We start from the raw sequence: 72,089 nt of genomic DNA, 5'->3' as shown, positions 1-72,089 counted from the left end.
GCGGGACGTTGTGGAGAAGGACTTTAAAGCCCCGTTTTCTTACTGGGAGATGAGAAAGAAGTACATACACACATTCAATTACTACCTACATATCCCAAACATTTTAGTCAGTACTAATATATATTTCCACCATAGTGTGACTTACCTGCTACCATTTACGTTTGTTTCCTAGATCGTGCACTGGGATACCAACTCATTATCATGTGTATTTCCATGCTTAGTTTCACTCGAAATGCTTGGCAACGTTACAAAGGATTACTTCTATAGCTAGAAACAAACCTAATCCAATGGCGCGCGCATCCTCCAAACATATAGACGATCTAGCCCATCACATATGACACCACATACGCAGATGCATACCCCCCCCCCTCCCAAACCGTCCCCACAAAAGATGTCTAGATCCGGACTTACCTCGGTTAGAAGTTCGTCGTAGTTAATCTTTCCTTTTTCCCTAGGTTATGTTATTTGTTGGTAATAGGCCAAATTAAACGATTATCGTCGGCTGTTTTAGTTTTTATTTTTCATTTGACTTGATTTCAGTAGTGAGCTGTCGGTGATTATCGACATATGTCGCCCGTTGATGATTTTCCGTTAATGATACTTATTAATGTAGTAGTGTATGACGAATAATCGTTAGCCAAGTTTGTAGGTCGTTAGACGGTGACCGTATCTTCAAATGTAAGAGGGGCCAACTTGGACTTTAAACATTTTAACATTTATGGGACAAAGACACGATATTGTCCTTCCATTGTCCTTCCATTGAAAAGGATTATGCTCAATTAATTTTTATTTTTTTTTTGTTTTATACAAATGATGATTGAAAATTAACTCACAAATGTTTCTTTGTGATCCATAAATTATGTATGTACGTAGCTACGTTTATAAACTTGGTATATATTACATAAAAAAGGATAGGAAACATGCATATTAACACACATAAATAAAGTTGTACTATGCATGTTTAGTTATAACTAGATGGGTTATTGAAAGTATTTGGCTTCTAATGGATTTTATGGCTACAACCCATGTTTCTAGGCCATATTCGGCTTTAGTTCCCACCACCGACTCCTGCACCGGAACCATATCCGCCACCGCCGCCTCCTCCAAAGCCTCCACCACCTCCGGAACCGCCACCCTTTCCAATGCCACCACCAAATCCGCCTCCTGTTCCTCCACCAAAACCACCACCTGCTCCCCCGCCAAAACCACCTCCACCTCCGGAACCACCACCTATTCCACCACCGCCTCCTGCTCCACCGCCACCACCCTTACCAATGCCACCACCTTCTCCACCTCCTATTCCAACACCACCACCTTTTCCTACTCCACCACCATAACCACCTCCCAATCCTACTCCGCCTCCTATACCCCCACCATGCCCAATAAATGTCTTCTTTTCCTCATCCGAAATCTTTCTACCACCAACTATGCTAGTGGTGCAAATCATAAAGCCAACGAATGCAAAGAGTAAAACCTTAAAACTCATACTGTTGATCATCAAATTACAAGTTGCAAGGAAATGCATGAAGAAGCATAACAAGATTACTCCTATATATATAAGGATTCAAATGGACACCATTTCAACGAGACAGTTGAGATACAATTAAGTTAACCAAAGAAATTATATATCGACATGTAATTAATGTTTAATGCTCTCCAACCTGTATGCTTTGACAAACCATCCAACTAACGTTTCTCTTTTTTCTTTCGCCACAAAATCTAATTATTAATGTACATCATAGCATTTTGTTTTCATAAATAGCAAACATATCGAATTATTACTTAAAATGATGTTGTACGTAATATACACTCACACGGCCACACATTTATATGTACCAAGTGAAGGATTTCAGATTTAGTCGGAGTGCATGTTCAAGCATTTATATGACGGCACATGGCTTTAAGCTTAAAAAACGATAGTTGATAGCGAGATAAATATGAATTCATGAAAACAGAAAATGTTCACTTTTAAACGCGTGTAATTAAAGTTGAAAGTTATTAGATAACTGCATCCAGAAATTTTATTAAAAAGTAATGTTTAAATTACTTTTTTTCTTTCTGAAACGGTCATTTGAATCACAGACGGGTATATGACCTACCTGATTATCTCCATTTCATTCCGAGGAGGACTCCCACTACATGTAGAGAACCCCCTGACTCAACCGGACTGAAGCTCCCTATTTTTTTTTCGTAAAAGGTGGGCCTGTGGGGGATATATTGAAACAACCCCCCCCCCCCCCACACCACCACCACCACACACTCTTTTAAACGTAGTTGGATGCAACACCTTAACCACTATTCGCGTTTAAATTACTAAATTACAAGAAACATAGGTGAAACATAAAAATATAATATTATTCATTTTATTTTATTTTATTTTTAAAAGAGTAAATTACTTTTTGGCCCTCTATGACTCTATGGTTTATTTTCCCTTAGCCACTAAAGGTCAGCAGGTAAGTTTTGGACAAATAAACCCTTTACATGTAACTTCGTTTACGGTTTTGATCCCTTAGCAAGATACCAAAAACAAATTCTTATATTGCACTAAATTTGCTGTGATTAGGACCTAAATACCCTTTGCAATATGTTGCTTTTGTTGGAGTATTTTTGCTCATGAGAAAACCCAACAAATATTATTCTACATGTGTTCTTTTATTAATATTATTATTATAAAGAAAAAGAAAAAAAAAAGAATACTATATGTATTCTTGGTTCGTTCGAAAGTGCTGTGCACATGAATCAAAATTTGGTGATTTGTTTTTTGGGCCTACATGCTTTGGTGGGCTTCTGCTCGTGAGAAACAAGAAAAGTAAACAAACATACATATAAATGTTTTTTGTTTGTGCACATGTTACATATATCCAGCCGATACACACATACGAACATATATTAAAAACCTATTTGGAGTGTTCCTTTTCTGTCTCTGCCGTATCAAGATTTTACGAAGAGAAGTTTTTTGTGCTCCAAGATTTTGGTGTTTCGTGAAGATAAGAGACGTGCCAGAGATCGATTCATTCTCTCGTTGGTGATACCTCTTACTCGTTTAATCTTTTGTATTTGGTTCCATATACTTGATGTTAGTTTGTACCAAGTATATGATGATTTGTGTATGCCTCTAGTTTTACCTAGAGAAGAACTTTTGTATTGCTCATTATTGGTGATAGTGGATTTGAAGCGGCTCTAGTAGTCCCGTGGTTTTTTACTCTAGCCTTGAGAGGTTTTCCACGCTAAAATTATTGTGTCACTTTTACTTTTATTTACCCTATTTGCTTGCATCCTCATTGGTTCATCGGTTCGGGAAAAAGTTTAGCCAAACGAAGATTAATTCCGCACTTTTAGTTTACCGTTCGTGGCTAGGTGGTCGTTTTTCCCAACAGAGTGGTATCAGAGCTTCGGCTCTTGTTCTTGGGTTAAGACTTGTTTGAACGATGGAAGCTAATACGGGTAGGATGGTGAGTTTGAATGGTTCTAATTATCATGTTTGGAAAGGCAAGATGGAAGACATTCTTTATGTGAAGGATTATTATTTGCCTGTTTTTAGTATCGATAAACCTGAAAATAAAACTGATGAAGAATGGAATATTTTGCATCGTAAGGTTTGCGGGTATATTCGGCAATGGGTTGATGATAATGTTTTGAACCATATTAGCGGGGAGAGTCATGCTCGTACTCTATGGACCAAGCTTGAAGAGTTGTATGCTCGGAAGATCGGGAACAATAAGTTGTTCTTGATTAAACAGTTGATTAACTTGAAATACCGTGATGGAACTCCTGTTACTGATCATTTAAATGTTTTTCAGGGTGTTATTAATCAGCTTGCAGGTATGGGTATTAAGTTTGAAGATGAGATACAAGGTTTATGGCTTCTTGGTACGTTACCGGATTCTTGGGAGACTTTTAGGACATCGTTATCCAACTCCGCAGCTAACGGTATTATTAATATGGAATTGGCTAAAGGTAATATTATAAATGAAGAGATGAGAAGAAAGTCACAAGGTTCCTCTTCGCATTCAGATGCCTTGGTTACCGAAAGTAGGGGGAGAAACCATAGTAGAGGTCCGAGTAATAGAGCAAAGCACCGCAGTAAGTCCATAGGGAAGTTTGAAGAATATGAGTGTCGTCATTGTGGTAGAAACACACAATAAAGTATTGCAGGCAACTGAAAAAGGAGAACAAGAAGGCTAATTACAACAATAAAAAGAACAACTACAAGAAATATGACGGTGATGAAGGTACTTCTGAAACTAACACTGCCACCGAAGAGTTTTATATTTGTTGTGATTATGATAGGGTGAACATTGCACGTGATGATTCGAGTTGGGTTGTTGACAGTGGTGCTACTTGTCATGTGACATCACAAAGGGATTTTTATTCGTCTTATACTCCTGGTGATTTTGGGAATGTCAAGATGGGTAATAATGGGCTATCAAAGATCGTTGGTGTTGGGGATGTTTGTTTGAAGTTTGATACTGGGATGGATTTGGTTTTACACAATGTGAAACATGTTCCGGATATTAGACTTAATTTGATCTCCGCAGACACATTAGATGATGATGGTTTCCACAGTACCTTTGGTGGTGGAATTTAGAAACTCACTCGTGGTTCGTTGATCGTGGCAAGAGGTGAAAGAACTTCAAAGTTGTACATGGCACATCCAAAGATTTCCAGAGACTCGGTTAATTCATTGACGAATTCTGATGCGACTGATGTGTGGCATAAGAGACTTGCTCACATTAGTGAAAAGGGGATGTCTATTTTATTGAAGAAAGATGCCTTGTCCGGTGTGAAAGATGTTCATTTGAAGAAGTGTTCTCATTGTATGAATGGTAAGAAAAAGGGAGTTTCTTTTCATAGTCATCCGCCTCATAGAAAAGAAAGTATACTTGACTTGGTGCATTCAGACGTATGTGGTCCTATGAAGACTAGAACACTCGGGGGCTGCTTATATTTTGTCACATTTATAGACGATCATTCGAGGAAGGTATGGGTTTATACTTTAAAGTCTAAAGATCAAGTATTTGATGTGTTTAAGCAGTTTCATGCCCTAGTTGAGAGACAGACTGGGAAGAAGCTCAAGTGTGTTCGTACAGATAATGGAGGTGAATACATTGGTCCTTTTAATGCTTATTGTAGAGAGAATGGTATTCGACACCAAAGGCTACCTCCTAAGACACCACAGTTGAATGGTTTAGCAGAACGGATGAACCGAACCTTGGTTGAAAGGTTTAAGTGTTTGCTCTCACCTGCAGGGTTGCCTAATTCCTTTTGGGGAGAAGCTTTACATACAGCGGTACATGTTATTAATCTTACTCCTTGTATTCTTTTGCATAATGATGTTCCAGACAGGGTTTGGAGTGGCAAAGATGTTTCGTATAGTCATTTGCGGGTCTTTGGATGCAAAGCATTTGTGCATATTCCCAAAGATGAAAGATCAAAGCTTGATGTGAAGTCTAGACAGTGTATATTCCTTGGTTATGGGCAAGATGAGTTTGGATACAGGCTATATGATCCGGTTTCAAAGAAGCTTGTTAGAAGTCTTGATGTTGTGTTTGTGGAAGACGAGAGTTTGAAAGATATTGAGAAGACACAGGTAGTTCCTCAGTATATTGATGATCTCTTTGATTTGGATCCTATTCATACTCAGCAATCTGAGCCACATCACGAAGATGGTATTCAAAATGACGAACAACATGGTACCGATAATGTTGATAATCAAGAGCAGGTGGATTTGGATGAGGATATTCATCCCGAGTTACCAGTAGATATGCCTGCATTTGTCCCACTCAGGCGGTCTACGAGAGATCGTCAACCTTTTACTCGTTATTCTGTTGGTGAGTATGTCTTACTCACTGATGGGGGAGAGCCCGAGTATTATAAAGAGGCCATGGAGCATAAGCATAAAAGAGAGTGGTTTTAAGCCATGCAAGATGAGATGAATTCCTTGTATAAAAACAATACCTTTGAGTTGGTGAAGTTGCCTAAGGGCAAAAGAGCTTTGAAGAACAAGTGGGTCTACAAATTGAAGACTGAAGAACATACCTCAAGGCCTAGGTACAAGGCAAGATTGGTGGTCAAAGGGTTCAGTCAAAGAGAGGGTATTGATTTTGATGAGATTTTTTCTCCAGTTGTGAAGATGAGTTCCATCAGGGTGATCCTTGGTTAGCTGCTAGTCTTGATCTTGAGGTTGAGCAAATGGATGTTAAGACAGTATTCCTTCACGGTGATCTCGATAAGGAGATCTATATGAAGCAACCTGAAGGTTTTCAGGTTAAAGGTAAAGAAAATTATGTTTGTAAACTTCATAAAAGCCTTTATGGGTTGAAGCAAGCACCGAGACAGTGGTACAAGAAGTTTGAGTCAGTTATGGGGAAGCAAGGCTACCGAAAGACTGCGTCTGACCATTGTGTTTTCTTTAAGAGGTTTGGTGATGATGATTTTATCATTTTATTGCTTTACGTTGATGATATGTTGATTGTTGGCAAGAATGCGGAAAGAATTGTCCTGCTGAAGAAAGAGTTAAGCAAGTCGTTTTCTATGAAAGACTTGGGGCCGGCTAAGAATATTCTCGGCATTCGGATTACTAGAGATAGAGCTTCAAAGGAGTTGCACATGTCACATGAGCAATACATTGAAAAGGTGCTTAGCTGATTCAAGATGTCTAAAGTTAATGTGGTTAGTACACCTCTTACTCCCAACTTTAAGTTAACCGAAAAATATTGCCCTACTTCTGAGAAAGAGATAAAAGAGATGGATGGTGTTCCATATGCATCAGCAGTTGGAAGCTTGATGTATGCAATGGTATGTACACGGCCTGATATTGCCCATGCAGTAGGTGTTGTTAGTCGGTTCTTGGCAAATCCGGGTAGAAAGCATTGGGAAGCAGTTAAGTGGATACTTAGATATTTACGAGGTACTTCCAAATTGGGTATAACATTTGGAAATGGGGAGCCGATGCTGTTGGTTACACGGATTCTGATATGGCGGGAAATAAAGACAACATGAAATCCACTTCTGGATATTTGATGTTATTTGCAATGGGAGCCGTGTCATGGCAGTCAAGACTGCAAAAGTGTGTTGCTTTGTCTACTACCGAGGCAGAGTATATGGCAGCAATAGAAGCATGCAAAGAATTATTGTGGTTGAAAAGATTTATGCAAGAGCTTAGCTTTATGCAACAGCGCTACGTGAGTCTTTGTGATAATCAAAGTGCTATTCACCTTGCTAAGAACTCTATGTTTCATAAGAGAACAAAACATATTGATGTGAGGTATCATTGTATTAGAGATGCTATTGAAAACAAGTTGTTTGAACTTGATAAAGTTCACACCGATGATAATTGTTCCGATATGTTGACCAAAGCTTGGGCAAGGGAGAAGTTGAAGATTTGTTGCTCGCTCGCCGGGGTGGTGAGTTCTTTCTCATAGACAAAAAGGGGGAGATTTGTTGGGGTATTTTTGCCCATGAGAAAACCTAACAAATATTATTCTACATGCGTTCTTTTATTAATATTATTATTATAAAGAAAAAGAAACAAAAATGAACACTATATGTATTCTTGGTTCGTTCGAAAGTGCTGTGCACATGAATCAAAATTTGGTGATTTGTTTTTTGGGCCTACATGCTTTGGTGGGCTTCTGCTCGTGAGAAACAAGAAATGAAAACAAACATACAAATAAATGTTTTTGTTTGTGCACATGTTACATATATCCAGCCGATACACACATACGAACATATATTAAAAACCTATTTGGAGTGTTCCTTTTCTCTGTCTGCCGTATCAAGATTTTACGAATAGAAGTTTTTTGTGCTCCAAGATTTTGGTGTTTCGTGAAGATAAGAGACGTGTCAGAGATCGATTCATTCTCTCGTTGGTGATACCTCTTACTCGTTTAATCTTTTGTATTTGGTTCCATATACTTGATGTTAGTTTGTACCAAGTATATGATGATTTGTGTATGCCTCTAGTTTTACCTAGAGAAATTTTTTTTTTTATTAATCACCAAACGATATAGCAAGTTAGGCACAACCAACAAACTGATGGTATATACAACAGAATACACAATATAACAAGACAAAACAAGTACTTATTAATTTTTATTGGTGATAGTGGATTTGAAGCGACTCTAGTAGTCCCGTGGTTTTTTACTCTCGCCTTGAGAGGTTTTCCATGCTAAAATTATTGTCACTTTTACTTTTATTTACCCTATTTTTTTGCATCCTCATTGGTTCATTCGGGTCGGGAAAAAGTTTAGCCAAACGAAGATTAATTCCGCACTTTTAGTTTACCGTTCGTGGCTAGGTGGTCGTTTTTCCCAACAACTTTAACCTCAAAAAATTGTGGCCAAAACCACAAAAACACAAATGCTAAGGGTTTATTCGACCAAGTTTCATTTTGCGTTGAAATGACTATGGTAAATAAAACACATAAAGCCAAAAAAAAAGGCAATTTACTCCTTTTAAGGTTCGCTCCAAAAAAGCTCAGATAAAATAAAGCTCGTGTCTTGGACAACACTTGTTTAACCCATTAAGAAGGTCCAGTCTGGAACATGTCAAAAATGGTTCAGAATGAAATAGGAGCTAACCTCATTTTGGAGGCATGATGAGGTTAGTTAAGATGCATGACCACCTCACAGATTGACCCGAACACGACCCATTTAACCTGATAAGTTCTTATTTGACGTGGAATGCAATTAAAGTATTTGAGGGTACACACTCAATGCTTAATCGGATCAGACAAGATTGCAATTTGCAAAGAACGATTTTTTGTTAATCAATGTGATGTGAGATCACTGATTAAAACAAGCCCAAAGATGCAAACCAAGTTTAATAATAAATGAACCATTCAAAGCCCAAGTTGCTATAAACTATACAGTTGGATCAAGAGTGAAGAGGCCCGATAATTTTGTTAAACATCTTATCAAGCAGGCCAGAATTTTATTAATCAGGTCCAACTCCCAACATAAATTACACTACTATTTATAAACGAGCCCAACCGACAAAACACGGAACATTATTATTAAACGAGTCTACACTTCCCCATCTTCTAACTCGTTAATAAATAATATTGTTTATTAGATCACCAGGTTGATTCGATAACACAAACCACGTTGATAATGCTAAAATTACAAGAGGAAATACCAAAAAGGCAACTCTAAACAGGGGCGAAGGATGGTTGGGGCCAGGGGTGGCCCCGGCCCTCTCCGTTTTTTTGCGTAGTAGTGTAAATTTACTCGTTTTCGTCCGACATTTTTTATACGTAGTGTAAATTTACACGTTTTAACCGAAAATTTGATCCTGGCCCCCTTTGTTTACGGTATTTTTTAATTCGTATTTTCGTCCGGCCCCCCTCGACATCTTCATCCAAACTTTGCCACTAACTCTAAACTTCAAAGAACAAGCTTATTTCAACTCCATAACCAAATTTCAATCATATAAGAAAAAAATATAGTGATTTTTAGTGTAGAGATAGAGATAGAGATAGAGATAGAGATAAAGGAGCTGTAGGAAATGCTCTTTGTTATTAAGTCAACGAATTAGGTGTCAAAACTTTGTTTGGAATCTAAACCAAAACATGACCATAGATGGGAATCCCAACAAATTTATTTGAATCAATAAAAAACAAAATCACTTTTATTTTATATTGAGAAAGTTATATTTGATGTGAAATATTTAATTAGAAAATTGATAAAAATACAAAACCGGAGTATAATTACAATATAAGTTCACTTTTACTTTATATATGATGTGAAATTAATTAGAAAATTAATAAAATTTCAAACTGGAGTATAATTAGTTAATTACAATAAGTAAGCTTTTATGTCTAATAATAAAATAAGAGGTAAACTATACTTATGATACGTCTAGTGTCAACTTTTAGAATGAGTAATCCTTTGTTTTCTTCACACTCGTTGGGTTTTCCAAGCAATCCAACGAGTTCTTCGTAGCCAATCCAACAAGTTCTTTGAGTAATCTGAAATAGTATGTTAGTTTAAAAAGTGCTTATTGACTTATTAGCTTTTTCAAAAAGCCATTTTGAGAAGCCATGATTTGAGGCTTTTTGAAACCTGCTTTGTAACTCTTTCAAAATGCTAAAATAAAAGGAATTTTTGTAATTAACAAACACTATTTAACTTATTGGCTTTTTGAAAATATCAATAATATATTTTCAAACTCAATCCCAAACATATAAGTAACTTAGAAGAAGAAAGCTTGTAAAGGTTGGGAATTTAACTGTTCTTATTTTTTATATTTATGTTAATATATTTTTTATATTAAAAATATAATAGTAATCATATTACATTATCTACTTTAATAACTATGGTAACTTTTAAGAAAAAAAAATTACTAGATCATTCCTTAAATATTGACAATAAAGGATTTGATCTATGTCTTGTGCAAAGGTTGAGTTGAACCCGGAGCCCACCCGGGTTTTCGTCCCACCGTATGTTACGGCAGAGAGTTCTACTCTTGTGGTGGCGCAACGACTGTCAAGTGGCAGTCGGCGGTATGGTTTCTCGGAGGAACGCCCAAGCCAAACTCTGAAGCCAACATTTGCCCACTTAAGTAACATAGTCTGACCAGAGTATGACATCAGAGCTCTCAAATTTACACTGCATTCTCGGGTTTAAAATATAAGGAAAAGAAATGATAAAATTGAATAGAGGAAGAAAGGAAAATAAATTATATACTTAAAAGACATTCTCGAGTTAAAATAAAAGAAAAGAAAAGAAAAGAAAGTGTTTATTACATTCTTGAGTTAGATTGGAAGGAAAAGATAGGATAAAAATTTGTAACTTTACAATTATGTCCTCATAACAATATGAAAAAGAGAATTAAGATATGGTAAATTGGTAATATGGTAATGAGATATAAACTTTCCTTCACAATCCGGCCATATTTGGCAGGAAAGTTTTGAAGGAAAAAAGGCTTAACTTTTCCTTCCATTCTCTTTCTTTTATTTTAATGAAAAAACTCAAAAAAGAAAATTTTGTTATCTTTTCTTTTCCAATCCCTTAAATAAAAAACTTAAGAATACAGTGTTAAAGAATACGATAGCCTAATTACAAAAAAGTAACCGTTCTAAAAAGTGATCAATAGTAAATAGGGGAAGAAATATATTATTTAAACTCTTAGATGAGGCTGCAACTTGTCTTAAATTTTTTGTTGATTGGATCTTCTGTCTTGATTTGTATTTTGGAGGCTAGCATTTTTCTTGTTAACAAGACAAAAAGATTCTAGCCGTCCCATGGATCACGAATTTAGTAACATTTGTTTTTTTTTTTTGAACGACTAACTAAGTAACGTCGGGTGCTATGTACGCGGCTCCCACTGGCTAAATGGAGCCCGAGCTAGCCACTAGTTACGGACTGAGCCCTTGTGGTCCACCTATTGAGGGATTCACCGGATAAAACCCGACCCACGCCCGCCAAATGGCACGACAGCGAGGAGTCGGTAAAACCAAGTGAGATCAGGACTCGAACCCTGGCAAGCCAGGGTCATCCCTCATATCTCTCATATAAATTGGTGATAGTGAGGTTTGAACCCCATACATCTCACTTGTAAAGTAAATACTCTACCATTGAGCCACGTCCAATTTTATTTAGTAACATTTGTATCTTGTAAATCTAAGCATCTTCTTCTTAAAGATTCCTTGTAATTCACAAAGTTATTTATTTATATATATTCTATACATAATACGTGATACAATAGTATATTAAGCCACTTGATTATAAGAGTTTTGAAAATAACGTAAACTTGTTTGTTAAACATAATTCATCAATTTACAAATTTCCCTTTCATCTTTAACAATATTAATATCTTTTTCAATTTTAAACCAATTTCTCACCCAAGATTTTTAAACGGCCATAACTTTTTCATACGTTAATATTTTTATAAAATAATTATAATATATAAACGAACATTTTATTCTCTTTGGTTTAAGTATGATATTGTTATAATTTTTTTAATTAAAAAAGATCAATATTTTAGTAGGAGTGTTTGATGTCGGTTTTGGCGGTTTTTAAGTTAAACTTGTGAGCTTAACTGTTAGTACCGATTTTTTGTCGTCTGAAACCAAAAATGAACAACTAAAAATTAAAACAGAACCGTTACTAATAGTATGGTTTCACAGTTTAAGCTTTGATAACAAATTTGCTTAAAATGATTATTAATTTTAATGTACAATCAATTCTAGCTAAGCATCAATAAAATATAATAGTTGAGAGAATCATAAAATGAAGAATGATAATTTTAGTCACATAAAAAGTAAACATTCATGAAAGACCTATGAGGCGAAACAATAACAATTTTTTTTATATAAAAAGTCATACCGGAATTAGGTTAAATTAAAATTGAAATAGCCAAGTTTGCTTGAATTGAAAATAGTTTGTTAATTATATTTCAATTATATCTAATATATATAACAAAACATATCTAATACTAAATAATAAAAAAAAATTAAAATGCGTTCAACATTAACAAGTCTGATATGGTTTCATATGGCCGATTTTCGGTATAAACCGTGAACCAAACCGTTCGCTACGGTTTGAAAATATTGAAACCGTCCAACCGACCGAAACTAAGTAAGAAACTATGAAACCAAACCGAGAGTGGTTTAAACGATTTCAATGTTTTAAAATTTAAACGAAACCAAGAACACTCTTAATTATTACGTGATTAATAGGATCTGTGTTCAAACACATGCTGGCACCCGTCTAGTTTAAATAACATCATCACCACCCTCATTCATTTGTATGTGCTTGCAACATTTTTTTTCCTCTACTCACAACACCGTAAATCACTTTCTATATTATTAAAACACCATTTACAGAATATAATGTAAGAGCATTCCCAACCCATTCTCCAAATTACCTGAGAGAGTTTTCTATTTTTTAAAGATGGTTAAAAGCGGTTGTGAGAGAAGGGGAGAGAAAATGTTAATGTTCATGGTTAAATTTGAAGAAACACAAACTCTATAATTTTTTAATATTTTTGAAAGTGCCTGTGAGTGAATAAGAGAGAAAATGTAATGATAAAAGTATAAAAAAAATATTATTTAATTAAAAATGAAAAAAAAGATGATGTTTTTAGTGTAATTATAAAGATAAAGAATTGATTGAGAATGCTATAAGTATAATGAATAGGATCTGAAGACTCTTAGGAGGTGTTTGATTTTTCCTAAAAGAGCTTCCTGGCCTCTTTTGTCTGCGCCGCGCAGACCACGTGCAGATATTGAGGCTTGCAGACTGTTTGTTTTCCAGAAGACAATTTATTAAAAAAGGTCTGCGCGCTCTCTTCTTGGCGCAGGCATAGACCACTCGCTTCTCACCTCTTCTAAACTTTTTCACCTATCCACAATAACATACAAATCTCCACAAACCCTAGCCCCATATCACCCACCCTCTTCTCGTCACCCTCTCTCCCCACCTCCGACGCACCCCTCCAGACACACCTCCGGCCGCCGTACTCTCCAGCTCCACCTCTGCCGCCGCATCCCGGTGCCATTTGTCGGTGAACTTTGCGTGGAAATTTTCACGCTCAAAATGCCGCTGAACTTTGGTTTTTTCTATCTAATTTATATAGCAACAACAAACTTGATAAACTAAAGTATATAAATATTTTTATACTCTAGATTCTTGATGAGAAATGATAGTTTCAAGAATGGTGGGATTTGAGAATTGGGGACGAAGGAAGGGGGTGTTTGGTAGGGAATACAACAAAACATATGAATATGCATTCTACTTTTGTTTTTAATTTTTTTGTTTTTGTTTTAAACTATGTTTATATTTATCAGGTATTTCTTAATCTTAAGTTTCAAATAGGTTTTATATCAAGTAAATTTTATTCTTGATGTATTTTTTTAATGAATGTAATTGTACTTTTATCTCATTTTTTTAAATCTAGTTATAACATATTTATTTTAGTTATATTAACAATTTAATTTGTAAAAGGAGAGGAGTGATGAATTGGTGACCATTTTCGTATTTATTTTCTGTTATATTTTAGCAGTCTGCAGATGTTAAAAAACAAACAGTCTTCTTCTAATAGACTGCAGAGGTTTGGTTAACCTCTTCTGCTACAGATGCCTGCAAATATGGTTCACAGACTGTAAACGTTTTACCTCTTAAAAACAAACAGTACCTTAGACAAGGTGGTGTCACCTGCTCCTTTGTTTCTTTATCTTCATAATAATTATAAATTATTCATCAATAGTTTTAAATATTATAAATTATTCATCAATAGTTTTAAAATATTACAGAAATTATTATTAAATAACCCATGATGGCCATTAGCTAAAAATATCTTAAAAGTAGGGAGTAGGGTCAATTCTAAATTATTATTATTTTTTAATTAGAACAGCCATACTTTTTTTTATCACACTTTTTAAATCTAAAAAACGTGCTGCTTCACTCTAATCAAACTATATTGTTTAACTGAGTTTATGTTGTTTTTAGAGTTTGGCATGTTCACCCGGGAAACCATACCGCCAGTTTTTATTTAACAGTCGTTATGGTCACCACAAGGGTGGAACTCTTTGATGTAATACATTGTGGGACGAAAACTCGGGCGAGCTCGGGATTTGAACTGACAATCTTGTACAAGGCCTAGCTTAAATCCTTTATTGCCATAATCTATCAAAAGTGACACAAGTGGATATTGAATTACCAAAGAATTCAACCCTCCTACCACTAAACCACAAGTAGTAAATCACTCTAAATTTTTTTCCTATTAAACTAAATAAACGTTTATTTAAAAGATTGTTCTTCCACTTATAAAAAAGAAAAGAATATATAAATTTTATTTCTTTTTAACGGTCAATGAATATTGTCTAGCTACCTGGGACAATCTATGGTAAAAGACGATCTCATACATCAACAATTGTAGACAACGTTGGGTAGCCTTAGCATCTCCTGTTCTAATGAAAACCTACTTCCGAACGACCCACTATAATAATATCAGGTTGGAATCGAATTTGAATTTGAAAATGAAGTGTTTAAATGTTAATCTAAAAGATACGACTAATTCAGATACTGAACCAAAAAATGGTACCAAGTTTATGAAATTATGTAAAAAAATGTTCGGAATTTAAACGAAAACGTGACCAAAAAACTCTTAAATTTTCGAGCGTATAATAAAACCTTTATTTTATTCAGTAAAAGACAAATTCAGTTTTATAATATATCGAGATGCAATTGATATATATTTCATGTGCAATATTGAACTAGAAAATTCATATATAATAATGATTTAGTCTTACTTGATAAAACCATCCGAATGGTTATAATAAAGTGGCTTGCAGATGGACAACAAATTGTGTTAGAACCTCTTTTTGAATAACAAACCAAATCATATTAAAAACGAAGTTGTGACTATTAGGAGAGCTGAGCTGAAGAATCCATCAGGGCCCTTTTTCTTTGTCAAAATTTATGCCCGTTTATGAATATTACATAAAACATCTCTCACCAAATCATGGTATACTTAAACTCAGGTAACTCTTTACTGCAAACCACATGCTCGTCAAAACAAATATTTTAAACAAGTTAATTTTGTGTCGAATCTAAATAACTATTTAGATAAAATTTTAGCTTTGACACAAATTAACTTCATATAAGTTATCTTTGACATAAAATTATCTTTTACTAGAAAATTCATAAAATTAAAAGTGGAGTGTAATTAATAAAATTATTATATTTGATGCTCTTCTGTCACGTTTTTAACGTATTGAGTGGACGTTATTGAGTTTCACAGCGGTAGTTGTTGGTTTCTTCGCGCAATCCTACAAGTTTTTACTTCATATCTAGTGAAAACTAGATAATCCTAAGCATTTTACGTCATGTGACACACAATCAGCATTTTTTTTTTGCAAAAAAACAAATATGATGGGAAAATGCCCAAAATTCGGCTACAATCATTTCTCCTTTTCCTTCGTCTCTCACACAGAACAACGGTTCTTTACAATGTGTACACAATGTTAACATTCAAAATGCCCCCAAAATGTTGAGGGGCGGTATTTGGAAACCTTTTGGCCTCAAAATGCAAACCCAAATACTTCACTACGCGTAATCTTAAAAACCTAGCTAGAATCCTAGATGAAGAAAAAGGGTAGGACATTTAATTCTATTTATTTTTAGGTTTATTTGAATATAGTTTTTGATAATAAGACTATGTGTAGTCGCAATCAAGAACATCCAGACATTTTGCGCCATTTGGTGCGTAATCAGCTTTTAGACATTTTGTAAAAATGAGTGTAACGAGAAAATGACCTAAAACGCTTCTCTCTCATCCCCTCCCTCTACCTCTCCCTCTCTCTCTCTTTCTCACATGCACACAAAACCCTCAAAACTCGTGCCACACAAACGTTACATACAAAACCCTGGTACCAAAACACCCCAAAACGCCGGGGGTGGCGTTTTGGCTCCAAAATACCAACATTTTAGTCTGACTAAAGACGATCTAAGGATAAAACAATAATCTTATTTTTTTTATCCACTTGATATTGAAAATTGATACCGTAATTTCTTAAAAAGAAAAATACAAGTACTAGATTATTAGCCTTTCTAATTTTTAATTAAAGATTTCTTTAATCTTTCTTTTTTGTTTGAATCTTCGTCTTCATCTCTTACATATTTTAGATGAGAAAATTTGGAAACTAGGTATTTTCTTAAATAAATTCTAGTTTTAGGTATATTTTTAAGAAATTCAGAAATAGGCTATTTAAATTAGTTGTGACAATTAGATCATGATATCAACAAGTAATTTACAAAATTGATCACGACTACTATTTTAAGCTAAAAAAATTCATGGACGAGTATCTTGAAGCACTAAATCTGTTGGAACGACTATTTTAGTTAAAAATTGTAAATGGACGAGTTTTTAATTAAATTTTGGTACTTTTCTTAATATTATACTATTATATTTATTTTTTACTCATAATTAGTTTTATTTTATAGCTTTTAAAATATAAAGTTTTATCTAAATACACCGTTGAGACGTGTTTTTTTCTATCTATGCGCTAAAATAAATTTTTTCAAAAGCGAGTAAAAAAAACTTCGATATAAATTTGATCCACTTTGTTGAATAAAATTCATGTTGGCGTGTAGATAAAAAAACCCTGTCACAACGGTGTATTTGAATTCTAAAAGGTAAAAACTTTATATTTTAAAAGCTATTAAAGAAAATTAATTGTGAGTAAAATAAAAAATTAAATATAATGACATAATATTAATAACTATCAAAAAACTTATAAAAAAATCGTCCAGTCTAATTTTTACCTAAAATAGTCGTACTGACATGTTTAGTGTTTCAAAAATTGTCTATGGAATTTTTATTAGCTTAACATAGTCGTCGCGACTAGTTTCGCATATTACTCGTTGACACCAAATATCTAGTCGTCACGACTTGTTTAAAATACATATATATTTATGAAATTCTTTGCAAATGTTACTTAAAACTATAAAACTCTAAATTATTTATAAAAATACATATTTTAGGAATTCCTTTTTTAGATGTCGTCTACAAAGAGATTAACTATCCATACATCTCTAAATATTAAAAATTGATTAAATTGATTCTTAGAGATGAATAGAGATTTAACGGAAATGATCTTAAATGGAAAAACCTAACTCATAGATTAGGTTGCAACTTGTCATTAGTTTGTGGTTGGAACTTGGATGACAACCAAGTGGTCTAAAAGACTTGCATGTATCAGATATCCAATCCCCTCCAAAAATATCTGTTTCTTGGGTAAATCACCATATTTGATCATTTTGACTTTGGAAGTTGGAGATTTGTGAAGCTAGCATCTTCTTGTTCACAATAAAAAAGATTCTTTATGTCTCATGGTTTGTATTTTTATATAAGCAGCATCTTTTTAATTTCCTTTTGTTTTCACACATAGCTTTGTTTTCAAGTTCATTTATGAGAAGAAAGGCAAGTAAAAAAAATTTTCTGTTCTTATTTTTTCTTTTGTTATCTTCTCTTTCTCTTTAATTTATTTTCGAGTAAACTGCGGTTTTCGTCCCCATGGTTTGCTCAAATATGAGGTTTTAGTCAAGTAATTTCAAATTTGCGATTTTAGTCCATGTGGTTTCATTTTACCGGCAATTAAACCCGAATTCATTAACTCCGTTAAGTATGGTCATTAAACCCATCAGCGTACCCTTCACGTGAGGGACAATTTTGTCTTTTTTCCCCAAATACATTTCAGCCCCTCACGTGAGGGGGGCTTGCGAATTACGGTTGGGGTTTATTTGAGGAGAAAAAGGACAAAAAATGCCCCTCACGTGAGGGGAACGCTGATGAGTTTAACGACCAGAATTAACAGAGTTAATGAATTTGGGTTTAATTGCAAGTGAAATGAAACCACAGTGACTAAAATCACAAATTTAAAACTATTGGACTAAAACCGCATATTTGGACAAACCACATGGACGAAAACCGCAGTTCACTCTTTATTTTCCTTCTAAATCTTTTCAATTTAAAAAAATACAGATTCTTTTATTTTACTCATTATTTTCTCTTCTCTCCCCTTTTTTTCTTTCTTTTAATGAAACTCAGGAAGACATCTTTTATCTTTTCCTTTCTTAAATGAAACTCGAGAACACAACATATTTTTTCCATCCCTCGTTTTCCTTCGATTTCCTCAATTAAATAAAACTCGAAAACACAAAGTAATTTCCTTATATAACCAACACACACTCATTTCTCTTCATCATTATGTTACTTACCACAATGATGCTATTAACCCTAATCTCCATCGACGATGTTTCAGTATCAACCTCAACCACCGTTGTCATAATCACCTCTATACTAACCATATCCTGGCTTATATGGATACTATTAACATCAAAACAACCCAACCCACCACTCCCACCAGGCCCACGACCTCTGCCTCTAGTCGGAAACTTATTATCTCTCGATCCAGAACTCTACTCCTACTTCCCGGAAGTAGCAAAAACATTTGGTCCAATTTCGACAATCTGGCTCGGTAAAAAACTTGGCATTTTAATCACCTCTCCAGCATTAGCTAGAGAAGTGTTAAACTAAACGACACAATATTTGCTAACCGAGACGTCCCAGTTGCGGGTAAAGAAGCGACATACGGTGGAAACGACATCGTTTGGACACCGTATGGCGATACGTGGTGATGAAAACAAGGATTTTTTGCAGTTTTTGTTGGAGCTTAAAGATAGTGGAGATTCCAACCCACCTTTCACCATGGTTCATCTTAAATCCTTGCTTATGGTAAATCCCTAATAATATTTTTTTATCTTGTAAAAAGTAAGTTTACTTAGGGATGAAACCGGTACAGATCCAGAAAATCCTGAATTTTTGGTATCAGTATTGAAATGTTCGGTGTATCGGTACTTGTATTTCGTATAAATTGGGGAAATACTGGTACCGAACTGTACCGGTACCAGAAACTCAAAACTTGATACCGATCGGTACTAAATCGGTAAAGAATTCGGTACCGGTATCGAAAATGCTCATCCTTATTAATAGGTTAATTAGTTATAATTTTATTGTTACAGGATATGGTGGTTGGAGGGACGGATACAACCTCGAATACAATCGAGTTTGCGTTGGCCGAGATGATGAACCAACCGGAAATCCTCAAAAAAGCACAAGAAGAATTGGAGACGGTGGTCGGGAAAGATAACGTAGTCGAAGAAACTCACATCAACAAACTACCTTACCTCTATGCCATCATGAAAGAAACTCTTCGGTTGCACCCGGCACTTCCACTCATGGTTCCACATTGTCCGAGTGAGTCATGTGTGATTGGTGGCTACACAGTCCCTAAAGGTGCTCGGGTGTTTGTGAATGCGTGGGCAATACAAAGAGACCCCACCATTTGGGAAAACCCGTTGGAGTTTAGTCCTGAAAGGTTTTTGAATGGGAAGTATGATTATACCGGAAATGACTTTAGTTATTTTCCGTTTGGGTCTGGGAGAAGGATATGTGCCGGGACCGCAATGGGAGAAAGGATGTTTATGTTTTTGCTTGGATCCATCGTTCATTCATTTGATTGGAAATTAGGCGAGGGGAAAGAACATGATCTAACTGAAAAGTTTGGGATCGTGTTGAAGAAAAAGGTTGCTCTCATGGCAATCCCGACTCCAAGATTGTCAAACCCGACACTCTACGAATGACAATATCGCAAGTCATGTACTATAACCATTTAAATCGTTGCAAGAATTTACTTATCCATATTGACACTTTCAATGTAAAATAAACATAAAGGATATTATAATTATCAATTTTTATTGTGAGGTAAAAATATTGTTTATTTTTAATGTTTTCTTTGGACTACATAGTTTATCTGGCGCGTTGCACCGAGCCTATTTTGAAACATAACCGTTGCATACACATACGATAAGGCAAATAGGCAAAGCAAGCACCTAATAATTTTTGCAGAAATGTATTTGATTGTCCTATTTATGTTGTCATTTTACAAACCGGTGTCACTTAACGAATACCTTTGCCTCCTAAAAGCATTAACATTATAAAGTCTAACGATCCTTTTATGGTAATGTGAACACCTAGACCTTGAAACAACTCATCCAATTACGAATTACTCCACGGCCATGGCACACTACAGATTACTGAACATTTGTATTAGAAGCTAACAGCCTAACATAAAGAACTCATGTCAGTTACCAACGGCCCATTCATTTATACCAAGCAACTATCTTAATTACAGAGTAAAAGTCAACTTCATATAGTTGAAAACAAAAACCCATTGAAAACCAATAATAATAGAAGTTTGTTGTCTATTCTCACCTTAGTTCGATTCCAGTTACGATGTCATGATCTTCACACTTATACAAGTCTTTTGTTTCACCAGTTTGTTAGTCTTTGTTTGAGGGGTTAGCATTTTCACTTCTAATAACCCAAACGACAAAACACAAAATGTCAACTAACATTGTTTTTTTTTTCTCCCTAAAATCACAAACAATCAAGCCACCTAAGTTGTAAGGGTCTATCATTATGCTCACATAAACGTATACAAACTCAAAACAGTAATAAGAAAGTAGTTTTGACAACTACCACATACACACAACAGTACTAAGGAACCACTTTTATCTGTGGAAACTATCAAGACCCATCTTGGGAAGCAGAAACCCGTTTTTTGTGTTTTCAAACAAGTTAAGTGTGTACGTAAACGTAAGTATGAATTCAACCACAGTAGTTGACCAACGTAAATTGTTTTAGACTCACTTTTATGTGCTTAAACTTTCGGGAATGTTTGGGTTCGTTGGTTAGGTTGTTTGGCTGGTTCTTAGGATTTTAACGCTTTCGGTTCGGTTATTAACCAACCTATGTTACACAAACAAACTTTTTATACATATTTCATATTAAAAACTTTAAGCAGCTATAACTTTATGTTTAAGCTGTAAAGATAACAGCTTTATGGTTTAACCGTCCCGGCCCGTTTTGGTTAGCATAACCCGTTTTTTGCGCTTTTAAACGTAAGCCTATGCATATATTGAGCCGAGCCACATTATTTGACCAAAGAAAATTGTTTTAGATTCTTATAGAATGTCCGGGGTCAGTGGTTAGCTTGTTTGGTTGGTTTTAATATTTTAACGCTTTCGGTTCAGTTATTAATCAACTTAGGTTACAATTAAACATCCAACATACTTCTTATACATATTTTATGTTAATAGCTTTTAAGTAACTGCAAAGATAATATTTTTTCGCGAGTTTATCTTGAAACATATTTTATATTAATAGTTTAAAGTAATTGTGAAGATAATGATTTTATGGTTTTAGAGTTTATCTTGTCGGTTTCTACCTAATATCTATATATATAGTACGCATAATATTAAACTAGACGATAACAATAAAAAGCACATACTTTAAAATCTAAGAGCAACATCAACCTAGATAAGGAACTCACCCAAACCAAACACTACAAAACACCGACAAACAAAAACACGTCAACAATCATCACAACAATAGTGCAAAAAAAAAAAAAAATTAAATAGTAAACAAAGCAAAACATAGACATTTATACACACAACAATTTGTTTAACTATGAAGTTGACTACAACAATAAACAGATCACTTAACTGTACCTTAGCAAATACCTAATATATCGTTATGGCCAAAATACAAATTTGAAACCATTTTGCAAACAAATCTAAAATACCTTTAAATCAGTATGCAGATTGCAAGTTAACTGTATCAGCAACATCTGTAACCTGATTACCAAATTGAGAATGCCAAAAATACTATAGTGGAAATGTAATTAAATATCATATAAATTCAATAGATAAAATTCCAAAAAGATATATATATATATATATGTATGTATTGGATCATTTCAGAAGTTTTTTTACAACGAAAAGTGAAGGTGTAACTCTATTAATCCTTAATTTCACTCACTTTCTTATTATGCAGGTGTGTATGTACGTGTGTAGGTACGTATTTTTGTATATGTGTATGTATGTTTGTATCTGTGTAGGTATGTAGGTTTGAATGTGGCTCGGTACGTTTGTATGTGTGTAGGTATGTTTGAATGTGTGTAGGTACGCATGTATATGTGTGTAGGTATGTTTGAATGTGTGTAGCTAAGACATAAATACAACCAACCTATATACATGTAGGTAACATTATAAGAAAGGGAGTGAAATTAGGGATTAATGAAGTTACACATTTACTTCTCGCAGTAATATCACTTCTCGCATATATATATATATATATATATATATATATTAGAATTATAGACAGAAAAGGTAAGAATGAATCATGATGGAGGCTACCAAGAATGCAGCAATCTAAAACTAAAAGGCAACAAAACAACCTGAATTTAGAGTCACTACATAACCAAATTTTTTACTCAAAGATTAAATCGAAGACTTACTTTGAGGACTTGTCTAGATTAAATTGAAGACAACAAAACAAACATGCTCAGATATGTATACTAGAGATTGAGGCAGTAACCGCTCCCGGCCACGACAACATCGCCGCCACCTAGGGTTCCACAGAAGGACCCGACTAGGATGATGAAGATAGCAGGAGAAGAGATACAGGTTACTTAGACCACCACCACACAATCGCCACCTAGGGTTCCGATAAGGAACCCGACAACAATTTGTGGAAAACTAATTTGATTGAAGCACAATCAGGATATCTGTTGAGTTACAAAGAAGAATATCCATAATCAATAACGATTTTATGTTTATATAAATATCGATTTGAATCAATCACTATCAGTAGGTTAGTTTTCTGAAGAGATGATTGTGTAGCATTTGGAGTTATTAACTAGAACTCACTCACCGTAGCTGACTTTTAGTATGCACGCAGGTGAGTAGAATGAGTTAGCTGGCTTGAAGAGGGGCACATGCCAGAAGAATAAAAAAGCTGCCATCTGAAGACTTAAATTATGATGTTTGAACTTAAAGACATGTTTTATGTTGTTAAATGTTAAGACTTAATGTAGTGAATGGTTGACATTTATCTATTCCGCGAAAAGTTTTAATTGACTATGATATTTAGAGCTGTGTTTATGAGTAAAACGCTAAAGTAGGGCACCGGGATCAGGGCCTTACAGAAAAGGGCCTCATTATCCGAGTAATTTGGTTGTTACCATCGGGAAAAGATCTTATTTGTTTTTCACAAGTTTTCATGGAATTGTATGGTTTTTATGTATTATATCAAACTGTGTGAACTCACCAACTATTAAGTTAGTTGACATTATTTTATATATATATATTACATGCTTGCTTATTAGAGGATGAAACAAGAGAAAATACTAGAATTATGATTATTAATAAAGGGTTTGATATGTTTCATTTCCTTGTAACTTTCTTATTTTCAAAACAAGAAAATAATTTGAATCAATCACGATTTTATGTTTATATAAATATCCATAATCAAAGAAGAATATCCATAATCAATAACGATTTTATGTTTATATAAATATCGATTTGAATCAATCACTATCAGTAGGTTAGTTTTCTGAAGAGATGATTGTGTAGCATTTGGAGTTATTAACTAGAACTCACTCACCGTAGCTGACTTTTAGTATGCACGCAGGTGAGTAGAATGAGTTAGCTGGCTTGAAGAGGGGCACATGCCAGAAGAATAAAAAAGCTGCCATCTGAAGACTTAAATTATGATGTTTGAACTTAAAGACATGTTTTATGTTGTTAAATGTTAAGACTTAATGTAGTGAATGGTTGACATTTATCTATTCCGCGAAAAGTTTTAATTGACTATGATATTTAGAGCTGTGTTTATGAGTAAAACGCTAAAGTAGGGCACCGGGATCAGGGCCTTACAGAAAAGGGCCTCATTATCCGAGTAATTTGGTTGTTACCATCGGGAAAAGATCTTATTTGTTTTTCACAAGTTTTCATGGAATTGTATGGTTTTTATGTATTATATCAAACTGTGTGAACTCACCAACTATTAAGTTAGTTGACATTATTTTATATATATATATTACATGCTTGCTTATTAGAGGATGAAACAAGAGAAAATACTAGAATTATGATTATTAATAAAGGGTTTGATATGTTTCATTTCCTTGTAACTTTCTTATTTTCAAAACAACTTGTAATTTGATTCATCATTGAAATAATGATAATATTGTCACTTAATAGTGTCACATGTGTTTTGAACAATCTGCACGTTACACTCGGGCGTATTCCGCTTTAGCCGGGTGTTACAAAACCTTAATCTGCTTCAATGAAAGACAACCTTAAAGCCAACAACCCCGAAATGCAGAAGGCGCATCAATCACTTGATAAAATGTGATAGGCTTCTAGCGATTCGTTGCAGTTCCAGCCCTAAAACAAAGTTCAGTCCACCGAATATATCAGCGCTCTTTGTTTGTGTCCCGATGTACGATTATTGTATATGCTTACCACAAATAAGCCTGATTGCCAAAAGAAAAACCCATTTTCCTTGTAATTTAGAGCTTGGTCTCCCATAACATCCATGTTTTCGTTTTGCATAAGCAACTTAATGTGAATAAACCAAAACAAATGTTTATTACACATTTATAAGTTACTACGGATACAATTTCAGATTATGTATTGTAGATTTGTAGACATATACATTGTATAAACATTAATAATCTCTATAAACATGCAGCAACCATAATTATTAAACCATGCGGCAACCATAAATAACAAATGTTCATAATGCATAATCTGTATATTTATACAATAGCTTCAAATGTTCTCATTGCCTATAATATAAACAAATATTGTATTCAATAAGCTCAACATACTAGACGACAAAGGGAAGAATCGACTGTGTGAATGGAAGTCGTTCAATTGCAGGTTAGGGTAGATGTTCTCGACGGAAGAAGAATCAAAACGGTGGAGAGGAGGCTGACGTTTGAATATTTTTTCGTCGTTTAGGTAATCTAAATTGAAAGGGGTAAAATAGTAATTGCTTACAATAAGGGGAAATATGTAATTAATCATTTAAGACCATGGAAATATTCAATTAGAAGGTCTAAAAAGAAGATATATGTAAAAATCCTTTAAAACTTTTGTAATGTGTTTCTATGTTTGATTTTTGACTATATGTTGATCCAGTCAACGGTAAAAGTCATTTTTCTATAGCGATATATTGATTTGATTTCGTCCTTTAAAAGGACAATTTAAAAGTTAAAACAAAACATACATGTTATTATTGATATGCTTGTGCCGTTAACATTTTTCTTATTAACAAAACGTAGTGTGTACAATGATACAGAAGACAAACGAGCAACAAGTTGCACCGCTAGCTCTTTTTGGATAACAAGTCTAAGTCGTTTTAAAACAACATTTATAGAACGTAAGGTCGATCAGATCATTTTTTTATTGATTGTTTGCATAAAAATATACAAATAAATCTCTTTAATTAAAAGTTTTTACCTAAATCAGAGTTATGTTTAAGCTAACTGCTGTGTTGATACAAAAGCAAAATAATGAAGAACATATATAAAATATAAGGGGAAAGTGAATATGAGGCTGTTAAGCACCCAACCTTAGATGCGAAACAATCAAAACTACGTAGATTTGATGAAAAGTTTCCAAAATATGATTTTCTTCTTTCCCTAATCATGTTTCCTCTTCGTTAACCTCCTAACTCTTAATTCAGCATAGGCAATGAAAACAAATAAAAATCAAATCCCATATTTTTAATTTATGTGAGGAAGACAATTAAATATATATTAGCAAGTTGGGAATTGTTGCATACAACCATGGAAATTGAATTCCCAGATCATAAAACTATTCTTTGTTTTCAACTCCTGTTTCATCCGAAAGTTAGTCATTTACGATTTTTTTTAATGTTCCGTTATTTTCAGATTAATGAAGGCAGTAGTCAAAGTATTCTTTAGCCACTCCCATCTTGCAAATATATATTTAACTGTTTTTCTCTTCACGTCAATATGGGGTTTAATTTTAATTTGTTTTCATTGCCGTGATGATGAATTAAAAATTAGGGGTTTACTAAGTTAATGGAGAGGAAACATAATTAGGGAAAGAAGAAAATCATATCTTGGAAACTTTTCATCAAAACTACGTAGTTTTGATTGTTTCGCATCTAAGGTTAGGTACTTAACAGCTGCATATTCACTTTCCCAAAAATATAATTATATTTTTCAATATAAAATTATCAAGAATGCATATTGTAAATGGAATATAAATTTGGTATCAATAATTAGAGCAATCCTAAGATGCCATTTTGGCCTAGCATGAGTTTTATTTATTAAGGGAATATATAGGGGTACGGTTATAAGTCTAAAATAGGATTATATGCTATTTTTAATTATTATCATGCTGTAATTAACCGTAATAAAATGTGCTATATATAAAGAGGAGATAATAACTGGTAAGCAGGTCTCAGTCACAACCAAACATATCAAAACCATTACTAGTGAGCAATATAATGGATGTAGAGAAAGTCTTCCACATGAACGGTGGGCTTGATGAACATAGCTATGCCCAGAATTCACATCTTCAGGTTAAACATTAGTTCTTTGCATATTAATTTAAGCGCACCTTGTTGCCTGGTTACATGTCACTGTATTGTAAATTTGTAATCATAATAATATTTCATTTGTGTAGAAAAAAGCTTCAGATAGGGTGAAACACATAACACTCAAAAGCCTTGAAGAAGCCTACCTCTCCTTAACACCAGAAAGCTTAGGCATCGCCGATCTTGGCTGCTCGTGTGGCCAAAACACTTTATCAACCATACGAGAAATGGTGGAAGTCATCGACAAAACTACCTCAAACATCTCACCACCTGAGTATCGTGTCTACCTTAACGATCTTCCAACCAACGACTTCAATGCCCTCTTCAAGATCTTGCCAGATTTTTACAAGGAACTACATACCGAGAGGCGTCATTGGTGCCAAAAGTACGAATCAAACGTATTCATCGCTGGCTGTCCAGGCACTTTTTATGGTAGATTGTTTCCAGACAATTGTCTGCACTTCATTTACTCCTCTAACAGTTTGCATTGGCTCTCCAGGGTAAGTGAAGTATAATATCTATGTATTTGAGTGCATATATAGTATGACGAAAGAACATATTAAGATAAATAGGTTTTTGTTTAGTAAAAGGGCGCGTTTGTTTCGGGTTGTTTCAGGTCAAACATACGAACACGCATGGGCGAATCTTCATTGGGGCCAGGGGTGGCCCCGGTCCCCCTGTTTTTTTGCGCAGTAGTGTAAATTTACCCGTTTTCGGCCGAAAAATTTTATACGTAGTGTGAGTTTAGCCTTTTTTGGCCGAAAATTTGAGTCCGCCCCCCCTCGTTTATGAAATTTTGTATACATTTTGAGCTCCCCCGGTGCCTCAGTCCAAGCTTCGCCATTGCGAACATGTTTAGCTAAACGGGTTGGCTGACATGACCAATTCACAAGTTGACCAATTTAATGTTTTTATATTTTAAAATTTGTTTTTTTTTGTCACAACCTAGAATCATTGAATAGTTCAGCCAAAATTTAAAAATTATAGAGAAGATCAGGATAACCTTTATATTTTAAACGTATTGTGTATATGCATTTAAAGTTTTCTAGTTTAAATTAGTAACATAATGACAAGGTATGAATAATGATGTATTTGTTTAGATTCCTCCGGGACTTTATGACAAGGAAGGTAGATCGGTTAACAAAGGTAGCCTTTACATCTCCAAATCGAGCTCGTTACAAGTCACTAAGGCCTATTCCGATCAATTCCAAGAAGATTTTTCATTGTTTCTGCAATCACGGTCAAAAGAACTTATGTCCGGAGGCCGGATGGTAGTTATTTTGTTAGGAAGTAGAGATCAAAGCCATGTTGATAGGGGCAATTCATTCCTTTGGGAACTTCTTTCACGATCATTTGCCACCTTAGTCTCTAAGGTACGTACTTAAAACCTAGCTTCATAAATATGGGCAATTAGTATATATGGAAACCACTAGTGATAGTCCATTGGGAAACATAGCGCAGGAAACGTGGAAGCCATTAGCTATTAATTAGGGCTGACAATTCGTGTCTTAACAGGTTTAACAGGTAAGAAGCGACATGCGTAACACAAATATCGAACATGAATATGACTCGTTTAACAACTTTATATGTCATGACTATAAGACAATTTTAAATTTTGTGTACCAATAAGGGAAATTATGGAGTTTAGCCTACTAATTTTAATTATATAAGAATATAGAAAATTCACATACCGCACTTTTTTTGTTAACAGGTCTTATCGTGTCTTAAACAGGTACCCAATTGTCAACCCTAGCTATTATCAACGAATTGAGCTCTCGAGTTGATTGTAGACAATTTTCTAGAACTGACGTGTATATTAAATGTCTTATTTTTGGTTCATGTAGGGAGAAGTCAAGCAAGAAAAAGTGGACGAGTACGAAACCCACTTTTATGCACCCTCCAGAAATCAACTAGAGGAGGAAATAAAGAAAGAAGAGTCTTTTGAAATTGATCGGTTTGAAATGTTTGAAAATGAATGCTACTCGGGTCCTTATATGAGTCATGGGACTGCGGTGGCTAGGGCCATTCGAGCGATCCAAGGGTCGATGATTTCTAAACACTTTGGTGAAGAAATCCTTGACAAGTTGTTTGAGTATTACGGATATTTTATAGATGAAGAGATGGAGAAAGAAGAGATCAAGCCCGTAAATTTTATTATTGTTCTTAAGAAAATATGATTTCAAAGAGTTGTTGGTATTATTGTGTGTGTGGCATGTTTGTTTACAAATAACAACTAATTATGTGTCTTATTTCAAGTTAAATGCATAAATCGTTGTGCTTTGGTTATAAGTTCAAATCTAGGATTACGTTTAGATTAGTTGTGCTTTGGTTATAAGTTCAAATCTAGGATTACGTTTAATCTATTTACGCAATATCATTCACAATAGCTTCGATATTGCCAACTCTATAATTACACAAAAAATTATTATCTTTTCTCTCATATTCAACTAAATAATATTTTTTATATTTTTTTCTATTCTCCACTCACAATCACTTTTAACAAATATTAAAGATTTTGCATTTTCTATATCTTCCACTAACGTACAATCACTTATAACTACACTTTAAAAAACGGAGTGCACACTCACATATTATAGAGTATATATTGTGAATGCTCTAAGAGGTCTATGTTTTTTATAACATGTTTGACATCCAAAACTAATGACCAGATAAATGGCAAACAAAAATGAAAAGTTGGATGTGGAAAAAACGATGAGATGAATCGAGGCGGTTTTTCCGGTTAGTGGTTCAGGCGAACTGTGGCTTCAGCTTATTATCTGTTTTTTTTTTAATATAACACAATAATATAACTAACAAACTAATTTATATATTAAAAAACATTAAACATCCTAATAACATAAAGAAATACAAATTAAAAAAATAATCATCCTAAAAACATAAAATATTACAAATTTAAGAATAAAAATACAAATTTATTCCCAATCTCTGCCACTTCCTGCTCTTCGCCTTTATTCTTGATCTGCTTTGTTTTACTCAAGAACGAGCCTTGTTCTTGTTCGAATACCTCTCGGCGCATGGGGTCGAGGTTGCTAAAGTCCTTAGTAAAAAAAGTATAATTTCCTAAATCTTTCTTTTGAAACTTTCACCCCGATATTTTGTGTACGTCTTCGAAAAATTCCGGATCGACCTCGGTACTTGTGGTTGATCTTTTTCCCCGATGCTTTCCGGGTCGACGTAGGACTTGTGGTTGATCTTTTTGCCCATAAACGTTTGGGTTGATCCCTACATGAGCATCCGAGCTACTAGATGAGACATATGCACCAAACGAAGTAGTTTTCGTATGCTTTGGCATTGAGCCACCATCATGGTTCGGTGTAACTAACATGACCCATTTTGAGCACAACTTGTGTATTAGCCACAAGCAGTCTTCGTTCCACGTTTGTATCGTTCTGTACTTGTTGAACACTTCACGCCGCATGTGAATTTGTAAACTTGAAGATCTTCGATCTCGCTCGCTCACATTCGACGACTGTGACTGTTATTTAAATTTGTTAAAAAGTCCGACAAATTTGCAAGTTTCGGACCATCTTCCCAATATCATATTGTCAGTACGGTCCGTACTTCCCACCATCCTGTAGAACAACTCTTGCACTTTTCCCAAAAATATAAGGTGCTTTTGATAGTCCACTACAATTAGAATAAAGATAAGTTTCAAACATATTTTTAAAATTTTTATACGAAACAAAAAAAGGCTAAAGAAATACCGGCTTGTCGATCTTCGGATATTTTAACCCAACACGACTCAAAGCAGGTTTCTCCTTTTTTGTCCAAGAAGTTGTATATCTTTTTGGAACCTTGGTGTTGATAAATTTTTAAAGTTAATCGAGGTTTTATATAGGTAAAAAATGAATTTTATTTATTCAACCAAAGCAGAAAACAAATGAAGCCTTGGATCGATTTCCAACGATTAAGTATGATGACTCATGACATTTTACCTGTAAGTTACAATAGAATAAAATATTGAACCTTCAAAAGGTTGGTTTTCATGGAATGCATAGACAGAAATGTAACAATACCCTGATATCTTAAAATTCAGATATATTTTTCTATCATATTATACATGTGAAAATACAATAAATTCTGGTTTCCCATGTTTATCACATGACAAACAAGCAAGCAAATAACAAACTAACAAAGATACCCAATAATTAATATATCACTCAAAAGTTGAGAACATGTAATACATACCCAGAATAACAAGTTTGAAAGGATATTAAAGGGCTCTTATATATTGTGCATAAAACATCACTGGAAGATTGTCACTCATACAATGTGATGTTTGACAACCTTGTTGTCGGGACTGCCACGAGAGCAACCTTCTTCTTCAACACGATCCCAAACTTTTCGGATAGGTCATGTTTTTTTCCCTCTTCCAATTCCCAATCAAAAGAGTAAATTATAGATCCAATCAAAACCATAAACATCTGCTCCGCCATGGCGGGTCCCTACACATATCCTTCGCCCAGAACCAAAAGGGAAATAAGTAAAGTCATTGCCAGTATATCCCACTTCCCATCCAAGAACCTTTCAGGTCGAAATTCCAACGGAGTTTCCCAAATGGCAGGGTCCCTATGTATTGCCCAAGCATTCACAAACACTCGAGCGCCTTTGGGGACCGTGTAGCCTCCAATCACGCATGACTCACTCGGACAATGGGGGACCAAAAGTGGGAGCGTCGGGTGCAATCGAAGAGTTTCTTTCATGATGGCGTATAGGTAGGGTAGTTTGTTGATGTGTGATTCTTCAACTACGTTGTCTTTTCCCTACTACCATGTCTAATTCTTCTTGTGCTTTTTTGAGGATTTCGGGCCGGTTCATCATCTCAGCCAAAGCAAACTCGACTGTATTTGAGGTTGTATCCGTCCCTCCAACCACCATATCCTAAAAAATTGAGAGATACAATCAACTATCTTTGATATAATAACATAAGAGCATAAAACCTTAATAATCAACCATGAAAATATAACACAAACCGAGCTACATCTGGATAATGGGTAAGCGAGCAACAAGCTGCGCCGCTATCCCCTTTTGAATCGTAAAGCCTATTCTACTAAATATAAATCCTTGGTTTCCTCGGGCTCTGCGAGTCACTGTGGGCCACCTTCAGCACCCACTCCAAGAAGCGAACCGCCTCAGAAGCTAGGGATCCAAATGTGTCGAACCGGATAATAACATAAATATTATTTGGGATTTACTTACCATGAGCAAAGATTTGAGATGAACCATGGTGAAAGGTGGATTGGTATCTCCACCATCTTTAAGCTCCAACAAAAACTGCAAAAAATCCTTGTTTCCATGACCACTACCCATTTTCCTCCTTTGATCAATCATCATCTCAAATATAGTATCTAATCTCTTGGCCAACACTTTCATATTCTTCACAATTCCTTGTAGATCAAATGGAGCCAACCCCGGATACAAGTCCGACAAGTTCGGCGTGGCCAAGTATCCGGTCATCTCACCTATCAATTGCCTAAACTCGGCCCCTAGTCTCTCCCTATCCTCAGCTTTCACCGTACCACCCCACATCATACCAGTAATCACATTCAAAACAGTCAAAAACATTTGTTCCCCAACGTTAACCGGCAACCCGACATTATTATACAAATATTTCAGTGTTCCTAACCTCTTTCCTTCTAATATCGTAAAACCGAATCCAAAACTTGGTTGCTAGCATCTCACGAACACAAATCTTTCTTAACATCCGCCACTGATCGCCATATTGGCTTGAAATGATGTCGTTTCCACCGTATGTTCCCACTTTCCCAGCAATGGGAACATCTCGGTTAGCCAATATGGCATCATTCAGTTTCAGCACCTCACGGGCAAGCTCGGAGAGGTGATGAGAATACCCACCTTTTTACCGAACCAGAGCCTTGATATTGTTAGGATTAAACGCACACACGAAACTGAACACACACACAAAAGCAATAAACGAACACGAGGATTTAACGTGGTTCGGTCTAAACTGACCTACGTCCACGGGTGGCAACTAGATATTCTTTATTGAGTGACAAAAGATTACAAGTACATAATGTTGTTTATATAGAGACTGAACTAGGGTTAGTAAATTATTATGCAAGAAATCTAAACCGGGCCGGGGCTTCGGTCTGGCCACCCTACACCCATCTGCCATTTGGACTTCAAATAATAAATCGGGCCAACAAAAGGCCTACGAAACCCAACAATCTCCCACTCGGAGGCCTTGAATACTCTCGTCTGCACTCCTGATTGTACTTCTGTAATCTGAACATTAAACTTCTTCTAGTTGCCACCGCCTTCTCATCAATTAACCAGAAGGCCCGTTGAAGCTCCCCGGAGCTCCAACACTTCAGTCACGGCTGAAACTGCCTCTGACCCATTCTCTGTCCCTACCAGCTCCCACTGTAACGAACTACCGGATCCTGAGATAACCTGAGAACAAACACTCTCCATATTCAGCAAGTAATTCATTGGAGAGACTTTTACAGCTGGAATACTGGTTTTCTAATCCACTGTCGACCTGGAACTGTAACTGAAACACGACCTGTGCTCCCACTGTCACGATGTCCCCCAACCGATTTAACCTTCCTAGCTCGTTCATCCTGAATCTTCACTTTGGCTCTGGGTTTGTTACTTGCAAAACGAACCTTCTTCTGCCCACGAGATTCTGTGCACCGGATTTTGTCTTTCACCAAAACTGGATCCACTCCTTTCGATGACATGCCGACCATATACAATGAACCCATTTTCGTGCCACGAGCAACCACAAGATTCCCTTTGACTACTTTCCACTGCCCATTCCCAAACTTAACATCGTGCCCTTGGTCATCCAACTGCCCAACTGAAATCAAACGTTTCTTCAAACTTGGAATAACCCTCACGTCTTTCAAAGTCCAAGAAGTACCGGCTGAAGTTATCAAATCAACGTCTCCCATACCCGTAACCTCTAAAATATCATCATTCGCTAGTCGAACCTTTCCAAAATCCCCAAATTTAAGATTCTTCATCGTTTCACTACAGTGAGTGGCATGAAACGATGCACCAGAATCCATCACACCAAGCATCAACGCTACTCTCAACACTACAAACCAAAGCCTCATCACTACTGACCCCGTCATCTGTGTCGTCTTCTGTAACGTTCACATTTTTCTTACCATTCGGACACTGATTCCTGAAGTGTCCTTTCTCTTTACAACCCCAACATTCAATATCCTTACGAGTCTTAGACTGACTCCTCTTCATGCTCCCACTGCCTCGCTGTTTTCCCCTACCTCTACCTTCTGTGACTAGCATATTGCCTGATGATTCACCTGAACTTCTGCGTCTTGAATCTTCTCCCAGAATCAGATCTCGAATCCCATCAAAAGTAATATTTGTAGACGAACTACAAACTGCAGTCACTGTTTGCGACCAACTGTCGGGCAAAGAGGATAATAACAAGAGGCCTTGAACTTCATCATCAAACTTAATGTCAACTCACACTAAGCGGGACAAGATCGAATTAAGATTATTGAAATGCGTTGTAACTGACCCACCCTCTTTCATTCTTATTGTCACTAGCTCTCGGATAAGATAGACTTTATTCGCTGCCGAAGGCTTCTCATACATGTTGGATAGCGCCTCCATCATACCACGTGCTGTGGTTTCTTTCATGATGTTAAACGCCACATCTTCCGACAACGACAAAGTAATACAAGCCCTAGCTTTCTTGTCTAACTTCTTCCAATCTGCTTTTGACATCTTTTCTGGTTTTTCATCCTCAAGCACTACATCTAAGTCTTTCTGACAAAGTAATGCTTCAATCTGCATCTTCCACCAACCAAATTTCTGTCCATCAAACTTCTGTATCGAAACCTTTCCATCTTCTGCCATGACAATGACTAAAACGGAAAAACTAGATAAAACACATACAAACACGCAATGGCACGGGCCTAAACTTAACGACTGTTCTACTGAACTCTGTTAAACAATCAACCTATTTAACGCAGCGGAATATTGAACTGAAAATCAGAAACTGAAACTTTAAACTGAAACAATAAAACCTGACAAACGCGGTTAGCACTGGTTCCCGGTTTCTTTATCGTTTCTTCTGATTAACAACGGTTCTTCAATAAAATAGGATCTTGATTCAACTGTTCTTTGCTCAATTGAAAAACAACAAAAATAAAACTTGTGCCCAAACAAAACAGCCCCAACTAATCGAAGAAGATTGCTGGAATAAAAGAAAAAAAACAATTCTCTTTTCTATTTCCTTAGAACGGCGCACAAAAAAAAAATAACAATCTGCTTTCTTTCTTTGTGCAACTACTAAGCTTCTAGAACCTTGGGAGTTTGCTTAGATCACATAAGACAAATCATCTTTGACTTTTGATGCCTATTCAATTTGTGATGAACTGTTCGGTGGCGGCTTAATATTGGACGTGCGATTATATAAACCGCAGACCGCTGGGTTTCTTTCGACTACGACTGCCAAGATACAACCCCTAGATCGACCCAATTCTTCTCCTACAATCGTGTTCTTCGTGTGATCCGAACCTAAGCTCTGATACCACTTGTTAGGATTAAACGCACACACGAAACTGAACACACACACAAAAGCAATAAACGAACACGAGGATTTAACGTGGTTCGGTCTAAACTGACCTACGTCCACGGGTGGCAACTAGATATTCTTTATTGAGTGACAAAAGATTACAAGTACATAATGTTGTTTATATAGAGACTGAACTAGGGTTAGTAAATTATTATGCAAGAAATCTAAACCGGGCCGGGCTTCGGTCTGGCCACCCTACACCCATCTGCCCTTTGGACTTCAAATAATAAATCGGGCCAACAAAAGGCCTACGAAACCCAACAGATATCGGACCGTATATTTTAGCCACATTGGCAAAGTGCGAATGGAGTTCCGGATCAAGAGATAGGAGGTTTCCGAGGAGCGGGTAGAGGCCGTGGGCCTGGCGGCAGTGGCGGGTTAGGACCCTTTGATGTTAACAAGATCCATACAAGCCAGAATATTGATAATAGAGAGGTTATTATGAGTATGTTGGTTGCAACATCTCCATTAGATACGGTGGCAAATACTACTTTTGACATCCTTGTGTAAGTACAAACAATTAAGCTAGTAATTAAGATTAGGAAAATACATTGGTTACTTAAGTAGCTATTGTGCCAAAGAGGGAATCCTTTGACTTGCTAACAAAAAGATGCTTGATTCACATAATACAATTTTCGTTACTCTTTATGCTAACTAACCACATATGTCCAAAGTTGGGAAAATTCTCAAAATACGCGTTTATGAAAATGTTTTTCAGGTTTTAGGTGTCATTTGCAAGAAATTCTTAAAATAGGTATTATAAACTAGTCGTGACGAGTAGTTTATGATTACACATGAGTAATTTGTAGAACCAGTTAAAACTTGTCATGTGCCCTTAAACTAACCGTAACGAGCAGGTTCACTAATAATTTGCTCGTCACGACTAAATAAGTTTCATGCTTCGTAATCAATACCCACGAGTAATTTATAAGTCCTTTAGTCGCGACGACTAGTTTACCTAGTTCATATTCCCTACACGAGTAGTTTATTAGTAGTTAACTCACCGCGACTAGTTAAACTTACAATCTACTTGTCGCGACTAACGAACTTATGAATTACTGGTGGGAGTTGATTACGAGGCATAAAACTTATTTAGTCGTGACGAGTGAATTGTTAGTAAATCTGCTCGTTATGGTTAGTTTAAAGACACATGTCAAGTTTTAGTTGGTTATACAAACTATTCGTCACGACTAGATTGTGATACATATTTTAAGAATTTCTTGCAAATGATACATAAAACCTGAAAAACTTTTTCATAAACGTTTATTTTGAGAATTTTCCCTCCAAATAATCACTTTGTATTTTCATGTCATACTTTCATAAACAATTTCAATTTCAACTTATATTTATATAAATAAACAAAATTCAAAAATAGTCACTTTGATCATCCAGATTTCAAGACTAACATTTCTTTATTCAAAACTAGCTTTATAACTCGTATATATATACTACACGAGATTTGCAAATATGCAAATTAATACAATGATCTAATTGAGGGTAAAGTTAAAATACAAAAGGAAGACAACATGTTAAGTGTGAGAAGGACTTGTGAGTTGTGACCACACAAAAATTGTTTAAAAATAAATTCAAAAAATAATAACTTAATGTATAAATAAAAAAAAAAATTAAAAAACTAAAATGTTTCCAGTTTCCGCCACCATTGGTCCACATCAATTTTTATATTTTTTTTGTTTTATTTTTTTTCTAGTTCCGGTACAATAGCGCACATAACCGAAGCTGACCGAATTCGTGTCAGCTTACCGCCTTAACACTTAGAACCGACAAGACTTCATTTTACAACCGCTTGGTTTCACCGACCTGCCCAGCGCAACGCGCCGGATAAAACTCTAGTTATTTTATAAAATACTTTAAAAGATGTTACATGGTTATCATGGAATACAAGATATTAATGTAATAATCTCCACCGGTACACCATTTCATGATCCTAAACTATATCGCTCCTTGGTTGGCGCTCTTCAATACCTCACCATCACCCGATCTTTCATACGCCGTAAATCAAGCGAGCCAATTTCTTCAAAACCCGACCACTTCACATTTTTAGCTTGTAAAAAGGATTTTAAGATATGTAAAGGGCACCCTATCCTTTGGTTTAACATTTGATAAACCCTTAAAAACAACCTTAGTTGGTTACTCAGATGCAGTCTAGGCTCGATGCATTGAAACTCGACGTTCAACATATGGTTACTCTGTTTACTTAGGCAAAAACTTGGTCTCATGGAGTGCAAAAAGCAACCAACTGTGTCACAATCAAGCTGTGGGTCCGAATTTAGAGCCATGGCAAACACGACGGCTGAAATTATTTGATTAACTCATCTCCTACGTGAACTACATGCTCTACCACCGGATCGCCCGACTCTACTATTTGACAACAAAAGTGCTTTATTTTTAAGTCAAAACCCGGTCTCGCATACATAGACATCGACTACCATTTTGTTCGTGAATTAGTCTCCGCCGGTCGTCTTCACACAAAATTTGTTCCTACCATGCTTCAGGTAGCCGACATTTTTACCAAAAGTCTTTCAACACTTTTTGAATGTTTCCGCACAATGTTTCGCGTTGGTCCGCTACCGTTTTCGATTGACGGGGGGTAAAAGGAGTCCACTCAACATAATTTGAAATTCAAAAAGAAAGCTAATTTTTTTAAATTTGTTATTATTTACAGTTATTCGAGGAGATCTTATCTCTTTATTTCATGCTTCATATTTGTATATAATATTATAATTGTGTAAATGAAAAGATCAATTGTATATAATATTATATTTGTATATAATATTATAATTGTATCAAAGAGAAAACTAGTTTGGTCATTACGGTAAAAGATCAAATACAATAATACCTTAACGTATAATAGGACGCGAATTCATTTTTTTACGAAATCGATCAATGAAATCACATCCAAACATCTCGGAATCGTCAATACATATCCAATTAATCATTGGTTCACCGAAAAAACAGTTTTGGATGGTTGATCGATCAATTTTTCACTTTTTTTTCCACGAAAACCGTTTTGAGCGTTTTAGGTTTTTGGTTGAGCGTTTGTAGGGGTTGGTTGAGCTTTTTTTGAGCGTTTAGTACTTTTGCCTTTGTTTTTTTACCTTTAAACGTTTCACGTACCTATCGTACGCTATGACATTAGCGTACAGTATCTCTACCCTGGTCACTGGGTAATTAGTGCAAAAAAGTAAGATTGAAATTTGATGGCGAAATCACATTGGTTATCATGTTAGTTAAATAACGAGTGTCGTGTCCAAAGAGGGAATCCTTTAACTTGTTAACAAGAAGATGCTCTATTCACATAATACGCTATTATTATTCTGGCTGCTAGCTAGCTACTGAACCACATATTTCCAAATAATCAGTCGTGTTTCCTTGCCAATCATTTTTATAAACAATTCCTTGATATTATCAAGAACACTAATTAACAAAATTTCATTCACTTGATCAAGAGATGTTGGATTATTTGCTAATGGACTAATTATAAAAAAATATGGTTAATGCTTGTTAAGAGGCATTTTTCTCCACGTCATCATCATTATTTTTAGCCAGAAATATTTGTATTGGTCAGTATACCTTCAATTATGATTACTTTAAGCCGTATAGGCATTTATTACAAAAACCCGCATGCCCCTATAACACCTCATAGTGCTCATGGTGGTTTAGTGACTCTACTATGTCATGCCTAATGCCGAAACAACATTTAATTTTACATTTAACGGTCGTTTTTGTGTACATGAGCTATACGGTAATAATTTGGTTGTATGAAACTATGAACATGGAAAAATATGTCTAATGTTAATCAATTTTCATAGCATCCAATGGTTTTGCATGGCCATACCTTCAATGAAGACCTTTGGATTCACTTCCAAAAGTTTGTTCTTCACCACACCACACCACACCACACATATAACTATCATAATCCCAACTGCATTTTAGCTCTTGAACTAGATCCCATCATACGAAGGAGGCAAAAACGTTTTCCTATTGTGTGTATTTTTTTGATTATAACTATCCACCAATAAAATTATTAATAAACTTCTAAAAAAGTTGTATTTATTTGGTGGTGGGATAATATTCAACGAGTCTATGACATCACCCCTGATGCTGAAACGATCGTTTTATTTTTACATTGACCAGTCGTTAGCATTAGATATTAAGATAAAGAAAAGTCATAATCATACTCAAATATCATTGTAGATAAAAGCTTAGTAATTTGTTTTAAACAAAAGTTGAAAACTCCTCTGTCAATTGTAATTAATGGCTATACATACAAGTAAAGTTATCTTGTAATATCCTACTTTTAATAGTAATGAAATAACAAATTTGTTGTCTATTAGTGATGTGCTATTATTTAGTTAGGTTAAATACAAATAATTTGAGGATGCGCTTGGAAAGAAACATGAATTATGGAATGGATATGGGCATTGGGTCCCTGGGCTTGGGGATATTTAAAAACCTTTAAACCTCTCTAAACCCCTAAAACCCTCATCTCCAACATCCAAGCCTCTTTACACACTCAAAAACACAAACAAACACTCTCTTTCAAATCCGGATCCAAATCCCAGCTAAGTGAGGGCGTATTTCGTGTTTAGGCATCACCAAACAACAAGAAACTTGTCTAGATCATGTGTTGACTTAGATCCAAAGCAAAACCAGTTCCCAAAAGGTGCGTTTTTAGTTAAAATGGTAAGTGTTTGAGGTCGGTTTGCCATGAGATTTGATACTAAGGCAAATCAGATTATATCATGTAAGAAAAACCCGAACTTTTCCAGAAACGGGTTGTTGGGTGTGATTTGGGACAAACGGGTGATGTTTGAACCGTGTAAGGACCGTTAGGTGAAGTTGTTAAGGCCCAGAACTCGTTATGTCAGTAAAACGGGTCTTATGGGGTTGAAAGAAAATGTTCATAGTGAAAGAGTAGAAAAACACGAAAAATCGAATTTATGAAAATTTGATTTGATTGGATTGCCAGAATTCGGCTCGAATAGTCTGAAAACTCTACTCAATTCATTTAGAAATTCAACTCGATTCATTTGAAAACTTGACTCGATTCGTTCGGAAATTCCACTCGATTTGTTTGGAAATTCGACTCCATTCGTTTGGAAATTCAACTAGATTCGTTTGGAAATTCGACTAGATTCGTTTGAAACTCGACTCGATTCGTTAGAAAACTCGACTCGATTTGTTTGGAAAATCGTTTCGATTCATTTGAAAACTCGACTCGATTCATTAGAAAATCGACTTGATTCGTTTGGAAAGTCGACTCGATTCGTTTGAAAACACGACTCCACTCGATTCGTTAGGAAACCCGGGTTTCTCGTTTATTAAATAAGTATTTAATACCCGACCCGTTTTCGTTTTTGGTAAGTTAATTGTAACTAACCGAATTTTTCAAATTATTATTTTAATTAAATAATCGATCCATTTCGATGTCCGGGAAACTTTATTTCGTTTATCGAGTTTAAAGTGATTATTATATTATTATTTATTTATTTATAATTATATCTTTCTTGTTTTGGCATTTTTAACCCAAAATAAAAACTTTATCCCTTTATGTGTCCATCCTCAAACCTTATGGACTAAGTAAAACTTTGGTTATAACCCATTTCCTCAACCAGTATCCGGATCCCATATCATGAACCAAACCCATTTCTTATACCCGATTATCAATTTGTAAAGCCTTGGACCACAATTTACGTAATATTATTGGTAATCGAATTATTTGATATCTTGTACATGTTGTAATCGACCTTACCGACAATCCTATTATGTTAACTTGATCGTTCTTGATCTTTTTTTCCGTAAATATGTGGCCGACAACCCTATGAACTTGTTGGACACGAAAGCAATCGATATAATCCAATTAATTTAGCAGATACGTTCACTAAACCCTAACCGACAATAGCCCTATATATAATTGCATTATTTTCACCATTTGATTACTCGTTCATAACCTCCATTGGCCGATGACTATATTGTTAAATTAACCATTCTTTGATCGACGTTTGAGGTTATATCGTCAACGCATGAACCGCGGTCGTCATTCTTAAAGGTAGAGCTTTAGAGAGGATTTCGATGCGGGTTGTTGTTAGGTTTCTGTGAGGATGGATTCGGATGATGAGTTGATACATACGGATGAGAATTGTGATCGTTTTTTTTGTATAGGGTTTGAGAATGGTAGGGTTTGATGAATTCAGGGACCTGCAAGAAGCGCTTTGCTGCTACTGCCATATTTGTGTCGACGGCTAACTGGAAAAGATGAAGGTGGCCAGGGATTATGAATGAAGTGTGCTGCTTTGATTTGATTCGCAAGTCTCCGGCATATTCGATTCACGCAAGCTGAGGTGCAATTTCTTCTTCTATTTGATCTCAGATTTGTAATTTCGTTCGATTTGAAGCCAATTTGGTTATTATATGTATCATGGAGTTACCAATTTTCAAAGGCTTACTTTGATTTTATTCGTAAGTATCAGGAGAGGTCCAAATTATATGTATTCGAGGTAATAATGCTATCAATCTACTCATTTTCATATTCTGGTTAAAAGCCATATGGTTTAGGTCATCATCCGTCTTGATCGAATTTTTGAAATGAAATTGATATGTTTTCTAGGGTTAAGTGGAGGAAGATGTTGAACCAGCTAAATTGGTGTTGGATTCATGAATTTTTCATTTGGTATTGTAATGAATTGGGTTTGCATTTGATATTCTGATGAATTGTGTAAAAGAGAAATTTTCATCTACTTATGAAGTTGATAAATAGATAATGATGATGATGATGATGATGATGATGATGACGACGATAGTGATGGTGGTGGTTCAAGGGTCTTTCACATGATTTTTAACTTGGGGTTCACGGCCTCGTTCCGATTGCAAAAAAAATTAGCACCACAAGGGTAACAAATGCGAAAAATTCATCACGAGGTTGAATCCTATGTTTTGGGTTTCACCACATGGGTTAAAACTGCAATTAACTCCATCCAATACTTTGAGGTTGTAGGTCCTTATAAATGGATCTCACAACTTGTTCTTGGACCGGTCATTGTTTTAAGCTAGCGGAAATAATTTATAACAAACAAGGATCTTGTAGTACTTGAATTATTTACTATGTATATATAGTAACTTTGAGAGGATAAGGTAAAGAAAGAGAGAGAAGACTTGATGAAAGATGTTTTCAATATTAGTATGCATGCCCATGATAGTACTATTTATAGTACTAGCATGGGCCATACTCTTTATTCATCAAATGCCCAATGGGTTTGATTACATATTGGGCCCAAACATGCATAAATTAAATGAAAGCATAAAAGTTACATTCGATAATTAAGTTATCAAATACAAAAGACTCTAATCAATGTAACTGGGCTCTATAGAGGTTCTTCAGTTTATACAAGTAAGCAATCAGTTAATCAAACATACCTAATAATATTGCACTCAAAATAAGAAAAGAGAAATAATACATATGATGCATAAATGAAGATAAGTAAATTCTAGTAAGTTTCAAAGATATTGATGGTTTTAACTGAACATAAAATGTCATTGCAAGATTGTCACTCATACAATGTTGTGTTTGACAACCTAGGTGTCGGGATAGCAGTGAGAGCAACCTTCTTCTTCAACACGATCCCAAACTTTTCAGATAAATCATGCTTTTTACCCTCTTCCAATTTCCAATCAAAAGAATGAATGGTGGATCCAAGCACAAACATAAACATTCGCTCTGCCATGGCGGACCCTACACATATCCTTCGTCCACTCCCAAATGGGAAATAACTAAAGTCATTACCTGTATAATCCCATTTTCCGTCCATGAACCTTTCTGGTCGAAATTCCATTGGTTTTTCCCAAATGAAAGGGTCTCTGTGTATTGCCCATGCATTCACAAATACCTGGACGCCTTTGGGAACCGTGTAGTCGCCAATCACGCATGACTTGGTCGGACAATGGGGGAACAACAGTGGAAGCGCAGGATGCAAGCGGAGAGTTTCTTTCATGATGGCATTTAGGTAGGGTAGTTTGTTGTTGTGAGATTCAACTATGTTGTCTTTTCCTACCACTGTTTCCAATTCTTGTTTTGCCTTTTTGAGGATTTCGGGTTGGTTCGTTAACTCGGCCAAGGCAAAGTCAATTGTGTTTGAAAATGTATCTGTCCCTCCAACTACGATATCCTGATAAATTGAATATATAGGCAATTAATAATATTGATTTTAATTATTCAACTTTGATATTGTAATAAGGATTGTAATATGGGTCAGTTTTAGTGTTTTTTTTTTTTTAGGTTATTCGAGCTTAGAAATCTTAAAATCTAATATGACTTAGAATTTGAAAACTAATTTGAGTTGAAAATTTGAATCAGTTCTAGTAAACCAGATGAGACATAAGTAATGTGCATATATATAACATAAACAAAAAGATGTTACAGATCGTGCGAATCAAATAATCTCAAAGACTTTTATTCGCATTTGATTCGCAGCTGTTATCAAGTCAACTCTATTAATCTACTTATAAGATAATTTTTCTAGTTGTAAAATAATGACACTATTTAAAAAAAAATAACTACTCTAGTTATAACATAATTACTCTACAAAAAATATAAACCGATTGCACACTAAAAAGTAATTACTCTAGCTACACACACAACTACTCTATTTATGCAAGTAATTACACTCTGTAGTTCAGGTTGATTTATATTTAAAGTAATTATCTTGTAGAAGTTAGTAGAATAACTTTCATATACAAAAAAAAATATTTATCTTTGTTATGATAATAGTTTTATAACTGAAGTAATTATTGTGTACAACTAGAGTTATTATTGAAACCCAATTACTTTATTTATGAAACACAATTTCTCTCATTATATGTTTACTTACATTATGTTCGCCTTTTTTAGCCATTGATATTGCATGTTTAACTGGACCCAGTTTGTTCTATTGATTTGGCACGATCTATTAATCCAATTGATCAAGTTCTTAAAATTCCGATTGATCGATTCATATCAAATAAAATTGTGCCTTTGTTAATTCGTTTGTGTTTCAAATCAAATAAAACTGCGACTTTGTTTCAATTAATAGGTTTTCTTTTTGAATTGACCGCGTCTCTGTTTCAGTTGGTCGGGATGCTTTTTGAAGAAGAAAACTTTAATTAAAATTTTGCCACTGTAGTTTATAAGACTTGCATGTTTAGTCCCATTTTTTTGTTTGTACTCGATCCAAACCTCTCACCCCATCTATCTCTCTCTCTCTCTCACACACTGTGTGACACTCATTTTAACTAAGAAAACTTGTAATTAAAAAAAGAACCCACGAAAACATAACTTAAGGAAATATTTTTAATTTTCTTCCTTTTATCTTTCTAATATGTTCTAATATGTTGCGCTCTTTACTCAAATATATGCAATATAACCTCATTACACACATTTTTAATATTTTTTAAAGTCATGTTTGGGTTGCGTTTATCTTCGTAAGTTTTTTTTATTAGTTTCTTAGTTCTATTTTTTGTGACATTTCGGGTTTTCGTTTCCTTCTTATTTGTAATCATTTGCAGACCCGGGTTCGGGTTCGGGTTCAGGTATTTTATCAATAAAGTCTGTATATTTTTTAACATTTTATTTAATTATTTATTTTCTTTTTATAATTGATTATAACTGTGGGACATGTACAAAAACAACCCCAAACTAACAACTTATTAACTTAACCCACAACCATAGATCAAGGACCAATTAGTAATTATACCAAAAATGTTTTTCCCTCCCTTCTCTCCCTCACTGTCGGCAGCCAAGGAACCCCCCTCTTTCTTGAACCATAATTCACGGACTAAATGACGAAATTGATGCTACCATATTATTTCTTACCATAAACCATGTCCGCGGACACCCTAAGCGTGGTAAATTATCACCAAATGACAGCTATACTCATCTATCAAAGTCGCGGCTCATTCAATCCCCGAAACACTTTAAATACACATCTAACATGCAATTAAAACTGCACACACACTCACCTCGACCTCGCGAATCAGGACCCTAACCTAATTACAGCATACAAGTTCTTTAATATCTGTTTTGGTATAAATTTTGAGCCGCGGAACCTATCTCCTCGTTCACCCTCAATCCGTCACCATAATAGGTAATTAAAGTATGCTTTGAAATCGGTTTTAGCCCAAAAACATTAACCCTAAATCAATTTTAACAAACCTTGAACGAATTGGACAATTTAAATTCTATGGTTTATGGTTGAAATCGGGTTTTGTGGTTAACTAGTTATATTTATAACAAATCAGCACACCAGCCCAATGGATGGTGCGTGTGCTGTTAACACTCTGGAACCGGTCCAGGCGTGGGTTCGAGCCCCCTGGACCCAGGTTTTCTTATTTTTTTTTGTTAAATCCTTTTAATCAATTTTATTTTATGTTTACATATATACAATAACGAATAAACATTGTTTTGATGAACCGAACCTCTAGACTTGTTGTTTTTCTCGTCATTGAACTTCTATCTTTCTCCATAAAATATTTTATATATATGTATGTATGAATATTTATGAATGCAATGATAACTCGCTTAATAATCCAAGTTTTTGTTCATTATAAAAATTCATTTACGTCTTAGCTTTTCCGACTTTTATATCACTTTATAAAATATCTAAAACATAAATAATAATATTAGTAAGGATAATAATAATAATAATAACAACAACATTAATAAATATAATAATAACCATTATAATTAACGAAAATGTAACTATCAATATTTTAAGTTTACACACAACCACATCGACTCTCAAAACCCGTCATAGATCTTAGTATTTCGTTATGATTATATTTAATTCGTGTTGTCATTAACAACTAGGAATATTTGTCGGCGAATCTCGAGGAGCTTGACCGTTTTCATCCTAGTTCTTTTTATTATCTCATCTTTACTAAATCCGCTTGTCAAGGTAAGTAAATTCACATCCCCCTTTTTACCGCCTTACAATTTTGGGGGCGTTATGCGTTCAAAATCAACTTATTGTTTTCACTACAATTCCGTTATGTGCATAATTGTAATTGCTCGATAAGTTGTTACGTGTGAATGTGACTATGTGTTTAATTTATGTTAGTTGGTACCTCATCCTTATTAGTATGATCATACGCCGTCGGAGTAAACCGATATCAATGCGATTCGGTTGAAAAGACAACTTTTATTTATCGTTTACTAGTTGTAGTAATTTACGATTATGGCATGGAATTGTCATTTTATTATTATATATACTCAAAAACTGTGGTTTACTTGCTCAACTTTATGTTGACAAACATATATATTTTCACGCATGGCAAATGTAGCTTTGGATGAATTCTAGAATGTTGAAGTAGATGATACCATAGGTTGCTCGATGATTTGAAGAACATTATTATATTTTAAGTTTAATCATGTTGAATGTTTTGTTTGAGAACAATGTATGATTGTGCTTTGATGTATGGTTTAATTGAAAGAATAATTTAGATATTGACACGTGTAATTACATAGTGTCTTCTGAGGTATGATACAATCAATGTCACGCCCCGGCATGTTCCTCCTTAGGTTGGGGTGTGACATTTTTAAGAAGAAGTTCTCTTAATATAATATATGAAAACTAGAAGGGTGTCCGCACGATGCAGTGGGTGTTTGAACATAGACTCTGGTAATCGCGTAACAATTATGGGAGTTCATGGTTCGGTTTGAAACCTTACAATCGTTTAAATCGGTCATCGATTAGTTTAATGATTGGTTTTTTCTTAAACTTTTGGTTTCAGTTTTCTACAGTTTAGTTACTATTTTCGATGACAAATAATCATTACTAATATTTTGGCTCGCATGTTTAAGTGTTTAACTTAAACCATCAAAACCGGCCTTGAACACTCATATGTAACATGCTGATTTTTTTAATTGAAAAAACTCAAACAATATCATACTTAAATTAAAGAGAATAAAATGTTCGTTTTTATGGTGCAACTTTTTTAAAAAAATATTAACAAATGAAAAAGTTATGTTGATTTAAAAATCGTGGGAGAAAGTTGGTTTAAAATTAAAATAATTAGTAACAAATGATTAAAGGTGAAGGGGACAAAATTGTAAGTATTCTTTTATTTAACAAACATCTAAGGTAAAAATTATAAATATATTAGATGAATCGAAAGTTCACGTGTGAATTTATGCTTGAAAATCTATTTTGCTCTTATTTATTATGCTTTGTTATGTGTTGATTTTGTTGTAAATTACTTAAAAGTTAAAACTAAGAGCATGATTGGGATTGAGTTTGAAAAATGCTTATTGACTTTTTTATGTTTTCAAAAATCCAATAAACCAAAATGTGTTTGGCAATCACAAAAATCTTTTTGGTTTTAGCTTTTTGAAATGACTAAAAAACAGTTTTTTAAAAACCCAAAAATCCAGACTTTTCAAAATAATTTTTAGAAAAAACTAATAAGCATTTTTAAACTAAATCTTAAACATGCCCTAAAGCATTTTAATTTACCCATCTCTCTCTCATCTCATTATATATAGTAGTATAGATGATTATACATTAGCTAACAAAAGTTGACCCAAATAATTTAAATTTTCTTTTTCTTTTCTTACCATAAGCAAGCCTTTGAGATGGGTGATGGTGAATGGTGTGCTAGAATTAGAATCTCCATCATCTTTAAGTTCCAACTCCAACAAAACCTGCAAAAAATCCTGGATTCCATGGCCACCCATTGGCATTTTCCTCCTTTCTTCAATCATGCTGTCAAAAATCCCATCTAATCTCTTCACCAACACTTTCATATTCTTCTTGATTCCTTGCACATCAAATGGAGCCAAAGCTGGATAAAAATCCTACACGTTCGGCTTCGCCACGTATCCGATCATTTCATCTATCACTTCCCTGAACTCTGCTCCAATTCTCTCATTATTATTATTATTATTATTATTATTATTATTATTATTATTATTCGACTTCATGGTACTACGACCCCATATCATGCCAGTAATCATATTCCATGCAGTCAAAAACATTTGTTCCCCAACGTTAACAGACAACCCGACATTATTGTACAAATATTTCACAGTGTTCCTAACCTCTTTCCTTCGAATAGCGTAAACCGAATCCAAAACATGGTTGCTAAGCATGTCACGAACGAAAATCTTTCTCAGCATCCGCCACTGGTCGCCGTATGGGGCGGATGAGATATCATTACCATCAAACGTTCCAACTATCCCAGCAACCGACACGCTGCGGTCTGCGAAGGTGAGTTCGTTTACTTTTAGCACCTCACGAGCCAAGGCTGGAGAGGTTATGAGAATGGTCAGTTTTTTACCCAGCCAGAGCCTTGAAATCGGACCGTATGTTTTGGCTACGTCCGCAAAGTAGGAGTGGAGTTCCGGATCAAGAGATAAGAGGTTTCCCAGGAGCGGTAGAGGCCGTGGGCCTGGCGGCAGTGGCGGGTTTGGACCCTTTGATGTTAGCATTCGTACAAGCCATAATATTGATAGTAGAGAGGTTATAGTTATGAGAATGGTGGTTGCAACCTCTCCCTTAGATATTGTAGACAAAACTATATTAGACATCACTAGGTATTATTATTTGAAATTTGATGAGGAAAAATCATTTGTTGTAATGTTAGTTAAATAGGGTGAGTGTAGTGTCCAAAGAAGAATCATTTGCCTGTGAACAAAAAGATGCTTCATTCACAAAAGACAAGTTTAGTTATTCCAATTGCTAGCTAACCACATTAATTATGTCCAAATAATCACTTGTTCAATAAACAATTTCATTTGATACTAACTAATTAATAAATTTCTTAAACAGTTGGATTAATTTTGTGAGGACTCATCATTTATTTAATTATTAGTGCTTATGAACTCATGTATTATTTATTAAATGATGACAATAAATAAGGTCCGTTATTTTAATTGTGATTCTCAAAATATTTATGACTTAATTCAATATACAAAGTAAAACTTAAGAAGTATATTTTTCGTTTCCGGTTCATGATTTATGAAATGAATCTTTTCCATGTTTCACCACGTACTAATAATGAAAAATATGAACTTGATGTAATTTCTCGTGTAACAATATTTAAAAGATGATGATTAATGTGTATATAGAGAATAATCTAGAGTATAATGTTAGGATCTAGGACACACACAAACACGAACGATACTGCAAGAGAAAATACACGAAGATGAACACGCGAGATTTTCGTGGTTCGGTCTAAACTGACCTACGTCCACGAGCTGTAACCATGGTATTTTATTATTGCTACCGCCTCACTCGTGAGGAAATACAAGTACAATGATTACATTATATAGAGACTAGTTAGGGTTTCTAGCTTAGGAAACAAGATAACATAAACGGACCCTAATAAAGAGATGTATGACCGGCCCAAAACCTCCCATGTCTTCCGTCTTTATAAAACCCACTTAATCTGTCTTCAAGAAAAAAGAAATTTAGCATTTGTCGCCGCTAGTTCTTTGCCACTGATGCTCAACTTGTTGCCGCTAACGTGAAATTCGTCTCCGCTAATTATTCGCCAGAGACTTTGCCGGAAACTCCAAAGAGACGGATTTTGACTATTTTTTTTTACCAATAAACACAATTCTTAATCAAATTAAACTCGAAAATTAACACAACACATGATTTATTTCATTAAAGTCGGATAAACAATACATGAGTTCTAACAAAACACAAGATAGAGTTAATAAATACAAATTTACATAAGTTTCTATATCTAATGGTGGATGTAGCTTTAGCTTAAGCGTTCGTATGGTGGATGTTGACGTTGCAGGTGGTCTCCACGGTGGTTTTGATTATTTGAGATGGAACTTGGCTAAATGTTTAAACTCGGTCAAATATTTGATGTAAATAAAACTCCATAAAGTGTGTAATAGTATAATTTATACTTTCTAGAATGCAACAATAATTAATATACTGAAGTTAAAATACCTTCGCATCGTATCTATAATCATTGACAATATTTTAATATTATTTTCATGTGTTTCATAATACATTTACATGTGAATGGGTAGAATAACTAAATTCTTACATGATGCATGGATGTTAATAGCTCTGATTGATCATATTACATCACTTCCAAGATTGTCACTCATACAATGTTGGGTTTGACAACCTTGGTGTTGGTATTGCCATGAGAGCAACTTTCTTCTTCAACACAATCCCAAACTTTTCAGTTAGATCATGTTCTTTTCCTTCTTACAATTCCCAATCAAAAGAGTGAATTATGGATCCAAGCAAAAACATAAACATTCTCTCTGCCGTGGCAATCCCTGCGCATATCCTTCGCCCAGAACCAAACGGGATATAACTAAAGTCTTTGCCCGTGTTATCAAATTTCCCATCCAAGAACCTTTCAGGTCGAAATTCCAACGGGTTGTCCCAAACGCTAGGGTCTCTATGTATTGCCCATACATTCACAAACACCCTAGAACCTTTTGGGACCGTGTAGCCACCAATTACGCATGACTCACTCGGACAATGTGGGACCAAGAGTGGAACCGTTGGGTGGAGTCGAAGAGTTTCTTTCATAATGGCATATAGGTAAGGTAGTTTGTTGATGTGAGATTCTTCAACTATGTTATCTTTCCCTACCACCGCCTCTACTTCTTGTTGTGCTTTCTTGAGGATTTCGGGTTGGTTCATCATCTCGGCCAATGCAAACTCAAGTGCATTTGAGGTTGTATCCGTCCCTCCAACCACCACATCCTGAAAAATTAAAAATGTTAAAAATGTAAGGTCATACGTAGTCAAAACTCTTAAAATATAGGCGTTGTGCGACACGTAGCGCCCCCGTCATCAATAGAGAGTTTAATAAAAAGTTGTGTGGCGGTAAAAAACTCTCTCTCTCTCTCTCATACACACAAAACCAACGTTGTGTACAAAACTCTCCAATCTAAAGCTTGGTGTGTGTGGGGGGGAGGGGTGCGCGTTTTGGCCCCAATCAAAACACAGCTGTCACAACTGATGGTCTAGTAACTTAACCAATTATAAATTTCTTTTTCTTATAACATAAGTGTTTGATACGTACCATAAGCACTCCTTTGAGATGAGTGATAGTAAATGGTGTGTTGGAGTCACCACCATCTATAAGCTTCAACAAAACATGCAAAATGTCCTTGTTTTCATTACCACCCATTTTCCTCCTTTGTTCTATCATTGTCTCAAAAACCCCATCAAATTTCTTGGCCAACACTTTCATATTTTTCTTAATCCCTTGCGGATCAAACGTAGCCAAACCCGGATAAAAGTCCGACAAGTTCGGCATCCCCAAGTACCCTGTCAACTCACTCACCAGCTTCCGAAACTCTGCTCCTAGTATCTCCCTATCACCCGACTTCACGGTACCACCCCATATCATGCCAGTAACCACATTCAACGTTGTAAAAAACATCAACTCCCCAATGTCAACCGGCAACCCGACATTATTGTACAAATATTTCACAGTGTTTCTAACCTCTTTCCTTCGAATAGCGTAAACCGAATCCAAAACTTGGTTACTAAGCATTTCACGAACACAAATCTTTCTCAACATCCGCCACGTATCGCCATACGGTGCCCAAACGATGTCGTTTCCACCGTATGTTGCTTCTTTCCCAGCAACCGGCACGTCCCGGTTGGCAAACACAATATCATTTAGTTTTAACACCTCATAAGCCAATGCTGGAGAGGTGATGAGAATGCCAAATTTATTACCTAGCCAAAGCCTTGAAATCGGACCGTATGTTTTGGCAACATTGGCAAAGTAGGAGTGGAGTTCCGGATCAAGAGATAGGAGGTTTCCGAGGAGCGGTAGAGGGCATGGTCCTGGTGGCAGTGGCGGGTTTGAATCCTTTGATGTTAATAATATCCATACAAGCCAGAATATTGATAGTAATGAGATTATTATTATTATTATTATGAGAATGGTGGTTGCAACCTCTCCTTCGGATACTAGTTTGGACATCATTGTTTGTTGGTAATTAGCTAGCTAGTGCAAAGATGTTTAAGAATGAAATGTGATGAATGGTTATTGTGCTAGTTAAATAATGAGTGTTAGATACTTAGATTTTTTTTTTTGAAAATTGACTTTCATTAAAAACAAACACAACCAACGACTCTCCCCAAGAAGGAGAAAGACGCCGAAATACAAAAACCAAAAACAACAATCACGTTACATCAAATAAACACCATCTTTTCCAATCCACTACCCCTATCTTAGATCTATTTTTGTACCAAAGAAAACCCAAAGATTTTATATCCGCAACCATTTCTACCACCTTAGTGTTCTTGCCCGAAAAAATCTTTTCATTCCTAGCCCGCCAAATCCTCCAACAAGTAATAATGACAATGCCATGAATAATCAATCTCTTGTTCCCCGTCGCACCACAAACCTTATGCACTTCCACCAAATCATTGACATGGAAAACAAAAGATCTAGGGATGTTGCACCATGAACCAATCGCATTCCAAACGGCCATAGAAATGGAACACCCGGTTAACAAGTGCTCGAGCGATTCCTCATTACTCTCACATAAAGCGCAACTATGATCATCACAATGCAAATGACGTCTAGCTAAAGCCTCCTTGGTTGGAAGACTATCCAGAACTGCCCTCCACATAAAAATATTACATTTTTTCGGAACCCAATCGCTCCATTGAAAACCGAAACTCCCAGCATCCACAACGGACCGCACCATCCATCTTTTAATCGACGAAACCTCGAACTCTTTGCAGCTACCAACCGCCCAAGACCATGAATCTTCACGGTCAACCATCACCACCCCTTGAAAGAGATCTTCCAACTCTTGCTTCTCGATCACCTCCTGTTGGGAGCAAGGAGCTCTAAGCCAATCCCACACAATGCGACGAGAGGATCCAGTGACCACCAACCGATCTGCTAACAAGACATTTTTATGTTTTTCTACCGCATATAAGGACGGATACTTGTCCATAATCGGCGCCAAACCCAACCACAAATCCATCCAAAACCGAACTTGGCGACCATTCCCAACTGTGGCCCGGATCACTCTATTAAAACCCACACCATCAACCTTAAATTTGTTCCAAAACATAACACAATTCTTCCAAACCCCAGAAACCCCATTATTAACCGGAGCAAGCCCCCAACAGCGCGAGGACCCGTGAATAGACAACACTACTCTTCTCCACATCGCGTGATGATCATTAAGAAATCTCCCAAGCCATTTAGTAATCAGCGCTTGATTATTAACCTCTAAACGAGCGATACCTAATCCCCCTTCTTTTATAGGTTTGGTGACTACCTCCCAAGCCACCCATGACATCTTCCTCACTTCATCCGAACCACCCCATAAGAACCTTCTCATCAAAGCTTCTAAATCATTGGTAACCTTCTTGGGAGCCTTAAAAAGCGAAAAATAATAAGTGGGAAGACTATCCAGCACCGATTTAATAAGGGTTAACCGACCGGCAATAGATAACGAATTAACTTTCCATTTAGAAAGCCTCTTCTTGAACTTGGACACAACCGGTTCCCAATTAACCACCCTATTCATGTTAGCGCCAACCATAATCCCTAGAAAAGAAAACGGGATTCTACCCGGCTTACAACCCATGAAACCAGCTTGGATATCGATCTCACCATCTTCTACACCTACTCCAAATAACACTGATTTATGGAGATTAATTTCTAGTCTAACAACAAGACCACAAGTACCCTTATCTATATATGGATAGGTTATGATGAGAGAGAACCAGTCAAGTTTCTTTCTATATATATCAACCTGAAGTGTGTTGGTAATTAGTTACATACTAGGAAGGACATGTATGGAACAAGACAAATTATTTTCATCAAAACAGAAGCATATATATATATATATATATATATATATATATCTAGCAAGTTGCTAAATATTGCACACCATTTATATTGCTAGAACAATGTTTTAAAAACCTGTATTTTACTTGTACCGGATTGGGTTAAAAAATAGTACAACCGGTAGAACCGGGTTATATCGGGAGGTTGAACCGGTTGAATAGCTTATCTTATAATTTTCTACAGATATAACTTTAATCAAAAAATAACCCAAAACTAAATTATTTCATAACAAAAAATAATTCAAAAGTTAATCCATATTAAAAAAAATTATGTAAAAGCACTCAATTTTTAAAAAATAGTCCTAAAGTTTACATGTTTGAATGCTAATTGTTGGGTTAAAAGTAATTTTAAAAAAATATGGGTTGCAAATATCAAAAAATTCTCGGACTTAAAATCGGTTTGCCGGTAGAAACCAGATTTTTAGACAAAAACAGCCGGTACGATGTTCTAGCAAACCGGCCAAAAATATCGGACTGAAAATACCGGCCTGGTACGCGAAATCCGGTTTAACCGGTTCAACCGGCCGGTTTAAACCGGTTTTTAAAACACTAATTTGGAATGTGTGTTTTCGATGCATTTGGAAGACTATGAATGATCTAATCTTTGAGAACAAACTGGTTTGCTTATCTAAGACAATGGAGGATATAAAATCATTGGGATATCTATGGATTAAAAACCGATCGTCGCTTGAAAACATTAGATGGAAAGATTGGTTTAATTTTCTTTTGTAATTTTTTTGATGTTGTTTGTTTCTAGCGTGTCGCTAATTATTTGATTGAAATTTGTCGTTAAATAAATACCATTTATATTGCATTCAACAGATTATCAACGAGAGTTTCGATTTTAATCAGATAATTTCTCTCAAACTTAACAGTTTTCACATTACTGATTTCATTGTTAAAACACATAAATCTTTAAAGTTAGTAATTCACTTATTTAGTCATAATCTAAATTTCAACCACATTCTTACAAATTAAAAACTTCAGAGCCAGGTGCTCTTATTTTACGACGGTAGGGACGATTGCTTCCATTACTGACCAGAAAGACACCAAATTCTCCTTTAGGTGCTTCAACTGCGGTATAGGTAGAAGGAGCTGGTACGGAAAAACCTTCTGTATAAGGTTCGAAATGGTGAATTGAGGTAGAGTAGACCGATGATCCTGTAGTCATTTGGCCGGCTATTGAAAGAAAAAGCTTGCATCTGCTCCCCCTTTTATATAACCGGTCCTATCTCTCTCCAAACCTAACGTGGTAGTTTCCCATCATAGGGCTTTCTATCTATAGATTAAGCCATTACCAAACCAAGGAGCGAATTCGTTCAGAAGTCAGTTGACTGCTTCTATAGATAAGGCGGAGCGTCCTTGGCCCAGCATTATAGCCCTTCTTAGTAAGGCTTCGGCCCTACTACAGCGCTTCGCTAACTCGAAGCGCCTCGCTATGAGAATCTAGCTTCGCTAACGTTCGGCTAAGTCTTGAACCTTCGCGCTGACCGTTCGCTTTCTCAGTAGCAAAAGCGCTTCTCTTTGCCCCTTAAGTAGAAGGACAAGAAAGATCTTCTTGGTTTTCTTGCTCCCGCTTCCTCATCTGCGCTCATCAAGTCAACTTTGCTCTTTGGGAGGTGAAAGAGCGCTTGAAGCGGACAGACCGCATCGAAGATAGATTTATATATATACACGGTTACGGTTATCTCGGACTGCGTTCCGGAAAAAGTAGCCTACTTGAGAAAGAAGGAAATGAAGAACAGGAATGAAACGAAATAAGGCCTTTCTAGCTCTAGTTTCGGATGAGCTTCTCCCAAGGATGTCTGGTAATAGAATAGGTTGGCTCGCTATAATTAAGACTCCGCTTTTTGCTCCGTCAGTGGAGCGTATGAATTTCCTGGAATGTAGATAGACCAAAAGAGAGACGGAAGGGATAAGAATAGGAATTATAGTACCATTAGAAGAAGAGGCACCTGTGGGAACATCTCTACTGACGAACCATTTCAATAGTACGGGTGCTGCCGTGCCACGAGGCACGACCATGGAAGTAATGAAAAAGAAAAAGTTATGTAGTTGGACCATCTTTTCTAACCGTTCGAGTTTTGCTTCTATCATGCAGAAATGATCGACTCTTTGGACGCCCCGAAAATACTATGAGGTGTTCGGAAATGGTCGAAATAGTTGAATAGGAGGATTACGATGACTATAGCCCTTGGTAAATTTACCAAAGACGAAAATGATTTGTTTGATATTATGGATGACTGGTTACGTAGGGACCGTTTCGTTTTTGTAGGCTGGTCTGGCCTATTGCTCTTTCCTTGTGCCTATTTCGCCGTAGGGGGTTGGTTCACGGGTACAACCTTTGTAACTTCATGGTATACCCATGGATTAACCAGTTCCTATTTGGAAGGCTGCAATTTCTTAACTGCCGCAGTTTCTACTCCTGCTAATAGTTTAGCACATTCTTTGTTATTACTATGGGGTCCTAAAGCACAAGGAGATTTTACTCGTTGGTGTCAATTAGGCGGTCTGTGGACTTTTGTTGCTCTCCACGGCGCTTTCGGACTAATAGGTTTCATGTTACGTCAATTCGAACTTGCTCGATCTGTTCATCCAACTCGAAATCTCGTAAGAGAAGAACTTTTACGCAGTACATGAAGTGCACTCTTTAGACAATAGAATAAAAACCGAACAGTAGATAACCCAATAATCGAATAAGACAAGGGGGTAAGAGAATTGTCTACTTGATAAGATATTTCCGATGTCTACATCAGTCATTACAACTTGGGCAGCGAGGGGGGACTGATGAACTAATCAAACAGTGCTAGTCGGGCAGCAGAATGGAGGCCGGCACGGGTACCAACGAAAAGAGGATCGGCTAGTAGTTGGAACGGAGAGCTCGGGCTACAAAAAGAAAGACTGAAAAGAGGATACATACCACCTTGGGGTCAGATGAGCTTTTGGGGGGCTACAGTAATTACAAGCTTAGCTAGCGCTATACCTGTAGTAGGAGATACCATAGTTACTTGGCTTTGGGGTGGTTTCTCCGTGGACAATGCCACCTTAAATCGTTTTTTTAGTCTTCATCATTTACTCCCCTTTCTTTTAGTAGGCGTCAGTCTTCTTCATCTGGCCGCATTGCATCAATATGAATCAAATAATCCATTGGGTGTATATTCAGAGATGGATAAAATTGCTTCTTACCCTTATTTTTATGTAAAGGATCTAGTAGGTTGGGTAGCTTTTGCTATCTTTTCTTCCATTTTTATTTTTTATGCTCCTAATGTTTTGGGGCATCCCGACAATTATATACCTGCTAATCTGATGCCCACCCCGCCTCATATTGTACCGGAATGGTATTTCCTACCGATCCATGCCATTCTTCGTAGTATACCTGACAAAGCGGGAGGTGTAGCCGCAATAGCACCAGTTTTTTTATGTCTGTTGGCTTTACCTTTTTTTAAAAGTATGTATGTACGTAGTTCAAGTTTTCGTCCGATTCACCAAGGAATATTTTGGTTGCTTTTGGTGGATCGTTTACTACTAGGTTGGATCGGATGTCAACCTGTGGAGGCACCATTTGTGACTATTGGACAAATTTCTCCTTTTGTTTTCTTCAAGATCTAAAGAAATTTTCTAAAGGTGCAAAAAAAAACCCGAACCTGAGATAAAACCCGAAATCGTTTTTTTTATATCGGGGATTTTAATACCTGAACTCGTACCCGACCCTACCAGTATGGTACGAATAGGGTGCCCATATCAGTACCAAAACCCATACACGAACCACACCTGATTTGTAACCGGTATTACCCGAAAACTTGAACCAGTTCCATACCCGAAACTGGGTTTTTCAAATACCCGATCTATTCTCGAAATTACCCGAAAAATACCTGAAAAATATCCGAAAAATACCCTTAAAAAGTGCAATCCCCTTAAAAAATCCAACCTGTACCCGAAAAAAAAACACAAAAAACACGAAAAGTGAGTTTTTCCAATACCCGGAAATAAAGTATTCAAATACCCGGTTCTATACCTGATCCGAACCCGATACATAGGGTATGGTTTTTATAGACAATACCCGAACCCAAACCCGGGTATTAACAATACCCGATTTTCCAGTTCCTAGTAATACCCGAACCAGGTTCCATACGCAAAACTGGGTATTTGAAAAACCCGATTTGTACACCACTAAAATTTTCAATAATATTTTGCAAGCCCATACTATATTGGTAGCCCAATCCAAATACTTCTTACAGGACCAAATAATATAACCAATACCAGTAACCAGAGTCCAGTTAACATAAACTACTAATAATAATAATACATGATAACATTTGTGCTAACGGATATACCAACCACTCATAACCACCACTCACCACTACGGATATACCAACCACTCATAACCACCACTCACCACTATAACTACCATCACCACCGTCGTTATGGCCAGAGCTCTCGCTCTCGGTTTCGCCACCGCCACCGCCTCCACCGCCGCCTTCACAACCGTATCTATCAACCGTACCAGACCTTCAGCCAACTTCAGAACCAAAATTCAGTGTATAGGATGGGTATATAGTATACATATTAAGTTATTATATGCAACTGGTTTAATCAATTCTTACGTGTGTTATGTGATTATGTTAAGGTAGGATCCTGAAGGAATACTGGGCCCACCCACAACTGGTCACTTAGCCCGGCGTGAGTTCAAGAGACGACTTGAGAAAGACGCGGATGCTCGCGAACAATTCCAACGACAAGTTCAAGAAGAAAACGAACGTCGGCGTGCTTTGCGCGAGGTGAACATTCGATTTTTCGATGTCCTGAGTTTTGTAATTAGAAGATTTAGGCGTGTGAACGAATTGAACGTTTTGTATATATGTTTGTTTATTTATTAAACGAATTGAACGGATATGAATAACATGTTTTGAATATTTAGGGGGTGTTTGGGAATATTGCTTATTTACACCGACTTATAACTTTTAGAAAATAAATTATAAGCTTGTTTGGTATTGCGAATATTTGTTAGTGTATAAAAGTCAATAAGTTACAAAATTGTAACTTATTGACTTGTAAGGAAAAACATAAGGAGGGGACATAGGGAATCACAAACACCCCCTTAGTTGAACGATCCAATATGAAAACATGTTTCGTTTATTTATGTTTGTTTTTGTTTTATTTGAGTATGTTCATTTATGTTCTTTTACTTTAGTTCGAAAAAAAAATAATTTGTTATTTTGTTGTAATTTTAGGTTCACTTGTTTGTATATTCATTTAATTTTTTAGGCCATTTACAATTTTGGTGTAGTTTTATGAGATTAAAATGTCACCTATTACTGTTTAGTTTAGTTTATTAATCTTCGGACCAATTTTGGTTGATGTTCGCATTTACTTTTAATTGATGTTCAGTCAGTTATGTCTGTTTATGCCCGTTCATCAATGTTCAGTTATGTTAGTTATGTTCGTTTGTGGTTTTTTTATGTTAACGAACTGTTTGCTTATAGTATTAACGAACAAACATAAAATAACTCTACAAGAAAAAACCGTTTGTTTGAATTTTGTGTTTCGTCGTTTGTTAAGTTAAAGTTAAACGAACGAACACATACATGTTTTTATTCGGTTCCTTTACATACTTATGTGCAATTTAGGTTTTGAATATTTTGCTTAAGCTTGTGTGATAATTTGTGTTATAGTCTCGGCGTGTTCCGAATAATGTTGAGGAGCTAGTTGAATATTTTCTTGATACCGAAGCTCAAGAGCTTGAATTTGAGATTGCTAGAATGAGACCTAAGTAAGTTTTTTCATTCCATGTTTATTTCTTGTTACAAATATTAATCTGGTTATTAACTAATAAGGGTCGTTCATGAGCCGATCCGAGCTGGACAGGGGCATGCTCGGGATCGGCTTGGTTTTAAATTAAGTTGGATTGGCTCGGTTTTAAAATTGAAAAGTTGAGCTTGAGCTCGGCTCGATTTAGCTCAATTTTGAAAACAACAAAATTAAAAAGTTACAGCCAAATAAAAAATAGTTTTATAACGAGTTCAACCGAATATAAAATGCATAACGAGTTCAACCAAATACAAAATAAGTTAAAACAATGTGTAATCTTATAAAAACAATAAGACCATTAGCATCCAAACCAGTTGTAAAGAAAGTTTTTACATCGGTTCAGTATTGTTAACCACCGTAAAGAAAGTCTTTACATAAAGCGGGTTAGTCCAAACCGCAATAAATGAGGATTATTTATAACAGTTAAGTCCTAACCACTTTAAATGAGGGTTATTTAGAGCGGTTTTCTAGGTTTTTGTTACAGTTTTATGAAAAACCACCGTAAATAAAGATTTAAATTTTGAAAGAGCTTTTTCGTACTCGTGAAACATGCCAAGTTGTCAACCTAAATCTCATTGTCGGACGACTATTAACTTTTTTTTCAATGTCACATCATATTAAAACCGGTACTTTCAGGTTAACCGATGAATTCTTTACTCACTTAAAGTTTGAACTTGGTCAGATTCGATTTGCGGTTCAAAAAACCCAGGTTTGCTAATTCCTTACTTAACCATATGTTTAAATCATAATTATTAATCTTGACTAATGTGAGTAAAAACTAAAAATGATCATTGTAGGATATGGAAGATAGAATAATTGAGTTGGAAGCACTACAAAAAGCCCTTTTGGAAGGAATAGGTAATAACCTTTATAACAATATTATACTATAACATATTTCTAAACAAGTACAATATTTGTCCTTTTTATACTAATTTGCAGAGGCTTATGATAAACTGCAAGCTAACATAGTGAAGGCAAAAGATAACTTAAACAAGATTTTTACATCTAAGGATATAAAAGCAACTGTAAGTGAAATCCGATCGGTTATTTTGTTTATGGTTGTTTTGTTTATGTAGCGGATACTAAATTTTTATTTATTTTTTTTGTCACATAGTTACTGGACATGGTGGAGAAGAACCAGATTAACAAATCCTTATTGGCACTTCTTGATGAAAATATAGCGAATGCTCGTAGAAGTAATCAGGCAAGTGATGTTAGTTAAATAATCATATGCGAATTAGTTAAATATAAAATCAACGAATTAGTTAACAAATCCTTATTTAACTTATATCAACAAATGAACGAACATGTTGCACTTACATGGACATATTTTCTTGTTCGTGTCTGTTTGTTAGGTAAATGATTATGTCCTCATTAGCTTATGTCCGTTTGTTAATATTCTAAACAAACGGTTCTTGAATATAAATGGACACAAATTTGTATATAAAAGGGAGAACATAACATTTCAAAAGTTACACATGTATAATTAAATTTCATAATCAAATTTAATATAAGAAACAGATAAATTTGAAGGCGTATAGTGAACGGACATGAATGAACGATTAGAAACGAATGTAGGTGAATGAACAAGACACGTGTTCATGTTAGTTTGTTTAATTAAATATAAAATATTGTACTCATGTTCATTTGTTTATTAATTAAATAAACGACCATAGACGAATTTCCAATCGAACAATTAATTAAACGTTCAGTTAGTTTACAGACCTATTGAGATGAACTTAAATAAACCAGTCCATGATTCACAATTTCACATGTTTTTACATCAGAACACCTATGGATGTCTTATTACAAAATGTGTAACCATGATTATAAGTTATAAGTTAATCTTTCGTAACCGTGTATGTACGAATTGTTCCGTCATGTAGTTACAAGCGGCAGAATACATGGAGAAGGTTCGCGGGGCTGTGCGCAAGTACTATACCGTCTAGTTTTGATGTAGAAAATATGCAAAATATCATTGTTTGATTATACACATGATGTGTAATTGAGGTATTAGAATAAAAACTGTTATAAAACATTTTAATACCATGATTGACCTAATCTGGTTTCATGGTTGAGCTTATCTTGCTCTTTTTGGTGATGCTGTGGCACTCTATGATATCAACTTGGCCTTAAATTTAGGAAGTGTCATGTGGTGGTTGTAAATTATTGATTCATACCCATATGCATGGTGACTTGATGAGAGAAACTTGATTATATTTATTTCAATTTAATATGAATAAATCTTTCTTTAATAACAATAATAATAACAAGGTGCTATTCAGTTTGATTCTTTCACCTGTTTTGTTGGTCCACTGATTGTGTGTAAGAAGAGGATGGGAAGGTTAATGTGTAGATTGGAAATTGCTTGTGACAAAAGATTGGTTTGGTTGTGACAAAATCGAATTTATAAGTGTCAAACTTTTTGTTTTTTTGTTTTTTTGTCCTTCTGAGTTCCGTTATGTATATGTAGAATAGAATCTATAATTGATTATCAATTTGTAGATTTTCATAATCGATCATTCTCGTTACAAATGGTACGTTCGGTTTTCTGGTTATCGAAAGAAGGACATTTTGCCTAATTCATATAATAGTCCAAATTGGGAGTGATTCCATTTAAATCTATTTTAGTTAATAAATACAATCAAGTTTTGAGTCAAATATAAAAAGAGTTAATTACACGGATGATTGTGTATATATGTTTTACCAATTTAGTTCTTAAACATGATAAATTATAGGCATAGAATCTATTTCTTGGGTAACATGATTGGTCCTAGGAGCAGAGGTCATTTTTTTTAGTTGAATTTTTAAAAATGATCAATTTGGTCTTGTAATTAGAAAACAAATAATTAAAAACATTACACCACCGATATCCTAATATACCTTCGATCAGCTCTCTCTAATCATCTTCTCTGGGCACCTTCGTCGTAAATTTTAAACTAATACTCACTTTTTTAAAAGCATTTGCCCAATTTTTGCAATTTTATTACAAACTGAGGTTTCTATTTGAGATCACTAATTCACACATACAAATATCAAAATAAAGAATTATTCATAATAACTATCAATTGAAATAGCATTCGATTAAATGACATAGTGAAATAACGTAATCTATATAATTTTTTCGAACATAAATATCACATTTGCAAGTTCTACATATAAGAAAATCATACAAACCAACAGCCGAAAAGAAAAAGCCGAAATGCCAATAGATAAAGTGTCACAATTTCCTAAATTGCTACGACGTGTCAAAATTATGCACCAAACATGTCGGAAGGAGCAAAACTTTGACACCCAATTTTAGGGTGTTATGATTTTTACGAGTCAACTTAGGTAATTATTAAGTTGGCTAATGAATGATTATATTATGGGCTAATATTGCTAATAATTGGGGCTAACATAACTAATAATTGAACTAATATGTAACATGGACTAATTAAGCTTAGCTTGTAACCTAACATGTGCATATAGCGGTCGTGAATCGTAAAGTGACGTGGATCCGAGTTCGATCTGGTCCCGGGGTGGAATTGATCAAGGGACAAATTATAATTTATACATGACACATGAATTCATAGTCCCTGTTAATAACAAGCTGTTATTGCACTATACTAAATGACTTGAGGCTAAACACCTTAAAAATGAAACTTCGAAAAGATTAACAAACAAGTCATGTTATGTGTTTAACTTGAATTTTTCTTGGTATAGTTAGGGTAGCGTTTATAAAAAAACTTAATAGTAACACAATGGGTAAAAATTAAAATAGTGAAAAATTGTTACTATTTTATAAACTTTTGTGTTTTCTATCTATTAGGCTAAGTATAATGGGCGAAATTTTTTTTTTTTTAGGGGGGGGGGCACCGCCCCCCGGGGGGATATCGGGCCGAAATGGGGCGGGGGCGGGTGGAATTTGTCGTCGGAAGGAAGAAAATATTATTATTTTATTAATACGTGTTATATATATATATATATATATATATATATATATATATATATATATATATATATATATATATATATATATATTACTATATGTAGCCCTACACAATTGCACCCCAAAAATAAATTCTCATCCCTTGCTAACTGGGCGTCACGTGTCGCAATTCGCTCCAATTTGTAGCTCTCTACCAGGCATAGTCTAACAAGCTAAAAAACTTCAAAAATTATTATTAGCAGCTTAGATAATTTTATATACAAGTAGTAGCTAGTCAGCTAGATATGCTAACAACTTAATATATGTTTAGTACAACAAACAAAACGTGTATAGTTTTGTGTTAGTTTACAACAAACGAGGCGTAGACTTGTGAATCCCACTTGAACTTATCTTACGTTAATTTCAACAAACTAATTTCACGAAGCTTCGTATTTACCTCTCAAACATTTGATAGATGAGCAAATTACCAAAATAGCAAATAGCATGTGAGATTTGAAATTCCTAAAATAACCCTTCTAATCTCATGTACACGTGAGTTTGCGAGATTCCTCGTGACTTTTCGTGATCCAATCAGATTCTGTCAAGTGTGTTCCACTCTCACCTACCACGATATTTTTCATCCCAAATCTGTCGGAAACGTAACTTTTGACACATGTAACCTGAAAAAAACCAACTGTAACGTGATGTTTCAAGCTGTTTTTATCGGCAACGTGAGTTTTCAAATAAGATGGATTTGAAAGGTTTTTTGAAATTCATCTCCTTAGATGAATTTCAAATGAATTTCAACATATAATCCGTATAACATAAATTTGGTTCTTATTTTATCGGGCCCACCAATAATTGACATGCAACATATTTAGGGGAAACTTTAACGTAAAACATATAATCCGGATACATTTTAACGTTGAACATATATTTGGGACATCTTTTAACGTATAACATAAAATTGGTCCTTATTTTATCGGGCCCACCAATAATTGACATGCAACATATTTTTGGAAAACTTTAACGTAAAACATATAATCCGGATACATTTTAACGTTGAACATATTTATGGCCCATTTTTTAACGTATAACATTAATTTGGTACAAATTTCATAGGCTCATCCAATAATGCAGACTACATTTTTTTGGGTAATTGAAGATAGGTTTTGGAGTTGGGTATTGTTGTTTATGTGTAAATGGATGAGTCTAGGATGGAATCGAAACTAGAGAACGGGAATCACGAAAAAATCAAAAAATCTAGGAGAAGGTGGAAGATGAAGATGAAGATGATGAATAATGATGAAGGTGATGAAGATGATTAAGGTGAGGAGTTGAGGAGGTTGAGGACTTTGGTTAAATCTCTGGTGGCGGTGACGGTGACCGGAATAATGATGAAGGTGATGAAGATGATTAAGGTGATGGTGATGAAGATGAAGATGAAGATGAAGATGAAGAAGAAAATGGTTTTTTTTTTAAAAAACAAAATTCATTTGAAATTCATCTAAGGGGATGAATTTCAAAAACCTTTCAAATCCATCTTATTTGAAAACTCACGTTGCCGATAAAAACAGCTTGAAACATCACGTTACAGTTGGTTTTTTTCAGGTTATATTTTGTGTCAAAAGTTACGTTTCTGACAGATTTGGGATGAAAATTATCGTGATAGATGGGAGTGGAACACACTTGGCAGAATCTGATTGGACCACAAAAAGTCACGGGGAATCTCGCAAACTCACGTGTACGTGAGATTAGAAGGGCTATTTTGGGAATTTCAAATCTCACATGTATTTTGCATTTTCTCTCTCATAAAATGGGCTATTTTGGTAATTTGCTCTTGATAGATTTATTTGATACCAATACCGACAAACGTGCACAATTCTTAATAAACCAGCTGTACGTCCAAACAAGTGTGTATTATTATTACTATAATTAATAATGATACTTTAAACGCAAATCTTTGACTATTATTCAACACTTATCTTCATAATGACCAGTTGGTATGTCACATTTGATTCGTTTTTGAGGTAGGTGTTTCTCGGTAACACCTCTGGCCAAGCTGTGGTTGTCACAAGTGGTTAAACTCTATAGGATTAACTAAAAGTTTGACTTTGTTTAAGGTTTGTTACAAAGTCAACTACTTTTGTTGTTTTACTATGGACCGGTAAGTTTGATACGTATCCCCCAAGTCAACAAGAGATGAGAAGGCGTTTAAAGCTTGCACGTGAGATTTGTTTCTAGAACTGTCTGGTTCACTAGAGGTTTGGAGCAAGGAAAACACATATATTTTTAAAGACTAGTTGAGTGCTCGCGCAATGTAGCGGGGTGTGCATGCAACTCGACATTGAACGTATAGTATGTGTCAGTACATACGTCATCTAATGACAATGTGCACGTAGCCCAAAATTTGACACGTAACTCGTGCAAAGCCAGTTGCGTATAATCGAAAATTGAACACGCATAACCGGCCCGGAATGCACGTTACTAACATTAAAACATGCTTAACCAACACCACGCATGTAATTCATAACGATTACCGATGCAGGGCGATATGTTGAGCGTTTACCAAGATTTGGTTATGTGCGTTACGTGGTGCCGAACGCGTTTATCGGCCCCGGTACATGTAAACAACGACATCTGCGTAACCAATGACGGAAATCAAAAAGCAAACCCGAAATATACAGTAATTTCAAATAAATCGCTTTTGTAAACCAACCCGTTTTGGCCCTGAACCCGTTTCGACTCAACATCGGTCTGACCTGACCCCTATCTACTTGAACCGGAACCAAATTAACCATTTTTCTTGTATCGACTTGTTCTGACCCTAATCCACTTTTACAAATGGCCCAAGCTCACCAGACTCGACTTGTTACCAGTTCTATACGGTAATCGCGTAACATGTTAACTTTTTGAAACTAAAAAACTATAGCAACACCATACTCAAATTAAAGAGAATAAAATGCTCGTTTTTATGATGTAGTTATTTTAAGAAAAATATTAACGTGTGAAAAGATATGACCGTTAAAAAGTCGAGGAGTAGTTAGTTTTGAATTAGGGGGCATATGTGTAACCAAAGTTATCTAAATTTACATAAAAAGTAGTGAAGTTGATGGACCAAAGTTATAAGTATATTATAAAGGAATGAAAAGACTTAATTACCCATAATTTTTAAATTTTTAATGCATTATGTGTTGTATATAAAACATTGAATTTGGTACCTCTTATCCCTCACTCATGCTTTATATATAGTATAGATAATCATAAATTCTTTTTTAAGTATATTAGCTTGATAGCATTGATTATAACACTAAACAATGTCCTTTTAATGGTACACTTCTTGGATATGAACCTAGAACCCTCGAGAGGAAAGCCTTATGACAAAACCCTTTAATCATCCAGATAAACTTGTGATGACATGATCATAATTGACATACAATAACCGAATATACTGAAGCATTAATTAAAGCCTCCTTTATTGAGAATTCTAAATTTACCTAATAATGTTGATTACAATTTTGAAATTATAAACAGTTAAATACATAACTGAATCAATGATTTACGTATGATGTTTTACAATAACAAATGAAAAATTTTCAAATTGCAAAAGAAAAACAATAGAAAAATATATATTTAGTGACGAAATCAGAATCCTAACTAACGGAATTTGGGTCCCGGCTGTTCATTGCCAAATATATGCTTCTTTTATGTTGTTTCATGTTCTATATCATAACTATTAATTAAATTGTCTCCAGTCAGCTTCAAGATCTCTCATCTAACTTAAAGATTAAAGGTTTAAATCCCGCAATGTACATGTACAGATGTAACAGACATGGACGATTAATATGATTTTTTTAAGCTAATCCAAGAGAGGTGGTCAACCTGGTCCCAAGAGATGAAGACCTAAGCAACTTAAATAGCTAGGTGGTTACCCTTCAAATGTCCCTATATAAACCACCCTACCCTTCACCTTCAAATTCATCCCTTCTCTACTAATCACTCACTTCCTTTTTGCACTCTTTCTACATATGGAAAAAATAGGGTTCTACTTGCTACTTCTTGTCACCATCCTTAGTTACACCACTGCCACCACACCCACCGCCACCGAATTCATCAAAGCCTCATGTAAAACCACCCTACACCCGCCCCTATGTGTTCGCTGCCTCTCAACCTATGCTAGTTCAATACAAGTAAGCGATCACCGCCTTACCAAAGCAGCGGTTACCGTCAGCCTAAACGAAGCCAAATCAGCATCCACATTCATTTCCAAACTGGCTAGACTCTCTGGAATAAAGCCACTAGAGTATCAAGCAGTTAGAGACTGTATGAGCACCATGGCCAATAGTGTGGCAAGTCTAAGCCAGTCAGTTCAGGAGCTAGAGAAGATAGCTCACACCACTAGTCAAGATTTCGAGTGGCACATGAGTAACTTGGAAACATGGGTCGGTTCGGCTCTTACTAATCAAAACATTTGTAGTAGGGGATTTGTTGTGAATGGACGTGTGAAGGATTCTGTGACCAAGAGGATGGGTTATGTGTCACAAGTTACTAGTAACGCGCTCGCATTAGTTAACAGGTTCGCGGTCAGGCATAGAAAGGGAATCCATAAACAACCATGAGTCTTTTTAAGTATAACAAGTTATGTAAAATACTATAGGTAGTTTAGTTTGTGTCACAAAAACAGTCATATCATGTACCTGAGTTTCATCTTTATGTGTGGAAATTGTATACAAATGTCCTATAATATATGTTTTAAGTTTCATCGTTTTGTTTTTAGATTTTGTTATGTTGGGATGATGGTTTGAAATGACTAACCGACAATAAGACAAAAAGATGCTCCAATCAAATACGTGGAAGATGGTTACACATTCACTGAAGGGTGCATGACTGTGTAAGAAAACGTATCATTTTTTAGAATATTATTAAAATAAAGGGTTTGGGGGACAACAGCAAGATTCGGCCATCAACCACCCAATATCTTTTTAAGGAATATATTCATTTACAAACTCTAATTGATTTCCGGTCAATCTTCTCATTTTAGCTCGTTTCTTTTGTTATGTTTGATCACTTTTGTCATCAATCTTCTCATATCAGTTAATTCTTTATGGTCACTTCTATCATTTTCAAAAAAAATAAAATTGTTTCATTTTCTTCTTATTTCGGTTCAATGCATGTGTCACCGCTAATGCCTAATGTCGCTGCTAATTAATGTCGTAGCTACTATCGCTCACAATCTATGTACGTGCTTATTATTTCTGACCCTTGATGGCCACCCAATCTTCTAGCCCCGTCATTTTCTTCTTTTATCATCTCTCTTTTAACAGGTCGATTTCTTGTTTCTCCTTCAACGCCTACATCACCTTCAACACTCATACCCGGCCCATCTCTTTCAACCAGCCTTCATCTATCAAGACCGTCACATGTCACGATCAGCCGCCATTGTCAAGATCTAAGCTATGTTAAGACCGCCAAGATCCAAGCTCTGGTTCACTAGTTTGAAGATCCGACCACCCGCAATTTCAACCTCCATCCACCACCCCCATGCTTCAATTTCAGCCAATATTAACCACCATTGTCAAGCTCCACCACCTCTCTCTTGTAGTTTAAACTAAAGTAAAAATTATGTAGAAATCGTGTAATTTAACCAATTTTAATGAGAAATTATGCGTGTTTTGTTTCATTTTCAAGTTTTAGTTTTATTAATAATTATGTTTTGTTTTGTTCTTTTTTTAAATATGGAAATCTGTCTCCAGCAAAGCCTCGGTGACCATTAGACGCGTTATACATAAACAGTGACTAGAGAACAGTAGCGCGCGACAAAGACTTAGTGGTGACACATGTTGCCACTAATACCTTTAGCGACAACTGGAGGTATTAGCAACGACAAATAAGTTGTGACTGGCATGCAAGAATGAGAAACAGAATTAAATAAACAATCATGAACGAATGATAAAAAAGAGTGTTTGATTGGTTGTTGATATAGAATCACCTATTAACTCATCTATTTCAATTTCTCTAAAACATCTTAAATTCATTCCTAAATGCTACGTCACAAAGCAAGCTCACCTGAATAAGAAAAATTCAAATCGATCCAGCCACTTAAAAATTCATTTTTCATACTAAAAATATTCAAATTTTATTTCTAGTTTCCAAATTCTATTTAACTTACATTTTGCTAGTCACTACCCAACAGTACCTATCTGCTATTCTGCTACACCTTGGGTTCAAAAACTCTCCATATTCCCACCTGGCATTCACCTATGGTTCTGGGGCCCACATCTCCTACACGTGTCATCTTCTTGATTTGCATGCTCTACACCCTCATATCTATATACCCTTTTACCAATGTAGCCATTTTTCCTCCAAGCACCGTCTCTTAATCCAATACTCTCCGACGATGGTATCCCGTATTATATGCTGCTTCATTCTTGTCTTGGAAACTGTGGCGGTTCTATCTGCCGCAAGTGGTCAAAGGTGGCGGTGGGGTTGGGATCCCTTGATCCGGTCACCGGTTGATACAGAAGAAGAAGAGGTGGATGAACAGGTTACGAATGGAACGAGATGGGCGGTACTCGTTGCTGGTTCGAATGGATACGGAAATTATCGGCATCAGGTAATTAGTGATTAGCTTAGTGAATTATTTTGCATATATAGTTTTAATTTTGATATAGCTAGATAACAACATTGGCTAAGGTATGTTTAGAATAGGGTTTGGTTACTTAGCCGAGTTCAATGGATCATGCGGTGTCATTTATAGAAATCTTATGAAACCAATGTAGTTTTTAAAAGATAGGATTTTGCAATTCAAAAGGGGTTGTGCAGTTTGCTGTCTTATTATTACATTCTGTTTTGATGTAATCACTAGTTTTTAGACTTATTTATCTATATTGGGTTCTGGTTTAGTCTGTTTAATTTGCACCGTTTACTTTGGCCAATTATGGCTAGCTATGAAGTTTGACCTGAAATGTCCGGTTTTCTATGTTTGGTTCAAGCGGTATGTATAGCTGCTAAAACGGTTTTTGATGTTTTGGTTTAAGCGGTTCGTATAGCTGCTCAAACCAAAAGGCAAAAACCACTTAAAAGTCTTGCTTGAGTTTTAACAGCCCAGTTGGGTTTTGAAAAACAAGCCCATTCCAAGAGTTTTTGTCTGGCCTTTTGTGTGTTAAACTAGGAGAACCCTAGAAAGATTGAAGTTGAATCGAATTCAATTGAAGTAAGTAAATGAAATCAAGTGAGAGCTTGACCTTACAATAAAGCTATTTAATGAAAAAGTTTTGAGACAGATGTTTATATAAATATGATAGTTTATATTATAACTAGTATCTATTGATAACATAAATATAATTACATTAAAAAACATTGTTATTATAAAGTTAGGATAATAGTAACTTGATCATATGTATGAGTTATGGTTGGTAATTTCCTAACGTTTTCACAAGTAGGTAGTCATAATCCCAAGTCCAGTGGCGAAGCTTCGACTGAGGCACCGGGGGGGCCGAGCTCAAAATGTATACAAAATTTCACAAACGAGGGGGAGCCGGGCTCAAATTTTCGGCTGAAAAAGGCTAAACTTACACTACGTATAAAAAATTTTCAGCCGAAAACGGATAAATTTTCACTACCTATATGTAAAGGGGGGGGGGGGGGGTGACCCCGAGCCTCAATGAAGCTTCGCCCTTGCCCAAGTCGGTAGTTGGTGGATATGGTAGGCGAATATGGAATGACCTAATTTATAAAGCCAGTTAAGTTTGATTTGGTTTTCTAATTGTGATAGGATTAGTATGGTAACATCTTGGTCATCAATTTTTAGGGTTATATTTATAAATAATTAAATATAGTGCTTGGATAGAGGCTTTGAAGAGGTGATTGGTAAAGAATCATCGTAATGAGTTTTTGATTTAGTTTTCGTTTGCAGTAATAAAGTGTGTCT

The 72,089-nt window shown here is 35.4% G+C and overlaps 4 protein-coding genes and 5 pseudogenes across 7 annotated transcripts in view; 6 read left to right on the top strand and 3 right to left on the bottom strand.

The window, feature by feature from the left end:
• Positions 1-18,680: 18,680 nt before the first annotated feature.
• On the top strand, positions 18,681-20,172 carry LOC143610499 (flavonoid 3',5'-hydroxylase 1-like; annotated as a pseudogene). Its single transcript, XR_013149601.1, has 2 exons — positions 18,681-19,242; positions 19,530-20,172. The product of XR_013149601.1 is annotated as a flavonoid 3',5'-hydroxylase 1-like (transcript).
• A 6,714-nt stretch (positions 20,173-26,886) lies between these two features.
• LOC143610508 (putative methyltransferase TCM_000336) lies at positions 26,887-29,180 on the top strand. Its single transcript, XM_077084970.1, has 4 exons — positions 26,887-26,970; positions 27,075-27,485; positions 28,086-28,358; positions 28,830-29,180. The coding sequence occupies exons 1-4, from the start codon at positions 26,896-26,898 to the stop codon at positions 29,160-29,162; spliced, it is 1,092 nt and encodes a 363-aa protein (XP_076941085.1). The 5' UTR covers positions 26,887-26,895; the 3' UTR covers positions 29,163-29,180.
• Positions 29,181-31,265: 2,085 nt separating this feature from the next.
• LOC143610515 (flavonoid 3'-monooxygenase pseudogene) lies at positions 31,266-39,516 on the bottom strand (annotated as a pseudogene). The gene is made up of 3 exons (XR_013149603.1): positions 39,438-39,516; positions 32,206-32,862; positions 31,266-31,887 (listed from the first exon to the last, which is right to left on the bottom strand). The product of XR_013149603.1 is annotated as a flavonoid 3'-monooxygenase pseudogene (transcript).
• Positions 39,517-43,121: 3,605 nt separating this feature from the next.
• LOC143610496 (flavonoid 3',5'-hydroxylase CYP75B138-like) lies at positions 43,122-49,074 on the bottom strand (annotated as a pseudogene). Its single transcript, XR_013149600.1, has 2 exons — positions 48,186-49,074; positions 43,122-43,764 (listed from the first exon to the last, which is right to left on the bottom strand). The product of XR_013149600.1 is annotated as a flavonoid 3',5'-hydroxylase CYP75B138-like (transcript).
• Positions 49,075-50,597: 1,523 nt separating this feature from the next.
• Positions 50,598-52,637, bottom strand: LOC143610497 (flavonoid 3'-monooxygenase-like). The gene is made up of 2 exons (XM_077084963.1): positions 51,635-52,637; positions 50,598-51,312 (listed from the first exon to the last, which is right to left on the bottom strand). The coding sequence occupies exons 1-2, from the start codon at positions 52,550-52,552 to the stop codon at positions 50,803-50,805; spliced, it is 1,428 nt and encodes a 475-aa protein (XP_076941078.1). The 5' UTR covers positions 52,553-52,637; the 3' UTR covers positions 50,598-50,802.
• A 3,985-nt stretch (positions 52,638-56,622) lies between these two features.
• Positions 56,623-58,050, top strand: LOC143610514 (cytochrome b pseudogene; annotated as a pseudogene).
• A 754-nt stretch (positions 58,051-58,804) lies between these two features.
• On the top strand, positions 58,805-62,332 carry LOC143610505 (uncharacterized). The gene is made up of 8 exons (XM_077084968.1): positions 58,805-58,991; positions 59,073-59,219; positions 60,114-60,211; positions 60,886-60,958; positions 61,047-61,107; positions 61,189-61,274; positions 61,364-61,453; positions 62,136-62,332. The coding sequence occupies exons 1-8, from the start codon at positions 58,866-58,868 to the stop codon at positions 62,196-62,198; spliced, it is 744 nt and encodes a 247-aa protein (XP_076941083.1). The 5' UTR covers positions 58,805-58,865; the 3' UTR covers positions 62,199-62,332.
• Positions 62,333-68,187: 5,855 nt separating this feature from the next.
• Positions 68,188-68,847, top strand: LOC143610506 (21 kDa protein pseudogene; annotated as a pseudogene).
• A 1,694-nt stretch (positions 68,848-70,541) lies between these two features.
• Positions 70,542-72,089, top strand: part of LOC143610504 (legumain-like) — a 4,585-nt gene continuing 3,037 nt past the window's right edge. Inside the window, exon 1 of the mRNA XM_077084966.1 lies at positions 70,542-70,772. Within this exon, the coding sequence (XP_076941081.1) occupies positions 70,557-70,772 (216 nt within the window). The 5' untranslated portion in view covers positions 70,542-70,556. The remainder of the gene's footprint in view (positions 70,773-72,089) is intronic.

Source organism: Bidens hawaiensis, unplaced genomic scaffold (genome assembly GCF_021521415.1).
Source record: "Bidens hawaiensis isolate Kalapana, Puna unplaced genomic scaffold, B.hawaiensis_p1.1 tig00026600_1, whole genome shotgun sequence".
In the NCBI taxonomy this organism is placed as follows: Eukaryota; Viridiplantae; Streptophyta; class Magnoliopsida; order Asterales; family Asteraceae; genus Bidens; species Bidens hawaiensis.
The sequence above is the reverse complement of the archived record's forward strand: the minus strand, read 5'-3'. Positions and strand labels throughout refer to the sequence as shown.

What these genes read in the sequence shown, in the direction of transcription:
- LOC143610497 (XM_077084963.1), bottom strand. Translation starts at nt 52,552, where the DNA reads ATGATGTCCAAACTAGTATCCGAAGGAGAGGTTGCAACCACCATTCTC. An exon ending in ATCTCAAAGGAGTGCTTATG is followed by an intron (nt 51,313 to 51,634) that starts GTACGTATCAAA and finishes TTAATTTTTCAG; the next exon opens with GATGTGGTGGTTGGAGGGAC.
- LOC143610505 (XM_077084968.1), top strand. Translation starts at nt 58,866, where the DNA reads ATGGCCAGAGCTCTCGCTCTCGGTTTCGCCACCGCCACCGCCTCCACC. An exon ending in GTCGGCGTGCTTTGCGCGAG is followed by an intron (nt 59,220 to 60,113) that starts GTGAACATTCGA and finishes TTTGTGTTATAG; the next exon opens with TCTCGGCGTGTTCCGAATAA. An exon ending in TTGCGGTTCAAAAAACCCAG is followed by an intron (nt 60,959 to 61,046) that starts GTTTGCTAATTC and finishes TGATCATTGTAG; the next exon opens with GATATGGAAGATAGAATAAT.
- LOC143610508 (XM_077084970.1), top strand. Translation starts at nt 26,896, where the DNA reads ATGGATGTAGAGAAAGTCTTCCACATGAACGGTGGGCTTGATGAACAT. An exon ending in CCCAGAATTCACATCTTCAG is followed by an intron (nt 26,971 to 27,074) that starts GTTAAACATTAG and finishes TCATTTGTGTAG; the next exon opens with AAAAAAGCTTCAGATAGGGT. An exon ending in GTTTGCATTGGCTCTCCAGG is followed by an intron (nt 27,486 to 28,085) that starts GTAAGTGAAGTA and finishes GTATTTGTTTAG; the next exon opens with ATTCCTCCGGGACTTTATGA.